The sequence below is a fragment of the Mesoplodon bidens genome (genome assembly GCF_964165515.1).
Source record: "Mesoplodon bidens genome assembly, contig: HAP1_SCAFFOLD_1148, whole genome shotgun sequence".
Lineage (NCBI taxonomy): Eukaryota > Metazoa > Chordata > Mammalia > Artiodactyla > Ziphiidae > Mesoplodon > Mesoplodon bidens.
The window spans coordinates 312-71,845 of record NW_027672137.1 but is presented as its reverse complement, the minus strand read 5'-3'; the positions used below and the strand labels follow the sequence as shown (position 1 = coordinate 71,845).

Here is a 71,534-nt window from a genome sequence, read left to right as displayed (position 1 = left end):
ACTGCTTGTCACAGAGAGCAACATTCTCAGATAGAGACCACTCTTTGTTCATGATTATAAGAACAGCTCTGTTCTCCTGTTAAAATCTCCAAACAAACCTCTCACTCTTCCTGCCTGTACTTTCCTCTATTTATAATTGATAACTTGTGGTTATCACAGTAAAACCATTTCATGTTTATAAAGGCTCGTGATAGTTTAAAGAGAACACAACGTAAGCTTCAAATTCTGACAATTCATGACAGTTTAATTAATCAAGCTACAGGCAGACACATTTCAGGACGAGCAAGATGAGAAGCTTCCTGTTATCTCAGTCTGTACCTTTCTCAAATCTTTCCTACAACTCTTTTTTTTTTTTTTGCGGTACACGGGCCTCTCACTGCTGTGGCCTCTCCCGCCGCGGAGCACAGGCTCCGGACGTGCAGGCTCAGCGGCCATGGCCCATGGGCCCAGCCGCTCCGCGGCATGTGGGATCCTCCCGACCGGGGCACGAACCCGTGTCCCCTGCATTGGCAGGCGGACTCTCAACCACTGCGCCACCAGGGAAGCCCCCTACAACTCTTTCGAGCAGAGAACTCTAATCCTTTAAATTTTTCCTAGAGCAGCAGGGGAGTGATATTGGGACAGAGTAAAAGTTAAAGTAAGGAGGTGCTTGGGAATTCCCTGGCGGTCCAGTGGTTAAGCCTCCACACTTCCACTGCAGGAGGCAAGGGTTCGATCCCTGGTTGGGGAACTAAGATTCCTGCATGCCATGTGGCATGGGAAGAAAAAAAACGGTAAGGAGGTGCCTTAGTAACAAGGATCCCAAAATCAACTAAGCTAAGTACTTCATTAAGGAGTGCTGTCAATGCAGGCACAAGACCAACCGCTGCAGTTCATCAGAAATGTAGGAACAAGACAGGCTACATTCCCCTATAATCTTTTCCTAGTCCCAATTCAAAATTCAATTTGTGTTATTTTTACTTTTCTTATCAGTAGGCCCCAGGAGAAGGACACTAGAAGCTTTGGATGAAGGCAAAAGAGTCCAAGGTACATGATCCAACTACCACACGCACGCTCAGAAGCATCAGTCAGTAATACGTCACCCAGAACCTTCCACAATGTGGCTCCTACCCTATGACTCAAAATGCACAATCCTGAGAATGTTTTAAGGAACCACAGCAAACATGTGAAAGCAATATTCTCCTCATTCAACTCTTGCCCTGCTTCTACCATGACCATGTTTGAACACTCATGTGCCAGGCACTTTATATGCATCATCTCACTTAATGCTGTGAAGAAGGTATTAATTATCATTATTTTATAGATGAGGAAATTGAAGCTTAGAGATGTTGAGAAAATTGCCCATGGTCATGTTATATTAAATGGCAGAAAAAGAACTGGAACCTAGTTATCTGACCACTAGCCCAGGCTCAACAACACAAAGCCCACATCCATGAAAATACTCACAGCAATATAACCAGTCCCCATAACTGTAACACATAAGTACTCACCTAAATGCCCAATGTGGAAAGCTTGAGCAAATTATGGTTCAAGAAAAAGATGGTATGTTATCCCTAAAATAACTAATGAGGATGAAGTATAAACAAGAGGAAATGTTTGAAGTTTACACAAAAAAATAGAATATATAAATATATGTACACAATGATTACTAGAATGTACTGTTGCCCAGATCAAGGATTCTTGTCTATTTTGTTCACAGCTATTTTCCCAGTGCCTGGAACATAGTAGGTGCTCAATAAATATTGGTTGAATGAATGAATGAATTGCAGCACAGTAACATTATCTATGAATAGGGACAAGACCTAAGGATAATAAGCAAGGAAGAAAACTTTTATTTTACATTAATGGAATTATGAATGATATTCTTCAACTGTAGTAACATCTCAACAATAAACATTTAAATATAAATAAGTTCAGGTTTAGGACAACTGTGGAATTAGAATCACCCCTTGATTACAAATGGTTTACACGGTTCCTAAAGTAGTGTGAAAGTACAAGAAAAGACCAGAATGAAAGCTGGCCTTGAATCTGATGAAGAGCTTCTTTTCTGGAAGGCAGTGAGCATGTTGTATGTGATGCCAGGTACACAGTGAGGACACAAAGTCAATGATAACAATAACCTTTCTAAGCTGGCAAGACAGGGACAACTCCAGCACTAGCTATACTTAGGCAATTCTCAATGTCACTCTGGACATTTCTCATCTCCCTTTAAAAAATAAATTTATATACCAGTAAAACACAAATCAGACTTCCAGACTAAAGCATGGTGAATTACGTCAACACATCCACTAACAACGAACTATCTGAAACACAGGAATTTAATCTAGATTCTGAGATACAGGCATGCAAAGAAACCTGACATCAGATCATAAAAATAGAAATCAGATGGCTGTTCAGCACACAAACATTCAGTGTTACTAGGCTCAGCTTAAAGATACTTTTCCATGAGTAGTAACAAGAAAACAACCATTACTTGGTTAATTAATGAATGTATAAATAAAAGTAAATGTTCTTAAAATTCAGCTATACCAGAATACAAGAAAGTTGATTTAATAAATAAAGTTAGTCTTTTCCAGATATTATACAAAAACTTAGTGCCACTTGAGAGAAAGGATAAATATAAGGTATTTGTTGTTAAGAATATTAACTGCTTATGTTACAAATGACAAATGCATAGAAACCAGGTTGTTTTGAACAAGGGACTATAAAGACTTCTGCACTTAAAGTCAGAAATCCTGAAAACTCATGATTCATCCACAAAAGGGAAAAATGATCCACAGAAAAAGAACTCTGAGAGATTTTCCAGCCATATTTTGCTGAATAGCAAGCACTAGATCTTAAAACAAATTCAAGCAAGAGGGTGGCAGAATAGAGTGTTCTAGGGAACATTTTCCCAGCTCTACTACAGTTAATACAGCAATTCGTAAAGCAAGAACTGTAGTAAAAACACTCATTAATAACCAGTTTATTTCTCTAACCCTATTTGAGGAAAACCAGGCTTGAGAAAATGAGCAGCACAGTTCAGCAATGAAGTTTAAAAAATCAAATTCTTCCCTCCAACAGTAAAGACACCTTAGGCTGCATTCATGATCCTCTACATTTTATTCCTTTTTACCTATACATCTTAGTTTCCCACTCCATCCCAGAAGGTAACTTCCCCATCCCCATGCTTAACCGACCTGTGGACTTTGGTTACTTGCACTGCTGTTGCACCCTATCTTGAAGTTTATCCTATCAGCAGAAAGCTCAGATAGCTCACAGTAGCTCCATGGACTAGATCTAGCCCAAAATGTACTATTTCTTCTCCTTTCTGAAGCATGAGCGGGACTCTGAGCAGCAACACTCTGCCTCTCCCACCCACAGCCCTGACATGCTGCTGAGAGAAGGCGCACACAACGTGGGAGACACTTCCAGACCATCACCAATGAAACCCAGCCTGGGCTCTCTCTGGGGCTCAACCATGCCTAATCTCCTTCTTAGGCAGCCTGACAGCAAATGCCTCATGCAATTCAGGGAACAGTACCAACAGGATTCACTGAATGACAAAATTATTCTAAGTTAACTATAGCACATTTTGCAATAAAAATTCCTGTTATTACTAGAAAAGGCCTCCCCTCATCTATAGCAGCAATAATAATCTTTGTGTAAGTTTCATATAAAAATACAGCATGTAGGGTTTCCCTGGTGGCACAGTGGTTAAGAAACCACCTGCCAATGCAGGGGATATGGGTTTGAGCCCTGGTCCAGGAAGATCCCACATGCCGTGGAGCAACTAAGCCCATGCACCACAACTACTGAGCCTGCGCTCTAGAGCCTGCGAGCCACAACTACTGAGCCCACACGCCTCAACTACTGAAGCCCACACACCTAGAGCCCGTGCTCCACAACAATAGAAGCCACCACAATGAGAATCCCGCACACCGCACCGAAGAGTAGCCCCCACTCACCGCAACTAGAGAAAGCCTGTGCGCAGCAACGAAGACTCAACACAGCCAAAAATAAATAAAATTAAATTAAAAAAATTTTTTTAAGGTAACTTTGTTTTCTTTAAAGACTGAAATATCACTAAAATATTCGTCAGAGATTTCCCCCCTCTTAAAACACAATCCACCTCACTTGGCAATCATTTCATCTTTCACGACTATTCCATTTGTATAGGATGATAGCTCATTCTCTAAACAATGCTTCTGTTTTGCCGTTATTTGAACATCAGCAGTCCCCCCCGCCACCACCCCATAGCAGATAAGCATTTTCTCTGTTGTCTATCCTCAGTCCAGGATCTGATTTTCTGGGCACTTTCCTTTCTCAATTAATGATCTTACTCAAGGACTGGTCCCAGAATACATACAGGAAGACCCTCTGACACCAAGGGCCCTCACTAAACCAAAAGCCCAGTGTCCCAGGCAACTGGCAATTTTCTACCCAGGCAACTGGCAATTTTCTACTTAAAAGACTTCAAATCCCAAAAGGTAACAGAAGGCTTAATTTTGTTAGGCTACAGCTCACCCATAGGCAACTGCCAGAACACAACAAAATGAGTAACACAGATCAGTGGAAAACTGATGCCACTCCTCAAACTTAGCTTTTGTTCATGGACACAGCTGCTCATAAGGCTCTAATTTTAAACTACGTACATATCACATTTCCTACTAGCTGAATAACACCTAAATCATATGAAAGAATTAAATATCTCAATAAGTCACAGAGTTGTGCAAACAGCACCATGACCAATGAGGGAAATCAGTACTGACCTGGGTGATGACTACTGAGCTCCATTCTCAGAGACACATGCAACAGGGGAGTGACAGTAGCCAAAGCACCTGGGAACACCATTCTGTAAACTCAGCACTTAAATTATTTCCTCCTGTCTCAAAAAAATTTTAAATACAAAAATAAAACCAATGCTAGTTTTTAGCCAGCCTGAGAGAGGAAGACTGTGTGTGATTCCTTCTCCCTTACTCTTAACCAAGCTATTTCTGCCTGTCGTCTTTGGTCAAATTCTTGAACCACTTAAAACACCAGTGAGCCCCTTTATGTGCAGCCAAGCCACCAAATAAGCCAGAACCTTTGCTGCCCAGCCCCAGAAAGGAAATGGTGTTAACATGCTCCTCAGTGAGGGAGGGAAAAAAAATCCATCTTCTACTTCTACCATCATCTAAAATTTCATGGATTATTTTCCTCTTTGCTTCATTTTCTCTTTAACCAATTCCTGGGGTTTCAACTTTCTTCCATTTCTCTTTGTTCCTTCATCTCTGTTCCAAGTTCTTTTTGTTCTACTCTTCATGATCTTGAGGGACAGAATAATGCTCTTTTACGACAGTAGAGAATGTACAGCAGGAACTAGGGAATCTAGCTCACACCAATAACATCAGCTACATCATCAAAATTTGACAAAATCCACAAGTATCTCAAAATTATTCAATACCTATTATGGATGAAACACTGTGATAGAGATGATGGGAGCGAGAAGGTAAAATGTAGTTTCTGCCCTCCAGGAAGTAACAATCTAGTTGGAGAGAACATGCAAAAACATGTGAAAAGGTAAAACATGAAGCAGTCAGAAGACTGCACTATACGATGTAATAAACATGGGCTGACACCATTGTAAAGCACTTATACTCCAATAAAGATGTTAAAAAAAAAAATGGGCTGTAACATTTGGACACTGGGACCAAAAGAAACAACCACTGTGTTCTAGACGGTCTTGAGGAGGCTCACTCAGGGAAATCACAAGGTAGACTCTGAAGGAGTCCTGAGGGTACTAAAAGGTGAGGAGATGAAGGGAAGGTTTTCCAGGGGGCCGACAATATGACAGCCTAATAAAAAGGAAGGACGTAAAATGGTAAATTTTATGGATTTTACTACAATTTTTAAAAAAAAAAGGAGGAAAGGGCCTGTGCCCCTCAGCTGTGCCCCGCTCTAGCAGGTCAGGAAGTCAGCGCAAGGGGCTGGACAAACTGAGAATTCCTACGCATAGATGGGAACATCCTGATGAACTTAGTCAATTGATACCGTCCAGAACCACACACCTGACAATTTTTTTTGTAATTTTAAATACCAAGACTATGTATAATATGGTTAAAGTAAAAGAAACTAGTTGACCAGATAGGGAGAGGTATGAATAATGAGGAAGGAAAAGATCTGATGCCTCTTTTCTACCAGGGAAATGCCCTTGGAAAGCAGAGGTCCCAGCAGCTTTGTTATCGTTATGGTGGAGAAATCCCAAACCCAGAGGTTCCAATGGGTCTCCATTCTTCAGAGTTTTATGCTGAGCACAAGAGAGGAAATGTGCACACTTCTAGGAGTGAGTCACACAAAAAGCTTTAGCTTTCAGCTTCTAGCTAGTTGCTAATAAAGCCCTGAGTGTCCAAATCCAAGGTATTAGTTAGCCTTTGCCGATCACCTGGAAAAAAAAATTGCCTGAACTAGTAGATAAAGCAACTTTTATAGTGATGACCCATGGCACACCTTAGTTATTTCCATTAAATACCAACATGAAAATTATTTGGTTGAAATCATTCCAATGTGCTCTTGATCTTCAATTTTAGCAAACAACGAAATACATGTAACAGTTCCTGAAAGGAAGGTCAGGGAAAACAGTAAAGTAGGAGAAATTTCCCCACTTTCACATAATGGCCAATATTAGAGGAGAAACATGCTGGGAAATTGTCTAAATGACTATAATAATATTCACATTCACAGTACATGGTGTTCTACGTGGCTATGCTATGTACTAGTGTAATATTACGTAGTACAAAAGGTACATAGTGAGGACAGTAACTGGCCTGAGGTGCAAGATATTGAAAAGTAAGCTAGTTTAAGTGCTAAAAATAAGGTGCTTGCTAGAATAACCAATTTTGTTAATTACTTAAAATTTCAATTTAACACCCCCCAAAAATCAATGAAATAGAAGCTATGAGAACTTGGTTTATTCTTAGTTATTGCTAAAATCTCTTTCAACATCAGACATTAGTCATCAGTATATGAAACAAATGAGCTCATTAGCCCAGAAGCACTGATTATTCACAGCAAACCAGGAGATCTAGGTACCTCTCTTAAGACATTTATCAGTCACCCACACACTGTTGTGTTGAGGATGGTGATTCTGATGCTTATCCTATCTTACCTCATAAAGTTTCATAAGACTTTCTGAAACAAGTGTTAATCTATGCAGTTCTGCTTTCTATGTACTTCTGGTCTATTTTTCCTGAATCCACCCCACCCTTCCTTTCTAATTCCTAGTAGTCTGGGAAGCTGAGGACCGTAGATATGCACATATTAGCAAACAAAGTAAATGCATCAAATGTGTCCAGATGATGCAACATACACTTATATTTGGTTTCAAGCTACAGGCCATTCGATCAGTCTGGAGGAGACGTTAGCAGCAGCTCATATTTAATTGCAGGAATTACACTTGGGAATTGACAACACTGCTCACCTTTAAGACAGAGGCTAAGCTGGTCATGTGCTCATTGAGGGCACCCTCGGACTCCTTGTAGGTCAAGCAGGTGAACTGGTACTCCTCAGGATCAAAGGCATCGGCCCCCTGCTGCTCCACATCGCTCGCTACGCCCACATAATAGTCCTCTATGTCCCCAGGGTCCTCATCCTCTTCCTCTTCCTCACAATTCGGGTCATAGTCCTCTTCATTGCTGTCAGACCCCTGGCTATTCATGTCCACAGACATCTTAACATCCAGACGAGTTGCAGATCAGGAAAGCAGTTTTTTCCCCTCCCCACAAACTTTACCACTTTCTCAAATGCATTAGTGTTTTTGTCTTCTAAGGGAAGAAAACAAAAAAATAAGTGTTACTTACTTTCACCATGAGAAGCTGTAACAGAAACCATTCAAGAACCAAAATGGCATAGCCCTGGTCCTACCCCCACTATGGCTTATTCCAACTCTCCCCTCATACAAGAAACCTCACCACCATCTCTATGCCCAGGACTTTCAAAGGGAAACCCTTTCCTGGAGGGGCAGAAGCAGTTAACAATGTAACTTCACATGAAGGCTCTGGCATGAAAGAGTAAGGCTATCTGCTCTATGTCAAGGAGTTAAATTCCCATAGATTTGTCCTTCCTGCCAGGGTCTTTAAGAGAGGAGCACATTCCCACAGCTGGCTGCCCACAGAAGAAGCATCCTAAAGGCTAAACAACCAAAGTTTAAAATCTCTTAGCTAATTATGCTCCACTGAGTGGTGACACAGACAGTACATAAATAGGGACACAGTTCTTTCCCTAATATCTAGGGAAAAAGAAAAAATAGTAAAGTATAGTAAAGAAAAAATAAAAACCACATAGCTCTTCAACATCTTCCTCTAGTCTGCAAAGTTAACTGATTTTTCCATTTTAAAGGGTTCTACTAATCCTTTAAAAGAGGAACTTAAGAGGTAAAGAAACTGACACAATAGTGAAGGAAAACTATAGATATTCTGCCTTAGCAGGATCAAGGCTAGAATCTACTTAGGGTAAAGAAACAAGAGATCAAATGTAACCAGCTACTGAAAAATCCTCACAGATCAAAATATTACTCAATTACATATAAATGAAAAGAGAATACTAGTTGAGAAAGCAAAACAGTCACAAGTCTTAACGTCTTCTCAGAGAGGACTTTGGCAAATACCCATTAACTTCTCTGCACAAGAACTATTTCAAGTGATCATTTCCAAGGAACAGTATCAAATAGTGATTTAAATCTAAAAATAATAGGACCTTAAAATGCAAGAGCATTTGGATTGAACAGTATGTAAATAATTTACATAACCAAATCTGGATTAAATACTAAGGTAAATTTAAAACCTATTTGAAGTAGATAATCTCTCCCCCAAAAAAATTAAAACAAAGATTAAAAATCAATGTGTGCTGAATATGTAACCAGTCTAAGGGATTATAGAGCCACATTTTAATGATATTATAAAAATATCAGTGAATCTACCTCTGATATGTTACCTATAAATGCTCAAATTAAAAAATAAGTCACATTAATGAGAGGGCAGTAACGTAATACTTGCAGTTTGACTTTTAACAAAATTGTTTTGTATGCTAGAACCACCTCATCACAACTGAACTTAACTATGGTATTTTTCCTTTAGGAGAAAAAATTAATCTTTAAATTAAATTAAAAATACCTGTAATTCTTGAAGATCTTTCAGGAAGATGTTACCCAAATAGTCTATATAATTTCCATCTAAAATGAAAAGAGATAGTTCTATTTATATATTTTAAAATTGGTACCCTGAGTTTGCAAATTTATTTTTTAAAAAGACATTTAAAACGACAAGCAGCAAGGGACCAGAAATTATTTTCTTATAAGTCCCACAGAAATCTATATGTCATAATTATATACTGACAAGAGTTACATGGCCTTCTAAAAAAAGAAAGTACTGAAAGTAAACAGCACAACTTCCCGGGTTGCACAGTGGTTAAAAATCCACCTGCCAATGCAGGGGACACGGGTTCAATCCCTGGTCCAGTAAGATTCCACACGCCACAGAGCAACTAAGCCCGAGCACCATAACTACTGAGCCTGCACCCTAGAGCCCACATGCCACAGCTACTGAGCCTGCATGCCACAACTGCTGAGGCTCAGGTGCCTAGAGCCCGTGCTCCACAACAACAGAAGCCACTGTAATGAGAAGCCCGTGCGCCGCAATGAAGAGTAGCCCCTATTCGCCGCAACTAGAGAAAAGCCTGCGGGCAGCAATGAAGACCCAACGCAGCCATAAATAAATAAATAGACTTAAATAAATAGACTTAAACAAATAGACTTAAATAAATAAATAAATAAACAGCTAACAATAATTCAACCTGGGGTACTTGTGAGAGAAATGGATACCCAGTTCCCTCCCTCAGTTTGAAAGCCCACCACACCTTAATTTTTTTTTTTTAATTTTTATTGGAGTACAGTTGATTTACAATGTTGGGCACCACCTCACTCTTATTGTTAAGATTTCCTAAGTTAACTACCACAATTTCAGTCTTAAATGTTACATAGAGGTTGACAAAGCAAATCATAACTGACTTAAACTGGACTTTTGCCATGAACTCATCTCCGCTAACACTTACAGAATACTGCCAATATTTCAGATCTCACTTTATTCATGAAAAAAATATTTTCAAATAAAAAAGTCCCCAAAAGAAAACAAAAAAAAAAGAGAGAGAGAGAGAGAGAAAACAGAGGGAATTCCCTGGCAGTCCAGTGGTTTGGGCTCAATAAAGAAAAAAAAAATGTCTCCAGTAGAATACCCACTAGGCAATATTAACACCCATTTCCCACCTCTCTTCTGACATGCTCAAGGGCTACTTGACTTTCTTAGAACGACAGATCCCACTATCCAAGACTAAATAAGTACTATTTGCTTACTTAATTAGAAATTTTATGTCCACTTCTTTATACTTTTGAATTTCTTGGAAAACCAGAGCTTATAACTTTCAAAGAAATACTTCAAACACAAACAGGCAAATTTAAACTAAATGAAAATCAAAGTCCAAACAATGATTGTGGAAGATGATTTCCAAAATAGAAGACGAATAATTGATTTTTTATTGTTTTCTTTTATCTGCATTTTTATGTACGATACTGCTTATTAGGCAAATCTGCATAAAGAGCATTATAAATATTGCTCCCATCTACAAAATATCACTACCAATAATAGCTTTCATTTAATGAGAGCCAACTTCAGGCCAGACTCATTTTCATTAAATGTTTATAACCCTACAAAGTGGCTATCATCCCCTTCTTACAAATGAGGAAACTAGAGTTCAAAAAGATTAAGCAACTTGCCCAGGACCACACTGCTGCCAACCAGTAGAGTCCAGCGTAATACTTTCACCAGATCCAGGGCCTATGAGGACTCATAACGCCCCATCACCCCCCTAGAGAGCCTAATACTATCTACAAAGCTACCTCCAGAATCACAACAAAAAAAGCACCGTTTGGGGCTTCCCTGGTGGCGCAGTGGTTGAGAGTCCGCCTGCCGATGCAGGGGACACGGGTTCGTGCCCCGGTCCGGGAAGATCCCACATGCCGCGGAGCGGCTGGGCCCGTGAGCCATGGCCGCTGAGCCTGCGCGTCCGGAGCCTGTGCTCGGCAACGGGAGAGGCCACAACAGTGAGAGGCCCGCGTACCGCAAAAAGAAAAAAAAAGCACCGTTTTCACTTTCTCTAGATTTTTCTCCAGGATTTGGGCTTACAGGTTGCCCATAGCCTTCTCACCAACCAAATATTCAAGAAACAGGGGAAAACTTCAGGCTGCCTTCCAAAAAGGAGACTGTCATTTCATACTTACTGGGTGTTCTAGGTCCAAATTTAAATAAAACCTTAATTTTAAATCTTTTCCAAGTTAAATATCCCTATTCTATTTGAAAGAGTGTTGACATTGCTTAAAGGGGCCAGTATGTTATTACTATATTAACAGAACTGATGATAACGTTTTGATTTCCTTTGGATATTAAATATTATCCTTACATCCCAAACAGAAAAGGAGTAACAGAAATTACTCCTCCCCCTTCCCTCAAAGTCACGTGTTCAGAAGACCTGCCACCCACCCTGGGCTAAAGAATTCAAACGGAAGACTTCTCAGTTTAAAGATGACAAGAACAAAACACAGACTTTTTTGTGGGTCTGACAACGTTTACTCCAGACGTAATATTTAGCACTGTAGGGTCAGTTACTAAGTCTACAAGTCCGAAGAAAATTACTTGATACAAAAATATGAACTCTGTCTAATACGGTAGCCACTAACCACATGTCGTTATTTAAATTTAACTTAACTTAAAAATTAAATAAAATTTAACATTTGCTTTTTCAGTTGCACGAACCGTAAGTCAAATGCTCAATGTCCACGTGTGGATAGTGGCTACTCTACTTAACAGCAAAAATACAGAATATGACCATTGTGGCAGAAAGTTCTATGGGACAGGGTCAGTACTGAGGTGAAGTCATCCCAGAACACGGTTGCCTCTGCCGCCGCTAGCACAGCAGCGTCGGGCGAGGCGTCGACGCAGCTCCTGGGCCGCCTGTCCCGTCCGAGGCGCCGGGATATCCGCGAGGACACGGAGCCCACGCGCTGCGGGACCCTTCACCAACGGGCGTTAACTAACCGCGCGGGCGGCACTGCTAAAGCTCCCAACGATGACTCGAGTGGGGAGCCCCGAAGGCAGCGCGTCTGCCGGCGCACCCGGCGGGGAGGGCCCAGATGCGCCGGCGCCAGTCGATCAGAGGCGCTGGCCTCCGACCTCACTGCGAGCTGAGCAGGCGGCGGGAGGAGGAATAACGGAGAGACGCCAGGCGCCGGTTCGCCCTGGCCTCAGCCTTCAGCCGCCCCTCGGCGGGTGGCGGAGTGCGCTGAAACAGTGTAAGAGCTGCCAAGGGCGCCGGGACCTCGCGGGCAGCGACGAAGGCGGAGCCCCGGCCGGGCTAGGGAGGCGCGCGGAGAGCCCACCCCCTCCCCCGGCCCGCCGGGGTAAACAAGGCCTAGACTCGCACCGCGCACTTACCGGGAGCCGTGGCCCCGCGGCCGATGAGCCCGGGCGGGCCAGACCGGGTCGGGCCGGGCCAGAAGAACCGGGTCCAGGAGCGGCGGCGGCGGAGGCGGCAAGCCAACGCCGGTCAAGGCCCGCGCTGCTTCCTCCGGCGAAGCCGTCTCAGCAGCTCCGGAAGTGCTCAGAGCAGTTCCGTCACTTCCGGCCCGGGGTCGACCCGCGGTCGCCGGGGTCGCGGCAGGCGCTGGGCAGTAACGCCTCTCAGCGGACACTTCACTACATCCCAGCGCTGCGACCCAGAGTGGGCCCAGAGCACAGCCGGTGCCGACGGCTGCGAGAGGCAGCAGAGGAGAGGATTCGACTTATTGGAGAGTGGTCACGGCATCTCTTCCGGCTTTTGCTTACCAGCGCCGCCCGCCGGGATACTTTAAACGAGGGTTCTTCTGTCGGACTCCTCACTTCTCTGTTTGTAATCGGTGTCTGGCACCGAAAATACATCCAGACGTTCGTGGAGTGGATAAAGGACTGTTGTTTCCCGGCCGCTAACTAATCGAAGAAGAGCTAGGTCTTCGGGTCAGCGCGCAGGGCCGGGAATTTCTGCGTACGTTCTGAGGCCGTCGCCTGGTGGCCGCCGATTCACAGGACCACGCCAGGCTTCCGCTGCCCTCTCCGCGGCCTAGTTCGCTGCCTAATTCTTTGGCTTCCCATTCACCCAAGATTGAATCTTAACTGCCTTGTTGCACAGTTTCTTCAAACAGTATAGGAAGTGCCATTATGACTTTCAGTACCTTCTAGGGCTTTTGTCAAGTATTATGGATAGATAGAGCCGTGAAGTCCCACTCAAGTTGCTGCTGCACAACGTGGAAACGCCTGTGTGAAGCCAGTGACGTTAGGGAGCCTCCTCGCTGTGCAAGTCCGTAGATAACCCAAACCACTTCCACCCATACATGAGTCATGTATACACTGATATTCAAGATATTCAAGATACCGATGTGTAATGGGCTCTCTTTTTTTTAGTTCTTGCTTCTTGCATGTATTTGTGTATTTCTTATACCTGATTTTCAGCTTCCTGTTTAATTCAGAGCCTGTACCCAAGTCAGGTGCATTCAAATACTAGAAAGCGCCATATTAATTTGGAGTGAAAATTAATAGTAATGAGTAACATATTGTAGGGTTGTGAATTTTATGCATTAACAATGTAAAAGCTTATCTATAATCCAATGTACTTACTTGTTAGGACAAAACATATAATCCCTTTACATCATGACACTAGCGAAGGACCCAAAATATATCTTCTGCTAATGAAATCTCTTTAATTGGAAGCCTTCACTTTGGGTCACTGGTAATCCTCTCCAGTGAATAAAAGGGAACAATCTGTTTTTCTGTATAATTATTGCTTTGCAAAATAGAGAATGAGGTCATTCACATATCAAGTACACAGGTGTATGTACAATATATTGGAATCCAGTGTACAATCCTTATTTGTTCTCCTGTCTTGCCCCTCTTAAAGCTGAGTTTCTTAAGGGCACAGATCCAACCTTGTTTTCAATATTACTCTATTAAATAGACGTTTATTGGGCTGATGCTAATACCATTATTTTTAACTAGTGACAATTTCTCCCCAGGAAATAAAGATTTAAAAATTTGGCCAAAACATTTAAAAATACAGATAAAATTATGTGCACATATATGTGCTTTAGAATGGTGATTCTATAGGAAAAAGTTTGCAGTATCCCATATGTCCAAAAGTAAAGGTTTGTTAAATTATGGTAAAATATACAATAAAGAAAACCATTAACAATTAGGCTGTACTGAGGCATCTATTAACAAGGAAAGGTATCTGTGATATGAATAGGATATGAAATGATGTGTGTAGTATTCTGTTTTCAAAATAAATTTGCACATAAGATATATAAATATAAAATATAATGTCTCTATTGGTTTCTGTGGCACGGGAATCTGGACAGGCTACAGTGGGAATGATTTGTTTTAGCCCCTTGATGTCTGGGGCCTCAGCTAGAAGACTAAAATTTCCTAGCCAATATCATACAATTTTTCTTTTGTATAAATCTTAGATTCAGAATGACGTGTTTTCACTTTTGAAAATTCACTGGAGAGTGTTGAATTTCTAAGAATAACTTAAGGGTAGTACTGATATCCTCAATATTGAGTCTTTGCATCCAAGGAATATAGTATTTCTTTACAGTTATTTTGTTTTTCTTTTATGTATTTGAATTGTTATAGTTTTATTCACATGGATCTTTGGTTTAGTCTTGCATACATTGTGGGTTTTGCTATTATTCTGAATAGGATTTTTTCTTCATGTTTTCTAATTGGTGATTGTTAACATATCAAAACGTTATTGCTTTCCAACATTGTTCTTGTGTCTGTCTCCTTACTTAGCTTGCTTATTAGTTTTAGTGGATTTTCAACTGATTGTCTTCAATTTTCAAAGTGAGCATTTGGATCATTTGAAAATAGGGATATTTTGGACTCTTAATTTTTAATTTTTAAATTTCTTTTCTTCCTTTTCTTTTCTCCCTCTTTTTTCACCTCCCTCTTTAATCCCCTCCCTCTTTTCTCTTTTTTTTTTTCTTCCTTGCTTTCCTACTTCCTTCCCTCCCTCCCTCCCTATTGGTATTTTTGCATTAGCTACCATGTCCAGTAAAACGTTAAGCAGTAATCATGATTAAAAAACATCTTTACCTTTATTCCTGTCATGAATAGGAAAGTTTCTAATATTTCACCAATAAATAATTTTGCTAAGAAAAATATAGTAGTTACTAGTTTGCTTTAAAAAAAAAAGGTAGTTACTTTTTGTCTATTACAAGGGTGTTTACTTCAAATCTTTTTTTTTTTTTTATTTTTTGCGGTACGCGGGCCTCTCATTGTTGCGGCCTCTCCCGTTGTGGAGCACAGGCTCCGGACGCACAGGCTAAGCGGCCATGGCTTACGGGCCCAGCCGCACCGCGGCACGTGGAATCTTCCCGGACCGGGGCATGAACCCGTGTCCCCTGCATCGGCAGGCGGACTCTCAACCCCTGCGCCCCCAGGGAGGCCCCTTTTTTTTTTTTTAGGTGAAGGAAAACGAAGAGAATTTACTGCCTTTAAAATAAATGATAATTTTTTTTCAAGTAAAAGGAAAATGATAACAGTGAAATCTGGAACTTTACAAATTAAGGAAGAGAAATTGGAATGATAAATATCTGCATTAGTTTCCTAGGACGGCCATAACAAATTACTATAAACCTAGTAGCTTAAAACAACAGAACTTTATTCCCTCCTAGACTAAACTTCTGGTTGCTGTAAGCCTAAGAATTTGTCCATTTCTTCTAGGTTGTACATTTTATTGGCATATAGTTACTTGTGGTAATCTCTCATGATCCTTTGTATTTCTGCAGTGTCACTTGTTACTTCTCCTTTTTCATTTCTAATTCTGTTGATCTGAGTCTTCTCCTTTTTTTTTCTTGATGAGTCTGGCTAATGGTTTATCAATTTTGTTTATCATCTCAAAGGACCAGCTTTTAGTTTTATTGATCTTTGCTATCATTTCCTTCATTTCTTTTTCATTTATTTCTGATCTGATCTTTATGATTGCTTTCCTTCTGCTAACTTTGGGGTTTTTTTGTTGTTCTTCTTCTTTCTCTGATTGCTTTAGGTGTAAGTTTAGGTTGTTTATTTGAGATTTTTCTTGTTTCTTGAGGTAGGATTGTATTGCTATAAACTTCCCTGTCAAAACTGCTTTTGCTGCATCCCATAGGTTTTGGGCCACTGTGTTTTCATTGTCATTTGTTTCTAGGTATTTTTTGATTTCCTCTTTGATTTCTTCAGTGATCTCTTGGTTATTTAGTAGCATATTGTTTAGCGTCCATGTGTTTGTATTTTTTACAGTTTTGTTTCCTGTAATTGATATCTAGTCTCATAGGGTTATGGTTGGAAAAGATACTTGATACGATTTCAATTTTCTTAAATTTACCAAGGCTTGATTTGTGACCCAAGATATGATCTATCTTGGAGAATGTTCCATGAGCTTGAGAAGAAATACACTTGAGAAGAAAGTGTATTCTGTTGTTTTTGGATGGAATGTCCTATAAACATCAATTAAGTCCATCTTGTTTAATGTGTCATTTAAAGCTTGTGTTTCCTTATTTATTTTCATTTTAGTTTATCTGTCCATTGGTGAAAGTAGGGTGTTAAAGTCCCCTACTATTATTGTGTTACTGTCAATTTCCCCTTTTACGGCTGTTAGCAGTTGCCTTATGTATTATGGCTGTTAGCAGTTGCCTTATGCCTTATGCACCAACTCCTATGTTGGGTGCATATATATTTATGATTGTTATATCTTCTTCTTGGATTGATCCTTTCATCATTACGTAGTGTCCTTCCTTGTCTCTTGTAACATTCTTTATTTTAAAGTCTGTTTTATCTGATATGAGTATTGCTACTCCAGCCTTCTTTTGATTTCCATTTGCATGGAATATCTTTTTCCATCCCCTCACTTTCAGTCTGTATGTGTCCCTAGGTCTGAAGTGGGTCTCTTGTAGACAGCATATATATGGATCTTGTTTTTGTATCCATTCAGCAAGCCTGTGTCTTTGGTTGGAGCATTTAATCCATTCACACTTAAGGTAGTTATCAATATGTATGTTCCTATAACCATCTTCTTAATTGTTTTGGGTTTGTTATTGTAGGTCTTTTCCTTCTCTTGTGTTTCCTGCCTAGAGAAGTTCCTTTAGCATTTGTTGTAAAGCTGGTTTAGTGCTGAACTCTCTTAGCATTTGCTTTTCTGTAAAGGTTTTAATTTCTCCATCAAATCTGAATGAGATCCTTGCTGGGTAGAGTAATCTTGGTTGTAGTTTCTTCCCTTTCATCACTTTAAATATGTCCTGCCACTGTTGGAAGACTCAATATTGTGAAAGTGACTATACTACCCAAAGCAATCTACAGATTCAATGCAATTCCTATCAAATTACCAGTGACATTTTTTACAGAACTAGAACAAAAAATTTTTAAATTTGTATGGAGACACAAAAGACCCCGAATAGCCAAAGAAGTCTTGAGGGAAAAAAACGGAGCTGAAGTATCAGACTTCCTGACTTCAGATGATACTACAAAGCTACAATAATCAAGACAATATGGTACTGGCACAAAAATGGAAATATAGATCAATGGAACAGCATAGAAAGCCCAGAGATAAACCCACGCAGCTATGGTCAACTAATCTATGACAAAGGAGGCAAGGATACACAATGGAGAAAAGACAGTCTCTTCAATAAGTGGTGCTGGGAAAACTGGACAGCTACATGTAAAAGAATGAAATTAGAACACTCCCTAACACCATACACAAAAATAAACTCAAAATGGATTAGAGACCTAAATGTAAGACCGGACACTATAAAACTCTTAGAGGAAAACATAGGAAGAACACTCTTTGACATAAATCACAGCAAGATCTTTTTTGATCTACCTCCTAGAGTAATGGAAATAAACAAATGGGACCTAATGAAACTTAAAAGCTTTTGCAAAGCAAAGGAAACTACAAACAAAATGAAAAGACAACCCTCAGAATGGAGAAAATATTTGCAAATGAATCAACAGACAAAGGATTAATCTCCAAAATATATAAACAGCTCATGCAGCTCAATATTAAAAAAACAAACAACCCAATCCAAAAATGGGCAGAAGGCCTAAATAGACATTTCTCCAAAGAAGACATACAGGGGCCCGGTGCTCAATGGCTGCAAACAGCAGCCTCCTCGGTAGTGTATGCAGCCTGTTGCCTGTATGGGTTGCCCTAAGGGACCTTGGAGACAGCCCTTCCAGTGGACATTAATGACTGGCATGCTGTCCCCAATCTAGGCTCCAGACAGGTATGCGTGGTGCCTTTGGAAAGCCCCAGGGAACAGTGGCCAGGGTCCACATTGGCCAGGTCATAATGTCCATCCGCACCAAGCTGCAGAACAAAGAGCATGTGATTGAGGCCCTCCACAGGGCCAAGTTCAAGTTCCCTGGCCGCCAGAAGATCCACATCTCCAAGAAGTGGGGATTTACTAAGTTTAATGCAGATGAATTTGAAAACATGGTGGCAGAAAAGCGGCCCATTCCAGTTGGCTGTGGGGTCAAGTACATCCCTTATCGTGGCCCCCTGGACAAATGGCAGGCCCTGCACTCGTGAGAGCCTTGGTGCTGCCCCCTCCCTACCCATGCCCACCAATAAACTCTACTTTCTTTTCCCTGAAAAAAAAAAAAAAAAAGAAGAAGAAGACATGCAGATGGCCAAGAAGCACATGAAAAGCTGCTCAATGTCACTAATTATTAGAGAAATGCAAATCAAAACTACAATGAGGTATCACCTCACACCAGTTAGAATGGGCATCATCAGAAAATCTACAAACATGCTGGAGAGGGTGTGGAGAAAAGGGAACCCTCTTGCACTGTTGATGGGAATGTAAATTGATACAGCCACTATGGAGAGCAGTATGGAGGTTCCTTAAAAAACTAAAAATAGAATTACCATATGACTCAACAATCCCACTACTGGGCATCTACCCAGAGAAAACCATAATTCAAAAAGACACATGCACCCCAATGTTCATTGCAGCACTGTTTACAATAGCCAGGTCATGGAAGCAACCTAAATGCCCATTGACAGATGAATCGATAAAGATGTAGTACATATATACAATGGAATATTAGCCATAAAAAGGAACAAAAGTGGGGATTCCCTGGTGGCACAGTGGTTGAGAGTTCGCCTGCCAATGCAGGGGACGCGGGTTTGTGCCCCGGTCCGGGAGGATCCCGTGTGCTGCGGAGCGGCTGGGCCCGTGAGCCATGGCCGCTGAGCTTGCGCATCTGGAGTCTGTGCTCCGCAGCGGGAGAGGCCACAACAGTGAGAGGCCCTCATACTGCAAAAAAAAAAAGGAACAAAATTGGGTCATTTGTAGAGACGTGGATGGATCTAGAGACTGTCGTACAGAGTGAAGTAAGTCAGAAGGAGAAAAACAAATATCGTATATTAATGCATGTATGTGGAACCTAGAAAAATGGTACAGATGAACTGGTTTGCAGGGCAGAAATAGAGACACAGATGTAGAGAACAAACATATGAACACCAAGGAGGGAAAGTGGCGGGGGGTGGGGGTGAGGGGGTGATGAATTGGGAGATTGGGATTGACATGTATACTCTAATATGTATAACATGGATAACTAATAAGAACCTGCTGTATAAAAAAATAAATAAAATTCAAAAATTCAAAAAAAAAGGAATTGCTAATAAAAATAAATAATAAATAATAAATAAATAAATATGTCCTGCCACTCCCTTCTGGCTTGCACAGTTTCTGCTGAAAGATCAGCTGTTAACCTTATGGGTATTCCCTTGTATGTTATTTGTTGTTTTTCCCTTGCTGCTTTTAATATTTTTTCTTTGCATTTAATTTTTGATAGTTTGATTAATATGTGTCTTGGCGATTTTCTCCTTGGATTTATCCTGTATGGGATTCTCTGTGCTTCCTGGACTTGATTGACTATTTCCTTTCCCATATTAGGGAAGTTTTCAACTATAATCTCTTCAAATACTTTCTCAATCCCTTTCTTTTTCTCTTCTTCTTCTTAGACCCCTATAATTTGAATATTGGTGGGCTTAATGTTGTCCCAGAGGTCTCTGAGACTGTTCTCAATTATTTTCATTCTTTTTTCTTTATTTTGCTCTGCAGTAGTTATTTCCACTATTTTATCTTCCAGGTCACTTACCCGTTCTTCTGCCTCAGTTATTCTGCTATTGATTCCTTCTAGAGAATTTTTAATTTCATTTATTGTGTTGTTCATCATTGTTTGTTTCCTCTTTAGTTCTTCTAGGTCTTTGTTAAACATTTCTTGTATTTTCTCCATTCTATTTCCAAGATTTTGGATCATCTTTACTATCATTACTCTGAATTCTTTTTCAGGTAGACTGCCTATTTCCTCTTCATTTGTTAGGTCTGGTGGGTTTTTACCTTGTTCCTTCATCTGCTGTGTAACTTATTGTGTTTGGGGTCTCCTTTTCACAGGCTGCTGGTTCATAGTTTCCATTGTTTTTGGTATCTGCCCCCAGTGGGTGAATTTGGTTCAGTGGCTTGTGTAGGCTTCCTGGTGGAGGAGACTGGTGCCTATGTTCTGGTGGATGAGGCTGGATCTTGTCTTTCTGGTGGCCAGGATCAAGTCTGGTGGTGAGTTTTGGGGTGTCTGTAAGCTTATTATGATTTTAGGCGCCTCTCTGCTAACGGGTGGGGTTGTGTTCCTGTCTTGCTAGTTGTTTGGCACGGGGTATCCAGCACTGGAGCTTGCTGGTCGTTGAGTGGAGCTGGGTCTTAGCGTTGAGACGGAGATCTCTGGGAGAGCTCTCGCCAGTTGATATTACGTGGGGCCGGGAGGTGTCTGGTGGTCCAGTGTCCTGAACTCAGCTCTCCCACCTCTGAGGCTCAGGCCTGACACCCAGCCGGAGCACCAAGACCCTGTCAGCCACACGGCTCTAACATTATATCTAGTGGTAATGCAGACTAGAACAGCTCTTCTGGAAACATTTAGCAGTTAAACATACACCTATCACATCTGGTTCCTAGGTACTTACTCAGGCTTACTTGTGAGAGGAAAGTGACTACCTCCTGCACAGTAAGAGGGAATTTGGCAGGAGTTTGGGGATTGTTCCATATCCTGTTTGTGTGGAGCTTACAAGAATCTGTGCATGTGTGGGGAATTCCCTGGCAGTCCAATGGTTAGGACTCCACGCTTTCACTGTGGAGGGCCCAGGTTTGATCCCTGGTTGGGGAACTCTGGAGAATCCAACCTGGATGGGAATGGCCAGGCACCAGGGGCCACACACAACTGGCTCTTCCTGGCAGAGGGCTCCAAAGGATAAGCGATGCTCACTGCAGCCCTCAGCGGATCGCAAAGGAGGACGGGGTTCAACTGGGAAAGCAGCGTTGTCACTCCCAGAGAAGACAAAGGAGCGCCCTCGGGAGTTTTCTCTTCAATTCTCTGCTGTAGGCAGCCGAGCGGACTACTTCAAATCTTAAGTTTACAGTTTTATGTTCTTTTGCTTTTGGTTTTATTTTGTTTTTGGTAAGGAATGATGTTGAATACTACTGTTGCAGGTTGGACTTTCTGGAAGCAAATATTGAGATGGAGTTTGGGGAGCAAGATATTTATTAGGGACCAACATATGTAAAGCGAAGCAGAATCATATATTTATTTTGTTTATTTATTTTTTGGGTGTGTTGGATCTTCGCTGCTGTGTGCGGGCTTTCTTTAGTTGTGATGAGTGGGGGCTACTCTTTGTTGCAGTGTGCGGGCTTCTCATTGCGGTGGCTTCTCTTGTTGTGGAGCACGGGCTCTAGGCGCACGGGCTTCAGTAGTTGTGGCACATGGGCTTCAGTAGTTGTGGCTCACAGGCTCTAGGGTGCAGGCTCAGTAGTTGTGGCGCACGGGCTTAGTTGCTCCGCAGCGTGTGGGATCTTCCCAGACCAGGGCTTGAACCCGTGTCCCCTGCGCTGGCAGGTGGATTCTTAACCACTGCGCCACCAGGGAAGCCTGGGAAGCAGAATTAGGCAAAGGCAGAAGTTAAACTGTGTTGCAGACCCAATGAGCTGCCACCAACCTAGCAGAGAACACTGGAGTGAATTTTTTTTTTTTTTTTTTTTTTTTGCGGTACGCGGGCCTCTCACTGCTGTGGCCTCTCCCGTTGCGGAGCACAGGCTCCGGATACGCAGGCTTAGCGGCCATGGCCCACGGGCCTAGCCGCTCCGCGGCATGTGGGATCCTCCTGGACCGGGGCACGAACCCGTGTCCCCTGCATCGGCAGGTGGACTCTCAACCACTGCGCCACCAGGGAAGCCCTGGAGTGAATATTGCCTGTCAGAGTATCTGATATCAGACCAGACTGGTCAGGCATTAAATCCCTACCTTGCTCAGTCACTGGGTGTGGGCTGTCTTGGGAAGGGTGTGTCCTAAGGGGAGGCCCCTCTCATTCATGTTTGATTCCCAGGGTCTAGGAACAAGGCTTCTCATATGAGGTCCAAGGATAGCTTCAGGTTCTCATGAAATTGATAGCAAACCTGGAGGTGCATATGCATGCGTACGTTTTTCTGGGGAGAGGGTGCCAGGAATTCTCCACCCCCAAAATTACTAAGAACCACAGGTTGGACAATGTCTAGCATATGGGCAACTTGGTATCCATCTCCTGCATCAGTGTGTTATGGAGTGGTGAGAGGAAGGATACTCTGTGCTGAAGGAGACAGGATATGTAAAAGCCTGGCTGTCAGCAGTGGGAGGTGAGGTCAGTTAAGTAACAGGTCTGTGTGGTAAACCAGTAGAAGCTCAGTTTGCTCAGAGAGGAAGATACAGTCTAGGGAAAAATAAGTTTGAAGAAGTAAGCTAGCATGAAATTGTGAAAAACCTTGACTGCCCCTGAACCACTTATATTTTATTCTGATGCAATGAGGAGCTGAAGAAGGTTTTTTGGCCAGGGAATGACACAGTCAGATTAAATTTCAGATGAATTTTCTTTTTTTTGCGGTACGTGGGTCTACTCACTGTTGTGGTCTCTTTCGTTGCGGAGCACAGGCTCCGGACGCGCAGGCTCAGTGGCCATGGTTCATGGGCCTAGCCGCTCTGCAGCATGTGGGATCTTCCCGGACCGGGGCACGAACCCACGTCCCCTGCGGCAGCAAGCGGACTCTCAACCACTGAGCCACCAGGGAAGCCCATTCCGATGACTTTTCTAGCTGTGTGTAAGGCTTATCAGATGAAGAAGCAGGAAGACCATTTGTTTAGTGGATTATCAGTTACCCCATGAGGATTTAATAGAAGCTGGTGAGCTTCAGTGGAGTCCACATTCAGGTGTGTCGAGGTTTACCAGGAGGATTTACCAGGTTTCCCAGGAGGGTTTAACAGGAGGGCGGTTCTATAACAAACACCATCTCTTCCTGAAGCTGCAGATTGACTCTAAATTAGATCCTCTTCTGCAGCCGGAGTGCTACAAGTCACAAGTGAAATAAACATGGTCCCATTACCATCGCCAATCCAGCGATGAGCACCAGGCTCAGTTAATGCCTTTACTGCCTCTCGTTGCACCACTGTAATTTTCCCTTAACTGGTCTCCCTGCTTCCATTCTCTCCCAAGACAAATTCATCCATCCAAAATAGATTTTCTAAAACAAACCTGATCATGTCAACACTGTGCTTAAAATTCTTCCATGGTTCCCCATCCTCATCTAGAAAAAGCCTGTAACACAGAGTAAACAGGCTTTTGGGCCTTGCCCCAGCCTCCTTGTCTTCCACTCCCCTTCCACTCCCCTTCCACTTCCCTTCCACTCCCCTGGTGCCTTCTGCACCAGTCAGGCCCACTCACTTCCTGATCCCAATCCCGATCCTGTCACTAATATTTCCACCCCTAGCATACATGGTCCATTCTCCCTATTCTAGGCTTCCTGGTAGCCTGGGAGTGCCTACAGAGGAGGACTATTGTTAGGTTAGCTTGGCAGTGAGGTTCCTGCTGTAGATAGGGGTATGTTTATTGTTCACAGCTTTTTAAAAAAAATAAATTTATTTATTTATTTATTTTTGGCTGCGTTGGGTCTTCATTGCTAGCCACGGGCTTTCTCTAGTTGCAGCGAGTGGAGGCTACTCTTCATTGTGGTGTGTGGGCTTCTCATTGCAGTGGCTTCATGGGCTCTAGGCGCGCAGGCTTCAGCAGTTGTGGCACGTAGTTGGGCTCAGTAGTTGTGGCTTGCGGGCTCTAGAGCACAGGCTCAGTAGTTGTGGTGCACAGGTTTAGTTGCTCCACAGAATGTGGGATCTTCCTGGACCAGGGCTCGAACCCATGTCCCCTACATTGGCAGGCAGATTCCCAAACACTGCACCACCAGAGAAGCCCTGTTCACAGCTTTTAAATTTGATAAATTACAAACATACAGAAATGATGAAAGAGTAATATAGTGAATACCTGAATACCGTCCACCTAGAGTCAATAAGTCAAAAACATTAGCATCATCCTTAACTCCTCTCTTATGTACCTTATATTCTGTTCATTAACAATTCCTGGGCTTCCCTGGTGACACAGTGGTTAAGAATCTGCCTGCCAATGCAGGAGACATGGGTTCAAGCCCTGATCCAGGAAGATCCCACATTACCACAGAGCAACTAAGCCCATGCGCCACATCTACTGAGCCTGTGCTCTACAGCCCGTGAGCCACAACTACTGAAGCCCCTGCTCCTAGAGCCCGTGCTCCACAACAAGAGAAGTGACCACTATAAGAAGCCCATGCGCCGCAACGAAGACCCAACCCATCCAAAAATAAATTAGTAAAAGTAAATTTTTAAAAACCACAAAAAACAATTCCTTTAAGTTTTTCCTTCAGAATATATCCAGAATCCAAACACATCTCACCATCTGCTGTGCTGTGCTCTGATGGAGTCCAGCATCTCTGACCATGACCTTTAGCCTCCTCAAGGCTCCCTGCTTCGTAGTCTATTCTCAACCCGCAGAAAGAGGGATTCTATTAACTCATAAGTCAGACTATGTCAATCCCCTGCTCAGAACCCCAGAATAGCTCCCATCTACTTCAGAGGAGAGACTGATGTCCTTACAGTGTCACACAAAGCCCCGCTTGATATGCCAACATTACCTCCATATCTTCCTCTCCCTAACTCTGCTCTAGCCACAAAGGCCTCCACGTGGTTTCTCAAACAGGCCAGGCACAGCCCATCTCAGGGCTTTTGCATTCTTTTCTTTTGTCTGGAAAATCTTTCCCCCTCCCCCCATATCTATGGATATATCACTTCCTCAGCTTCTCAGTTCTTCAATCCAGTCACCTTCTCAGTGAAACTGTCCTTTACTCACCTAATGAAAATTGCAAATTCCTTGCCCCCCAATACTCTCTAACCCTTTTTCCAAATTTATTTTTCTTCATAGCAGTTATCACAACTTGATACACTATGCATTTTTCACTTATTTATCTTTGTTATGACCTGTAAGCTCCACAAGAACAGGGACCTATGTGCTGTGCTAACAGCTGTGACTCCAGCACCTGGAAGGGCGCCTGTCACATAGCAGAGCGCAATCGACTTCTGCGGAGTGAGTGGAGGAACGGGAGCTTAAGGGAGGAAACACTCAAGTCCGGGAAGTCTTCCCGGAGGAGTAAGTCCACCAGCCGCCGCCACTCCCAAACACCGCCCACGAGGCGTCCGGGCCCGCCCCGCTCCCTTAAGCCACGCCCATGGAGGCGGGCTGCGACCGGAAGCACCTCCCCTCGGCGGAAGCCGGGCCTGGCAAGTGGTCTAGGCCCTCCTCCCGACCTGCCCCGGGCTCATGCCCCGCCCACCCGAAAGTGGGTGAAGGGTCGGCGGCGCCGGCACCGCGGCTGGGGCAGTGGAGCGGGGCCGCCAGGAACCGACAGGCACGGTGACTGACGGACGGACCATGGCAGGCCAGGCGAAGCCCATTAGCCCGCTCAAGAACCTGCTGGCCGGCGGCTTTGGAGGCATGTGCCTGGTGTTCGTGGGGCACCCGCTGGACACGGTCAAGGTGCGAGGATGCTGGGGCGCGGGCTGGAGGGAGGAGGCCCGGGCAGGGCGCGGAAAGTAGGGTCTTCCGCGAGGCTCGGTCTGGGATAGAAGCGGGGCCCGTGGGAGCTTCCGTGAGAAGTCTAGGGAATCTCCCTTTCGGGGGTCGGGGAAACTGTTCCTGCACCCCAGAGAGCTGGACGTTGCAGAGTGAGCAGCCTCTAACCGCCCACCAAGGGCTCTTGATTTAAAAAAAATGTTCTCTGTCCGGAAACCTCTTCTGATCTGGCTCCACTTCTTTGAGGATGGTAAAGAAAAAGCACCGCCCCAAAGCTCTGACTTCTGAAAACCCTAACATTATCAGCAAGGTTGAAAAAGGCATCTGTAAATCCCGCTTCAGGAAGAGAGCTAAAGACTGAGGCAAGGTTATTCCAGACATGTCTTTTGACACATTCCTCTGGGCCCAGAGTGCTCCACCACTATCTCCTTTGAACCTTTCTTGACCATCTTCAGCCTGTCACCCCATGTTAGCCTGAGTGGCCTCCTGTGGGAAGCGATGATGTCCTCAGTGACTGAGCTCCTTTCAGGGAAAGCAAGTGATCAGCTTTCCCAGGGCAAGGCTGATCCCCACAACAACCTGGTGAGGAAGCCATGGTCAGATTGAGGCTCCAGGAAGGGGGAAACTCATCAGGGCTTGTTCCCTGCTTATCCTCACATTATGCATCAACTCTTTCCTCTGCAACACTTTCAGCAAGGCCTTGCTGGAGACCAAAGTCCATACCCTGTGACTTAGCATTCAAAGCTTCATCCTAGTTTTCTAACCTTATTTCTGCACACACTTGGAGGAAATTGACAGATCATGGCCAGGGTGAGCCTGTAGGGAGCAGGCATGAAGCCTGTGTAGGAGACTTATTGGAATGTTGGATTGGGTTTCCTCCACAGGGAAATTGCTTTGGGGACATTCTCCAGGCAAGTTTGGGCAGCAAGCTCTTTGCTGCCTTTCATCTAGGAGAGGATCTGGGGTCATTCTATCACAGGACCAGGATTAAAGCAACTGGGCTGGTTTGGGCACTGTGAAACACAAAATCAGATGTTTATTCAGTAATTGGTAAATGCCATGTGTGTTAGGGCTTCCCAGACAGTGGTCGTTCTAAGCAGCACTGATGTAAGGGAGAAGAATTGTCTGGCCTCTCTTTCTACTCTTGATCTTGTTAGTTCTAGGCAGCTGGGGCCTCTCTTTAAAGAAAAACGAAACCCTGTTGCTCCCTAATACAAATGTTGCTCCTACCTCCATATCTTCTTGCCCTTCCTCCCCAATCAGATGTCATTACCAGGAAGGGCCCCGAGGACCTCTGTACTGAAATGGAAATGACTGAAAATGCTCACTGCATTTTTTTTTTTTTTTTTTTTTTTTTTGCGGTACGCAGGACTCTCACGTCGCGGAGCACAGGCTCCGGACGCACAGGCCCAGTGGCCATGGCTCACGGGCCCAGCCGCTCCGCGGCATGTGGGATCCTCCTGGACCAGGGCACGAACCCGCGTCCCCTGCATCGGCAGGCGGACTCTCAACCACTGTGCCACGAGAGAAGCCCTCACTGCATTTTTAATAGCCAGAAAGTCTCCTTTTAGCTTAAGCCAAAACCACAAATCGCCGACTACTGTCCTTTTGACCTCAAAGAGCCAGGTGGCCTCCAATCAAAGCTTGGCCTAGAGGCACTTTCAGAGGTCCGAGGCGACTAACTGTGGTCTGGGAAGGCAAGAGGTGCAGCACTTCAGTTTGGAAAGGCTTTATGGCACATGATGAAGGGCTGGCTGAGTTCTGACTGGAGAAGTAGGGAGACCCAGACATTCTGGGTAGGGGGAAGGCAGGAGTGAAGGTGGATATAGGCTTGACAGTGGGAGCAGGCTGTAAAATAAGACCAGCCGTGGAGGACTTTAATGTTCTTGCTGGGCCTGGGTGGCGGATGTCATGATGAGACATATGAGATTTATACAAAATCACAAAAAGGTATCAGTCAGAAGTTTTGGTCTATTTCTCTCTCTCTACTAACTTGGACAGGTTGTGCCTGACCATGGAGGATCTGAAGACCAAATAAGGGATTTTGGATGCGAAACAGCGGGAGCCTCTGGACATTTCTACTGTTGTGTCCCATAAATTCCTCAGATATGCATGTCACCTCCATTGCCTAGAGAGTGAGTTCCTTAGTGTGGGACATAAGACCCTAACAAAATCAAGAATGAGAAATTTAATAGAGGAACAGCATGATGAAAATGGTGTCTTGGAAAAGTTAGTATGATAGCAACCTGAGAAGAATTAGGAAGCAGAACTCAGAGCAGGAAAAATAGCAAGGAAAAAGACTGCAGAAGTATATAACTGGGTGTATCAGTTATATCTGGCGGTGTAACAACTTATCCCAAAACTTAGTGGCTTAAAACAACAGCAATAGGGACTTCCCTGGTGGTCCAGTGGTTGGGACTCTGTACTTCCACTGCGGGGGGCACGGTTCCATCCCTCGTCGGGGAGCTAGGATCCTGCATGCCGCACAGCACGGACATAAATTAATAATAATAATAACAAGTGTTATTATTAGGTGAGGATGTAGAGACCTCGGAACTCTTGTGCACTGTTGTTGAGAATGTAAAATTGTACAGTGACTGTGGAAAACAGTATGCCAGTTCCTCAAAAAATTAAAAATAGGATTACTATATGATCCAGCAATTCCATTTCTGGATATATACCCAAAAGAATTGAAAGCAGGGTCTTGAAGAGATATTTGTACACCCCTGTTCATAGGTTCATAGCAGCATTATTCACAATAGCTGAAACATGGGAGCAACCCAAGTGTCCACAAATGGAAGAATGAATAAGCAAAATGTGGCATATACATACAATGGGGTGTTATTCAGCCTTAAAAAGAAGTAAATTCTGACCTTGCAACCACATGGATGAATACTGAAAACATTAGGCTAAGTGAACTAATTTACTAACTAATAAACTAATTCAGTTTTATAAGGCAAAAAGAATTCTGGATGGTGGTGATGGTTGCACAACGTTATGAATGTATTTAATATCACTGAACTGTACACTTAAAAATGGTTGAGATGGTAAATTTTATGTGTATTTTATGACAGTAAAAAAAAAAGAAAAACAAACTGGGGGGATTCCCCTGGTGGTCCAGTGGTTAAGACTCCGTGCCTCCACTGCAGGGGGCGCGGGTTCGATCCCTGGTCAGGGAAGTTCCACATGCCATGCAGTGTGGCCAAAAAAATAAAGAAATAAAAAATAAAATAAAATAAAATAAAATAGTTAAGGAAAAAAATGGGCAAAGGATCTGAATAGACATTTCTCCAAAGAAGATATACAAATGGCCAATAAACACATGAAAAATATTCCACATCATTATCCATCATGAAAATGTAAATAAAAATCACAGTGAGATACCACCTAACACCCACTATGATGGCTATAATTAAAAATAAATAACAGATGATGGAATGTGGAGAAACTGGAACATTCATACAATGCTCTTTGGAAAACAGTCTGGCAGTTCCTGAAAAGGTTAAACAGAGTTAGCATATGACCCAGCAATTCTCCTGTGATGGTTAATTTTATGTGTCAGCTGGGCTGTGGGGTGTTCAGATATTGGTCAAACATTGTTCTGGGTGTATCTGTGAGGGTGTTTTTGGATGAGATTAGCATTTAAGGTAGACTAAGTAAAGTAGATTGCCCTCCCTAATGTGGGTGGCCCTCATCCAGTCAGTTGAAGGCCTCAATAGAACAAAAAGCTGAAACTCCTCCCTCCTGACTGATTGAGCTGGGACATTGGTCTTTTCCTGCCTTTGGACTCAAACTGAAGCATTGGCTCTTCTTGGGTCTTGAGCCTGCCAGCTTTTTTTTTTTTTTTTTTTTTTTTTAACATCTTTATTGGAATATAATTGCTTTACAATGTTGTGTTAGTTTCTCTGCCAGCTTTTGAACTGGGATTTGAACCATCAGCTCTCCTGGTTCTCAGGTCTTCAGACTTGAACTAGAACTATCCTATTGACTTTCTTGGGTCTCCAGCTTTACTGATTGCAGGTCTTAGGATTTGTCTGCCTCCATAATTGTGTGAGCCAATTCCTTATAACAAACAAACAAATAAATAAATCTACATATCCTATTGGTTCTATTTCTCTGGAGAATCTTGACCAATACAATTATGCTTGGGTAATATAATATCCAAGAGAATTGAAAACATAATATCCACACAAAAACCTGCACACAAAAGTTTATAACACCATTATTCATAATAATAAAAGTGGAAAAAATGTAATTTGTCATTATCTGATGAGCAGATAAACAAAACATGGTATGTTTGTACAGTGGAATATTATTTACCCATAGAAAGGAATGAAGGACTGATATATTCTACAACATAGATGAACTTTGAACACATTATGCTAAGTAAAAGAAGCCAAGTGTGAAAGACCACATATTGTATGATTTATTTATATGAAATATACAGAATAGGCAAATCCATAGAGATGGAAGCTATATTAGTAATTGCCAGGGGCTGAGAGAAGAGGGGAATGGGGAGTGACTACTAATGGGTGTGGTGTTTCTTTTTGGGGTCATGAAAATATTCTAAAACTGATTATAATAAAGGTTGCACAACTCTACAAATACACTAAGAAGCACTTAACTGTATACTTTAAATGGGTGAATTTTATGGTATACGAATTATATCTTAATAAAGCTGTTTAAAAAAACCCAGTACTGAACCAAAGACCCTCTCCTTCAACCAAAAGCAACAAAAAGATGTTGGCCAGGACTGTACTAATCTGAAGGATTGGCTTCTGTGTGGTTCATTCACATGCTGGCAGTTAGTGCTGGCTGTTGTCAGGAGGCCTTCTTTCCTCTACACATGACCTCTTCAGACTGCTTGAGTATCCTCATAACATGGTGGCTGACTTTTCCCAAAGCAAATAACCTGAGATGAAGACAGGCAGAAGCTGACCTTTCTGTCACCTAGCCTTGGAGAAGTCACATAGCATCAAAACCACTACATTCTGTTTGATAGAAGTGAGTCACTGAGTCTGGCCCACATCCAAGGGGAGGGGAATTAGGATTAACTTTTGAAGGGGAAGAGAATCAAAGAGTTAGTGGGCATATTTGAAAACCATCACACTGGGTAAGAATAGGTGAGGACTTGGCCTAGGAGAAGACTTCAGTTGGAGAGAGGAAGAATTAGGATTCTGGGAGACTCTTGAAGGAACTCTCCAAAAGCCTTGGTGCCCATGTGAATAAGAGGAGGAGAAGTAACAGGAAGTGGTCAGATGCTAGAGTTTCAAATCCTGAGAAAGAGGGTAGCCTGATGGCTCTGGCACAAATGGGTGATTCATCAAAAGGATGAGATTCTGGAGGTGATTTGAGTAGGGAGAGCTTCTCCAGGCAGTTTGAAATGTAGCCCAAAAGGTGGGGAGAGAAGGTCTGAAGATGGCTGAGTAAAAGTCATCACTGAGCAGAAGCTGAAGCCCTGGAATCTGAGTTTTTTGAAGGGGATAGTGGAACAGATGAGTAGGGTACTTAGCCTTGGAGGACGCCTGGAGTAGAAAAGAAGACAAAGGAAGGAGCACCAAGAAGGGATGTTTAAAGAGAGAGACAGTTTGAAGCATTGGATACACCAAAAGGTGGAGAAGGATGAGGACCAAGAAAAGTAGGATCAAATCCACCTCACTCCAAAATATCTTTGTTGAGCACCTTACCTAACCACCAACAAGGCACTTCAAATGGGTGTGGAGAGTGCCTAGAGCTGAACTGAGCTTTGCATTCACTGGCACATGATTTGAACTCACTAAACCCAGCCTCCTCGTTTGTAAACTGGTAGTACCTATTCCACTGGATCATTGTGGGATCCATTAGATAAGAAATAAATAGCAAAAGTAAGTGGCTGAGGAAATCAGAGGAGCTGTGACGCTCTCCAAAAGCATGCTACTAATGACTTGTGAGTACAGGGTTTGAATAAAATGGAGGAAAGAGAAGTCTGAATCCAGCAGATAAAGTGAATGCTGAAGACGTGCACAGAGGGGCAGCTTTTTCTGTTAAGAGTTTAGCAGACAGTTGGGCCATCGCTACCGACAGGCAGTTCTGATTCTGGGAAATGACTGTATTTTAACTTCTGGTTTCAGGTCCGACTGCAGACGCAGCCCCCAAGTTTGCCTGGACAGCCTCCCATGTATTCTGGGACCTTTGACTGTTTCCGGAAGACTCTTATGAGAGAGGTACAGAATCTTGGTGCTGGGCATTTCTCTTATTCAGAGGAACAGTTTCACAAGGTTGATTTGTTACTTCTCTGGGGGATAGGGTGACTTTGCGTAGTTCTGTTGGAGGTCCAGCCCACAGCTGTGGCTCTCTCACTGTGCCATCCTATGCCCTCCTGTTGTCATCGCTCTGGAGTCTTTGATAGTTCCAGCTACTGTTTTATGTGAATGACTGAAGCTAATAAAATGGTTCTAAAATGGTTCTCTCTTTTGGAAGGCAGAATTTAGACCACAGGGAATTCATGAGGAATAGTTGGAGATGTGAAATAGAAGAAAATGCAAATCTGGATCAGTCAGTTTGACAGGGATCAGTGTCAGAAGTTCACATAAAATCTGGAGGAAGAGTCAGCCAGTCTGAGGAACAGTGAAAGAGGCCAGCAGAGTCTTCAAACCCCTAGACTAAACTAACTAAAGGAAACTAAATTGGTTTGAGGTTATTGAATTACATAGTAATTTTTCAGATATTTCTTAAAGTGAAAACATGGGATTTTAAAAAAGGTTTAATTACTACTGATGTTTATTACTGACTTCATTAGCACATATGTGACAAGACCTTGTTGAGAACTTTTCCTTTGTTTCCTAAAATATAACTCTAATATGAATAAATATATATATAGTGTTTATCAAATATACAGAAACTGAGAAGCAGGTGTCACCCAGATAAAGAGGGGATGCTGGTGAGTGATGGACTCGGTCTGGGAGGAAAAGTTGTTCCCAGGGTTCCTGCAGGACCCAGGCATGGGAGGAAGATTTTGAGGTGAAGTCTACCCAACCACCCATGTGTGAGACGGTGCTGCCTTTTCTTCTGTAAGGCTCTCTTCCCTTCATCAGCCCAGAATGGAGTCTGATCGGTGTCCAGTGGAGGCTTTGGGCTTCAAGTCAGCTAAGAGTTCTCTGCCTTTACAGAGAGGCAGGATTACATGCCTCTTGGTCAGCAAATGTTATTGAGGACCTATTCAGCACCTGGGCAGTGTGCTGGTTGCTGGAGGTCTGGTGAGAATGGCTCGTATAAACCCAACTCCCTGCAGAGTTGAATAGGCTTCCTTAGTTTATATTTGTGCTTGTCTCTGGGTTTTGCTGTGCCAGATTGAGCTCTCTGCTTTCTGGTGCTGCCAGACGGGTCTTGGTTGTGCTGCATGGAACTGGGTAGGCCAGACAGTGGAAGGAAGGCTAGTGGAGTTGTTGGGAAGCGTGGGTTTGTTTGTTTGTTTGTTTGTTTATGGCTGCATTGGGTCTTCATTGCTGCATGCGGGCTTTCTCTGGTTGTGGCAAGTGGGGGTTGCTCTTCGTTGTGGTGCGCGGGCTTCTCATTGCGGTGGCTTCCCTTGTTGCAGAGCATGGGCTCTAGGCACGCAGGCTCAGTAGCTGTGGCTCGTGGGCTCTAGAGCGCAGGCTCAGTAGTTGTGGCACACGGGCTTAGTTGCTCCAGGACCAGGGATTGGACCAGGAATCGAACCAGGGCTCGAACCTGTGTCCCCTGCATTGTTAGGCAGATTCTTAACCACTGCGCTACCAGGGAAGTCCCTGTAGCCTGCTTTTTTTTCACTTAGTAGTCTCTTCTCATGTTACAATGTGATTTTATGGCTACGTGATAGTCCATTTATGGAGTTCCCATAATGTGTCTCAATCTCCTATTTGGGAGTTTTTAGGTTCATCAGAATTTTGCTACTTAATAAATTCCTGATGTCTTTCTTTTCTATATCTGAGTATTTCCTTAGAATACATTTCTAGACAGAATTTTCTGATGAAGGTGTAAGCTACATATTTCCAGATTGCCTTCCAGAATAGGAGCTGTTTTCAGTTTCTCCAGCAGTGTATAAGAAGACAACTATTTCTGATAAATGTGGAGTATTCTTCCTTTTAAAAGCTCTCCTTGCTTGGAGGGGAGGGGAGGGAAGGAGGCCACAGGTCAGAGGACACACTGCTTCCCTGTTTCAGTGATGTAAAAGTTAGCTGTGTCTGTAAACGGCTTCCACTTCTGTGATTCCTTGCAGGGCATCATGGGTCTATATCGGGGCATGGCCGCCCCCATCATTGGGGTCACCCCCATGTTTGCCGTGTGCTTCTTTGGGTTTGGTTTGGGGAAGAAACTGCAACAAAAACACCCAGAGGATGTGCTCAGGTGAGTACTTACAAGCCTGGAGGACTCGATGCTGTTCTGCCTGGTGGTGTGACACAGGTTAAGGGAAAGAACCTTGGCTGACAGGCAGTGGCTGTCCTCCTGGGTCCCCAGGGCTAGCTCCTGGTTGCTCCACGTGAGGGAGGTACTTGAGTTTTCCTTTGCCCTGTGAACCAAAAGGGAAAAAGAAAAACTCAGATCCCTCCCCACCCCCTTATTAGGTTGTCATAATTTCTTCTGTGAGGTAGTATCGCTTAACTCTACAGCATTGGGAGGTCTGAATGCTAAAATGTGTGTAAAATGCCATGAAGGTACCTGGTGCTGCAGTAATGACAGCAGGAGCCTTGTTTCCCATCACCTGGTTGGGAGAAGGGAAGGTTCCAACTTCTGTTTTACTTCATTTTAAAAAAAAAATATTTATTTATTTACTTACTTATTTTTGGCTGCATTGGGTCTTCGCTGCTTCACGCAGGCTTTCTCTAGTTGCAGCGAGAGTGGGCCACTCTTCATTGTGGTGTGTGGGCTTCTCATTGCAGTGGCTTCTTTTTTTGCGGAGCACGGGCTCTAGGCGTGCAGGCTTCAGTAGTTGTGGCACACGGGCTCAGTAGTTGTGGCTCTTGGGCTCTAGAGTGCAGGCTCAGTAGTTGTGGCAAATGGGCCTAGCTGCTCCGCAGCAGGTGGGATCCTCCCGGACCAGGGCTCGAACCCGTGTTGCCTGCATTGTCAGGCGGATTCCTAACCACTGCACCACCAGGGAAGCCCTTCATTTTAATAACATAATTATTTCAGATATTGGTTTCTCTGGGTTTTTAAAATTTTTAATTAATTAATTTATTTATTTATTTGGCTTCATTGGGTCTTTGTTGCTGTGCACGGGCTTTCTCTAGTTGTGGCAAGCAGGGGCTACTCTTCTTTGCAGTGCACGGGCTTCTCATTGCGGAGGCTTCTCTTGTTGCGGAGCACGGGCTCTAGGCACACGGGCTCAGTAGTTGTGGTGTGCAGGCTTCAGTAGTTGTGGCATGCAGGCTCAGTAGTTGTGGCTTGCAGGCTCTAGAGCGCAGGCTCAGTAGTTGTGGCGCACGGGCTTAGTTGCTCCGTGGCATGTGGGATCTTCCCGGACCAGGCCTTGAACCCGTGTCCCGTGCATTGGCAGGCAGATTCTTAACCACTGCGGCACCAGGGAAGTCCCTGGTTTCTCTGTTAAAGTGAAATAAATTAGTATATTTCCTTTCAGTAAACTTTAAGTTAGATTTGGGTATGAAGAGGCAGATGAGGCAGAATTATGAGTTCAGAATTTACAAAGTAGTTAATGAAAGCAGGCTTCTTGGGATGCAGGGGAATTCTGAGTTGAAACATGGGATGACAAGGCACACTCAGCCTGAGCTGTGCAGGCTGACAGCTCTTGGGAGGGGCTGCAGGCAGCACAGGACCCTGGCTAGGCTTGGGATTAGGAGCTCAAGGGAGGCAGCCCAGGGTGCCATGTGGTTGTTTTCTGTCACTACTTCAGGCCACAGCAGGCTGAGTAAGGGTCTGGACATAGATAGAAATGCTCGTACTGTGAAACTCTATTTTTGGAGTCCCTGTGACGCTCTGAATGTGACCAGCTTCTATAAAAAGCTGAAGATGGCCCCAAACGTGGGTGTGTGGGGCTTCCTTTTGAAACCGTGTTTGACTGTTGGTAGTCCAAATGTCCTATGGACACATGTCCTCTCTGAGCACCTGGTCTTTTAGCTCACGTACCAGCGCACAAGGGCCATGCACAAGAACCCCCGTGGGGTCACTGCTAGTACTTCAGCCTGTCGGTTATTCCCTATACTATTGCGTCAGTCCTCAGAGAAGCACCCTTCCTGCTTAAGCAAAGGTTGAGACACTCAGGTCCCTGCCCCCATAATCCTGCAGCGCTCTGAATCCTGAATGTCAACCCTGCCACCTTCCCCTCCCTGCAGTAGTGTTTGGGGACAGTATGGAAAGGAACATTACCAGGACCTTGGGTCCAGCACTCACAGATGCTTCCCTCATGTGGGGGTGAAGGGTGGCAGAATGGGCCACCCATGTAGGGTGTCTGCAGGGTACCCTGTGCACACACAGACCCTGTTCAGAGGAAAGTCCTTAGTCCCGGGAGATGGAGGTATGTCCAGCCTAAGGTCTGGGCATACATGGAAGAACAGATGTTGGTCTCATGAGGGGAAGTTTCATTGCTGAGAGGGCTTCTCTTGGGGACAGCAGTGTGAACTGAGACTGTAAAGGAGGCCATGCATGAAAGCAAGTCTCCTGACTGTTGAACAGTCAGCTTGTGTGCTGGGCTTGTATGCCTGAGGTAGTTGTGTGAGTGCCTGGAAAAAACAGGACCATTGAGACTGGTGCCCTGCCTGGAAGGAAGGACCCGAAGTGGATGTCTCCCGTTCCCCGTTTGACATCTGTTCTCCAGGTTTTGGGCTCCTTGTAGGGTGGGACAGGCCTGAAGGCTCAGCTATCAGAGGCTTGGGGTTAGGAGGGGCCTGCAGCCCAGGCAAGAAAGGGAAGTTTTTCAACAACATTTGCTAAATTGTGGGGACACTGTTGAAATGCTAATTGTAGCTCTGTGCTCCACTGCCTCTGGACCAGTCTGGTATAGCTAATCTTAGAAAGAAAAGGAGATGCCAGAGGTGGGACAGGCCGTGACGCCAGGAGCCTCCATTTCCTCCAAATATTCAGTGTGGTTCATTCTGTGAGGGCCATGGTGAGGATCCATATCTCTGGCCACTGGGGGACTATTCCCTGCATGGAAGGCCACAGGACCCATCATGTCTCTGGGTACCATCCCTGGCTGGGCCCTTCCCAGCATCTTACAACACATTCCTCACAACTGGCCTGGCTGCCCCTTAGCCTGTGGAAGTGGCCACAGCCGTTCCTCCGGCCTTGACGCCGTCCTTTGTGAATCTTGGCTTAAAATGTTCTCAGGCCCTTGGTGATCCAGAGAGGTGAGATTGGAGGGGAACTGGGGTTGACTGAGGTCTACATTCTGGATTAGAGGCTTTTTTCCACAACAACCCTGAACTTTACAGATCAAGGCTCAGAGAGGCCTGGAAACTCGTCCATAGTCACTGTGCATGGCAGGCTGGGGAGGAAACTTCTCCCATGGGTGAGGCCATCTGAGTGTGCATGTGGGCCTCGTGACCAAGATCATATTGCTCTTGGCACTGAGACCCCTGCCTTGGGAAATTTGATGTCAGAATATACCTAGACCTTGGGTTTTGTGTGAAATATGCTTTATTTGTGCTGGACTTCTGCCCAGTCCAAGTACTTATTTTTTCTTTCAAAGTCCTCTTTGCTAGGATTGCCTCTGTTCTGGGTGGTTAGTCACAGGTTCTTGCCTCTTGTTTTTGTTTTCAATATAGCTACCCCCAACTATTTGCAGCTGGGATGTTATCTGGTGTATTCACCACGGGAATTATGACCCCTGGAGAACGGATCAAGTGCTTGTTACAGGTGAGGGTGTGATCTGGGGTGGGGGGATATGATTTGGGGGGAGGTGGCTAGCTTTTTCCATTGGGTATACAATTTTGTGTGGATGTTTATGTCCTTTCACCCTTTATAAAGACTTCAGGTCAGGTGTGCAAAACAGTTTCAAGGTTTTCAGGAACATGGAGGCAATCATAGTAGAATCAAGAATCAGGACAGTGTAACAAATCAACCACATGTCACACCTGTGACGGGTCAGCTCAGACTTATCCACCCTAATTAGCAGCTACTTCAGGAACTCTGAAAGGTGAGTCATGTCTCATCAGAGGTGGAAGGGAGGCTGCTCCTGCCTAACATGTTATGTCTGCCATTTGCCCAAAGGCTCAGTGCCCTTAAAGTGTGTGGCTTGTTCCCAGGCCAAGGGTGTGAACTGACTGCTTGCCTTACCACACAGGGCTCCTTTTTTTTTTTTTTTTTTTTTTTTTTTTTTTTTTTGGTACCCGGGCCTCTCACTGTTGTGGCCTCTCCCGCTGTGGAGCACAGGCTCCAGACGCGCAGGCTCAGCAGACATGGCTCACGGGCCCAGCCGCTCCACGGCATGTGGGATCTTCCCAGACCGGGGCACGAACCCATGTCCCCTGCATCGGCAGGCGGACTCTCAACCACTGTGCCACCAGGGAAGCCCCAGGGCTCCTTTTTAAAAAAGTGTTACTGCTTTTTTCTTCTAATGGCTGAAGCAACTTAACACACAGTCTTTGCTAGAAAAATTTTGGTAATGCAGAGAAGCACACAGAAAACAATGTATTTATCACCCATGATACCACCCCACTGTTATGCTTTCTGTGTGAATTCTTCTAGTCTTTTTGGTAAACTTGTATTAAAAAGTTATCTTTTGAAATAAAATTGGGGTCACATATTGCAATCGTTTTGTAACCAGTTTTTTTCATTTGATATGTCACAATATTTATGTGATTTTTTTTCTCAAGCGTCATTTTCTGTATTTTATTTCAATACATGGCTGTCATTTACCCAATAATACCTTATCTGGGGACATGACAAATTATATGCCATAGTGAAGATCTTTGTAAATAAGCCTCTGCATGTGTCCCTGATTATTTTCTTAGGATAAATGTCTAGATTTGAAATTAGTATGATTAAAGGTATGTACTTTTTTTTTTAAGGTATGTACTTTTTAAAAAGGTTTTTAATGTATTCTACTAAATGGCCCTCCTATAAAAGTCTGTCATTTTCTATTCCTTTCAATAGTATAAGAGCTCTTACTTCCCAGCAGATTCTGTGGCATCTAATTTACAATCTCTGCTAGTCTGATAGGTGAAAAATTTGCATTGTTTTAATTTTTCTTGCTTTTAATTGTCAGTGAGGTTAATTTTTTTGATGCTTATTAGCTGTTTGTATTTTTCCTTTGTGAAATGCCTATTTGTGTTCTTTGCTCATTTGTTTGTTTTTCTGTTGACTTATAAAAGCTTTGGACATGTTTGAATTTATTATTTTATTTATTTATTTTTGGCTGTGTTGGGTCTTCATTGGAGCGCGGGCTCTCTCTAGATGCCGTGAGCAGGGGCTACTCTGTTGCAGTGCGTGGGCTTCTCATTGTGGTGGCTTCTCTTGTTGCAGAGCACGGGCTCTAGGCACGTGGGCTTCAGTAGTTGCAGCACACGGGCTCAGTAGTTGTGGCACGCGAGCTCTAGAGTGCAGGCTCAGTAACTGTGGTGCATGGGCTTAGTTGCTCTGCAGCATGTGGGATCTTACCGGTTCAGGGATCGAACCCGTGTCCCCTGCATTGGCAGGCGGATTCTTAACCCCTGCATCACCAGGGAAGTCCCCAATTTATTATTTTTAAAAATTTTTATACAATTTTTAAAGGTTACACTCCATTTACAGTTATTACAAAAAATTGGCTGTATTCCCCAAGTTGTACAATACATCCTTGTAGCCTGTCTTACACCCAATAGTTTGTGCCTGTCACTCCCCTACCCCTAAAACCTTTGGACATATTAAGGTTATTAATTTCTTATCATATTTGGCAAGTCTTTTTCATGCTTTGCATTTGTCATTTAATTTTGTGCATTTTTTTTTTTTTTTTTTTTTGAGGTACGCGGGCCTCTCACTGTTGTGGCCTCTCCCATTGTGGAGCACAGGCTCCGGACGTGCAGGCTCAGCGGCCATGGCTCACGGGCCCAGCCGCTCCGCGGCATGTGGTATCTTCCCGGACCGGGGCATGAACCCGTGTCCCCTGCATCGGCAGGCGGACTCTCAACCACTGCACCACCAGGGAAGCCCTAATTTTGTGCATTTTTTAAATTAAATTTTTTATTTTGAGATACTTATAGATTCACATACAGTTGTAAGAAATAATACAAAGGGAAATAAAGAAATAAATAATACAAAAGGATCCCACGTACCCTTTACTCAGTTCTTCCACAGAGGTAATATATTGTAAAATTATGGTACAATATCACAACCAGAATATTGACATTTTTACAGTCAAGATACAGAACAATTCCATCATGCCAAGGATCCTTCATGTAGCCCTTTAATAGCCACATTCACTTCCCGTACCCCACTCCAGTCCTTAACCACCCCAGCAACCACTAATCTGAACTCTATAAGCCTGTAATTTCAAGACTTATATAAATGGAACTATACAGTATGTAAACTTTTCAGACTGGCTTTTTCAACTCAACCTAATTTTCTGGAGATTCATACAGATTGTTGCATATATGAATAGTTCATTCCTTTTTGGTAATCCATGGTGTGGATGTACTACAAATATGTTTAACTTTTCATCCATTGAAGGACATCTGGGTTGTTTTCAGTTTTTGGCTATTATAAATAAAGATGCTATAAACATTCATGTACAGAGGTTTTTCTGAGAAAATCAGTCTTCATTTCTCTGGGATAAATGCCCAGGAGTATAATTGCTGAGTCATGTGGTAGTTGCATGTTTAGTGGGGTTTTTTTGGGTTTTTTTGGCCACACCGCGCCAGCATGTGGAATATTAGTTCCCCCATCAGGGATCAAACCTGTGTACCCTGAAGTGGAAGCGTGGAGTCTTAACCACTGGATCTCCAGGGAAGTCCCATGCGTGTTAGTTTTTAAAGAAACTACCAAACAGTTTTTTCAGAGTACCTATATCATTTTACATTTCCACCAGCAATGTATGAGTGATCCAGTTTCTCTGCATCCTCACCAACATTTGGTGTTGTCACTGTTCTTAATTTTAGCCATTCTGATAGGTGTGTAGTGATATCTCATTTTAATTTGTATTTTCCTAATAGCTGAAGATGTTGAACATCTTTTCCTGTGCTCATTTGCTATATGTATATCCTGTTTGGTGAAATGTTTGTTCATGTGTTTTGCCCATTTTCTAATTGGATTATTTGTTTTTTTATTATTGAGTTTTGAGAGTCCTTTATTCTAGATACCAGTGCTTTGTCAGATATGTGGTTTGCAAATACTTTCTCCCAGTCTATAGTTTGTCTTTTCATCCTCTCAACAGAGTCTTTTGAGCAAACATTTTAAATTTTGATAAAGTCCACTTTGTTAGTTTTTCTTTTATGGATTGGGTTTTGGGTGTTTGGGGCATCAGGTCTTAAGAACTCTTTACCTAGCCTGCAATCCCAAAGATTTTCTTATATGTTTTTTCCAAAAGTTTTATCTATAGTTTACCTTTTACATTTAAGTCTGTGACTCCATTTTGAGTTAATATTTGTATTATGTATGAGAATTAGGTCAGAGTTCTTTTTTTTTTCTTTTCCCTAGGGCTGTCCAATTGCACCATACCATTTGCTGAAGAGACTTATCTTTTTTCCACTGAATTGTGTTTGCATCTTTGTTAAAAATCAGTTGGGCGTATTTGTGTGGGTCTACTTCTGGGTACTCTAGTTTCTTCCATTGATTTATGCATCTATCCCTTCACGAATACTACACAATCTTGATTAGTATAGCCATATACTAAGTCTTGAAATTGACTAGACTGATGCCTCCCACTTTATTCTTTAAAAAAAAAACCGGGGACTTCCCTGGTGGCGCAGTGGTTAAGAATCCGCCTGCCAATGCAGGGGACACGGGTTCAAGCCCTGGTCTGGGAAGATCTCACATGCCGCGGAGCAACTAAGCCCATGCACCATAACTGCTCAGCCTCTGCTCTAGAGCCTGAGAACCACAACTACTGAACTCATGTGCCACAACTACTGAAGCCTGCGCTGCTCGACAACAGGAGAAGCCACCGCAATGAGAAGCCCCGCGCACTGCAACGAAGAGTAGCCCCCGCTTGCCGCAACTGGAGAAAGCCCGCGTGCAGCAACGAAGACCCAACACAGCCAAAAATAAATAAATTAATTAATTAATAAAAAAAATTGTTCTAGCTATTCTAATTCCTTTGTATTGGGTTGGCCAAAAAGTTCGCTCGGGTTTTTCCGTAACATATTACAGAAAACTTTTTGGCCAACCCAATATTTCTATGTAAATTTTAGGATAATTTAGAAAATTGAGAAAAATCTTGCTGAGATTATGTTAAACCTATAGGTCAATTTGGGTAGAATTAACACATTATTTTGAGTCTTCCAGTACATGGACATGTTATATCTCTCCATTTATTTAGAACTTTAATTTCTTTCATCAGCATTGTGTAGTTTTTAGCATATAAGCTCTTAATGTGTTTTCTTATATACCTAAGTGCTTCTCTCTTAATTTGACTTTGTAAAATGGCATTGTAAATGGTATTATAATTTTAATTTTGTTGTCTACATTTTCATTGCTAGTTTGTAGAAACACAATCAATTCTTGTATGTTAATCTTGTATCATGTGAACCTTCCTGAATGCCCTTATTAATTCTAGGATTTTTTTTTTTGGTAGATTCCTTGGGATTTCCTATGTAGATAATCATGTTATTTGCATATAGGGACAGTTTTATTTCTTCATTTCTAATCTGTTTACCTTTTATTTCCTTATTTCACTGGCTAGAATTTCCAGTACTGTGTTGAATAAGAGTGATGAGAGTGGATATTTTTGCCTTGTTCCCAATCTCATGGCGAAGTATTCACTATTTCACTGTTAAATATGATGTTAGATGTAGTTTTTTGTCTGTTTAGTTTTTTTGGCTGCACCACCCTGCATGCAGGATCTTAGTTCCCCAAACAAGGATGGAACATGGTGACCCCTGCAGTGGAAGTGCAGAGTCTTAACCACTGGACTACCAGGGAGGTCCCAGATGTAGTTTTTTTGATAGATGCTCTTTATCAAGTTGAGAAAGTTACCTTCTATTCCTCTTTTTCTGAGAGTTTTCTCATGAATGGATATTGACTTTTGTCAAATTCTTCTTCTTCATTTATTAATGTGATCATGTGATTTTTCTCCTTCAACCTCTTATACAGTGAATTACATCAATTGATGTTTGAATCCTGAACCAATTTTGAATTGCTGGAATAAACCCCCCAACTTGGTCATAGTATATAATTCTTTTTATATACTGCTGAGTTCTATTTTCTTATATTTTGTTAAGTATTTATGCATCTATAATCATGAGAGATATTAGTCTGTCATTTTTTTTCTGTCTTGTCTTTGTCTGGTTTTGGTATCAGGATAATGCTGTCTTCATAAAATGAATTGGGAATTGTTCCCTCTTCTATTTTCTGAGAGGGATTATGTAGAATTGGTGTTAATTTTTCTGTAAACATTTGGTAGAATTTTATAGTGAAATCATATAGGCTTGGAGATTTTGGGGGAGGAATTATTAAATTATGAATTCAATTTCTTAATAGTTACAGGGCTATTCAAATTACTTATTTCATATCGGGAAAATTGTGGTAGGTTTTATTTTTTAATATTTTATTTATTTATTTATTTGGTTGTGCCAGTTCTTAGTTGTGGCAGGCGGGCTCCTTAGTTGTGGCTTGCCAGCTCCTTAGTTGTGGCATGTGAACTCTTAGTTGCGGTTGCATATAGGATCTGGTTCCCTGACCGGGGATCAAACCTGGGCCTCCTACACTGGGAGCACGGAGTCTTATCCACTGTGCCACCAGGGGAGTCCCTGTGGTAGTTTTTGTTTTTGTTTTTTTATCTAAGTTGTCAAATGTGTGCGTGTAAAGTTGTTTGTAGTATTCCCTTATTGTCCTTTATACATTGGCAGATTCTGTGGTGTTATCTTCTGTTTTATTCCTGGTATTAATAATTTGTGGGTCTTCCCTGGTGGCACAGTGGTTAAGAATCCACCTGCTCATGCAGGGGACATAGGTTTGAGCCCTGGTCCAGGAAGATCCCACATGCCGCGGAGCAACTAAGCCCATGTGCCCCAACTACTGAGCCTGCACTCTAGAGCCGCGAGCCACAACTACTGAAGCCCTCGTGCCTAGAGCCTGTGCTCCTCAACAAGAGAAGCCACTGCAATGAGAAGCCTGCACACCACAACGAAGAGTAGCCCCCGCTCACCACAGTTAGAGAAAGCCCACGCACAGCAGCGAATACCCAACACAGCCAAAAATAAATAATTAATTAATAAAAAAATAATAATTTGTGACTTCTCTCTTTTTTTTTCTTTGTCAGCCTCACTTGAGGTTTGTCAGTTTTATTGATCTTTTCAAAAAAGATTTTTCTTTCTTTTTTTTTTTTTGGCCGTGCCACGCGGCTTGTGGGATCTCAGTTCCCTGAACCCAGGTCACAGCAGTGAAAGCCCAGAATCCTAACCACTAGGCCACCAGGGAACTCACCTCATTGATTTTCTTTATTGTCTTTCTGTTTTCAATTTCATTGGTTTTTGCTTGTTTTTTTATTATTTCCTTCCTTTTGCTTGTTTTGTTTTTTTTTTTTTTTAGGTGTTTGAGGTGCAAGCTTAGATTATTGTTTTGAGGCTTTTCCTCTTTTCTAACATATGCAGTCAGTGCTATAAAGTTTCCTCTCAGCCCTGCTTTAGCTGTGTCCCACAAACTTCAATATATTTTAATTTTCAGTCAGTTCAGTGTGTTTTCTTTCTTTCTTTCTTTCTTTTGGCTGTGTCGGGTCTTAGTTGCAGCATGCAGGATGTTTTAGTTGTGGCATGAAAACTCTTAGTTGTGGCATGTGGGATCTAGTTCCCTGACCAGGGGTTGAACCCAGGCCCCCTGTATTGAGAGCACAGAGTCTTAGCCACTGGACCACCAGGGAAGTCCTAGTTCAGTGTGTTTTCTAATTTCCTTTGAGACGTCCTTTTTAAATTACTTAGGAGAGTGTTGTTCAGTTTTCAAGAGTTGGAGATTATTGATTTCTAGTTTGAGTCCATTGTGATTGGAAAACATATTCTGTATTATTTACATTCTTTTAAATTTCCTGAGGTTTATGGCCTTGGATATGGTTTATCCCGGTACATGTTCCACAGGCATTTGAAAAGAATGTGTGTTCTGCTGTCATTTGGTGGAGTAATCTATAAATGTCAATTATATCCTGTTGGTTGATGGTGTTGTTGAGTTCTTCTCTATCCTTGATGATTTTCTGTCTAGTTGTTCTACCTATTTGTTGATGGAGGAATTTGAAATCTCCAACTGTAATTGTGAGTTTGTTTGTTTCTTCTTTCAGTTCTATCAGTTTTGCTTCACATAGTTTGCAGCTTTTTTGTTTAATGTATACACATTTAGGATTGCTATGTCTTCTTGGTGGATTGGCCCTTTTATCACTATGTAATGTCCCTCATAGTACCATTATATAATATCCCATATTTTTGCTTACTATGTTCTCCCTTCCTTCCTGATGTTCCAGGATTCCTTCTTTTAGAGTTTCTTTTCTATTTAAAGAACTTTTTAGCCATTCTTTTGGGGAAGGTCTGTGAATGACAAAGTCTCTCAGTTTTCCTTCATCTAAGAATGCCTGATTTCCCCTTTATTCCTGAAGAATATTTTCACTTGACATAGGGTTCTGGGATTACAGTTCTTTTCTCTTTCTTGCTTTTTTTTTTTTTTTTTTTTTTTTTTGCAGTACGCGGACGTCTCAATGTTGTGGCCTCTCCCGTTGCGGAGCACAGGCTCCGGACACGCAGGCTCAGCGGCCATGGCTCACAGGCCCAGCCACTCCGCGGCATGTGGGATCTTCCCGGACCAGGCCACGAACCCGTGTCCCTTGCATCAGCAGGCGGACTCTCAACCACTGCACCACTAGGGAAGCCCGTTTTCTTTCTTTCTTCTTTCTTTCTTTCTTCCTTCCTTCCTTTTTTTTTTTTTTTTTTTGCGGTACGTGGGCCTCTCACTGCTGTGGCCTCTCCCACTGTGGAGCACAGGCTCCGGACGCGCAGGCTCCGGAAGCGCAGGCTCAGCAGCCATGGCTCACGGGCCCAGCCGCTCCGCGGCACATGGGATCTTCCTGGGCCGGGGCACGAACCCGCGTCCCCTGCATCGGCAGGCGGACTCTCAACCACTGCGCCACCAGGGAAGCCCTCTTTTCTTTCTTTAGTTGCGTTGGGTCTTCATTGTTGCACGTGGGCTTTCTCTAGTTTCGTCAATCGGGGGCTACTCTTCGTTGCGGTGTGCGGGCTTCTCATTGCGGTGGTTTCTCTTGTTGCAGAGCTTGGGCTTTAGGCACGCGGGCTTCAGTAGTTGTGGCACGTGGGCTCAGTAGTTGTGGCTCACGGGCTCTAGAGCGCAGGCTCAGTAGTTGTGGCACACGGGCTTAGTTGCTCCACGGCACGTGGGATCTTCCTGGACCAGGGCTCAAACCTGTGATCCCCTGCATTGGCAGGCAGATTCTTAACCTACAGTTCTTTTCTTTCAGCTCCTGAAAGCTACTGTGCCCCTTCCTTCTACCCTCCCTGGTTTCTGCTGTCATTCTAATTGTTTTTTTCAATAGGCAATGTGTTATTTTTCTCTGGCTACTCTTACACTTTTTCCTTTGTCTTTAGTTTTCAACTAAGTTCACTTGTGATGTGTTGTGGCATGGATTTATTTGGGTGTATTCTGTTTAGGGTTCGCTCAGCTTCTTAAATCTATATGTTTATGTTTTGCCAAGTTTGGGAAGTTTTCAGCAGTTGTTTCTTTGAGTACTTTTTCAGTACTACACTCTTTTCTCCTCTTCTTCTGGGACTGTAAGGACACAAATATTAGATTTTCTGTTACAGCCCCAGGGGTCCCTGAGGTTCTGTTCAATTTGTTTCAGTTTGTTTTCTTTCTGTTGTTCAGATTGGGTATTTTCCATTCATTGTTCTGTCTTCTAATCCTGATTTTTTTTCCTCTCTCCCCTGTATTCTGCTGTTGAACGAGCCATCCACTGAGCTTTTTTATTTTCTTTTTAATAAATTTATTTATTTATTATTTATTTTTGTCTATGTCAGGTCTTCATTGCTGCACACCAGCTTTCTCTAGTTGTGGCGAGCGGGGGCTACTCTCATTGCAGTATGCAGGCTTCTCATTGTGGTGGCTTCTCTTGTTGCAGAGCATGGGATCTAGGTGCTCGGGCTTCAGTAGTTGTGGCACTCGGGCTCAGTAGTTGTGTTGCATGGGCTTAGTTGCTCTGCAGCATGTGGGACCTTCCCGGACCAGGGCTTGAACCTGTGTCCCCTGCATTGGCAGGCGATTCTTAACTACTGCACCACCAGGGAAGTCCCCACTGAGCTTTTTATTTCGGTTGTATTTTTCTTTTCTTTTTTTTCTTTTTTTTTGCGGTACGCAGGCCTCTCACTGTTGTGGCCTCTCCCGTTGCGGAGCACAGGCTCCAGACGCGCAGGCTCAGCAGCCACGGCTCACGGGCCCAGCCGCTCCGCGGCATGTGGGATCTTCCCGGACCGGGGCACGAACCCGTGTCCCCTGCATTGGCAGGCGGACTCTCAACCACTGCGCCACCAGGGAAGCCCTAGTTGGCTTTCTTTGACACCACTCCAGTAGGAAGGGAGGGATGCTGCCTCATTACTGCCAAGTGGAAGTGGAAGTCTAGGTGACCCACTCGACCTCTGTTGACACTTGAGGGTGGGGCACTTCTTTTTACTGCTGGGTGGATGTGGGAGTTCCAGTGTCTCTACTGACACCACAGGACAGGAGGGTGATGGTTACAGGCTCTCAGGGATGAAAGTCCTTATTCTGTACTTGGCCTTTTCTGACTCCACCCAGGTAGCATGTTGGGTACCTTGTTACAGCCCTGCGAAGGTGGAAGTCTGGGCTCCCCACAGGGTCTTTGCTGGTGTGGATGAGGGTGCGGCCACAGTTTTTTCTATGGTGTATGGCTGGAGTAGAGTGTTTTTTGTCTAAAGGTTTTCTGTCTTTCTAGGCTGTTCCTTTTCTGGTCCTTTGTCTAGAGAATGCAGGCTTTTGTTGAGGCTTCTTTTTGATCTGTGTTTGTTGGTATTCCTGGATTGCCAGTTTCTTCTGCTTTAAGTCTGAGATATATCAAAAAAGAAAATCCAGGGGACTCACTACTATGTCATTGCTTAAGTCCCAAGGTCCCTAGCCAGTCTGCTTCTTCTCTCCAAACTTTCAGAGTCCTCTTATATTTGTTTAAAACAAATAATGTCTAGAGTTTTTTGTTGTACTTAGCAGGAGGATTGGGAAAATACTTCTTAGACAGTCTGTATATTGCTTTTGAGTTAGGGAATGTTTGCTTTCAGTAGCCTTGTCCCTTAGTCTTTTCCATCATGGCTTCTTCCATCTCTTTTATGCCTGAAGCCCTTTTCTGCTCCTAGATGAGACAGTCCCCATCCATATTCTTCCCTTGCACTCCTCCACTCTGCTGGGTTACTACTTTGTGACTCTCTTCTCTTCTCAAACCCCTACCCTCTCAGGAGATGACCTGGCTTTTTTTATTATTATTATTAATTTATTTATTTATATTTGGGTGCGTTGAGTCTTCGTTGCTGCACATGGGCTTTCTCTAGTTGCGGCAAGTGGGGGCTACTTTTCGTTGCAGTGCGCGGGCTTCTCATTACGGTGGCTTCTCTGGTTGTAGAGCATGGGCTTTAGGTGTGCGGGCTTCAGTAGTTGTGGCATGTGGGCTCAGTAGTTGTGGCTCATGGGCTCTAGAGTGCAGGCTCAGTAGTTGTGGCACACAGGCTTAGTTGCTCCACGGCACGTGGGATCTTCCCGGACCAGGGCTCGAACCCGTGTCCCCTGCACTGCCAGGTGGATTCTTAACCACTGCACCACCAGGGAAGTCCCCTGGCTTTCTACTTCACTGAGAAAACTGAAACCACCAGAAGAGGACTTTACCAGATGCCCTCCACTGCCTCCACTCACCCACTGGCATCTAACTACATCTGTGGCTGCCTGGCTATTTCCACCACAAATGGCCCATGCTTCTGTTTGACCCCACATCCTATCCCCTCTTGCCCATCCAGAGACCTTGCTTCAACAATCAACAATTCTTCTTTCTCTCTCCTTCAGCATCAGTTTTTGCTCTCCAATGGATTGTTCTCTTCAGCAATAAAAGCATAAACATGCTTGTTTTTTCACCTTAAAAATACAAACTTCTCTTTATTTTACCTTCCACATCTATTTCTGTGCTTCCTGTCTTTGCTCCCCTTTACATCAAAAACTCTTTGAAAAAGTTTTCTGTTTTTTTTCCTACTCTTTGTCTCTAGTCCCCCTTCTCTAATTGTCAAACCCACATCAGACTGGCTTTTGCCTCACAGCTCCAACAAAAGTACTTTTGTCAAGGTCACCAGTGACCTTTTTTAAAAAAATATTTATTTATTTATTTTTGGCTGCATCGGGTCTTAGTTGCAGTGTGCGGGCTCTTTGTTGCGGCACACGGGCTTCTCTCTAGTTGCAGCAGGTGGGCTTAGTTGCCCCGTGGCATGTGGGATCTTAGTTCCCCAACCAGGGATCGAACCCGCGTCCCCTGCACTGGAAGGCAGATTCATAACCACTGGACCACCAGAGACGTCCCACCAGTGACTTTTACACTAAATCCAATGTTCAGTTCTTGGGCCTGGACATTGATCCATCTTGATCCATCAACAGAATTGGACTCAGCTGGTCCCCCATCTTCCTTGAAGATCTATCTTCACTTGACTTCTCTCCTGACTTTCCTCCTACCTACTTGGCTGCTCCTTTTCTATGTCCATTGTTGGTTTATCCTCATCTTCTCAATCTTTTAATGTTCATATGTACAAGGCTCAGTCATATTACACTCATCTCGTTGATGATTTCTTCTTGTCTCATGACTTTTAGACACCATCTGTATAATAATGATTTTCCAGTTTATGTCTCCAACTCAGATTTTTCCTGAACTCTGGACTAGTTTATCCAATATTTCCGTTGGATGCTAGTAGGCACCTCAGAGTCACCATGTGCAAAACTGAACTCCTGGTCTTCCTCTATACCTGCTTTACCTACAACCTTCTGTAGCTCGGTTGGTGGCAATACCATCTGTCTAGTTGTTCAGCCCTAAAACCCAGGAGTTCTCCTAGATTGTACACTTTGTCTCACTGTATATATCCCATTTGTTGAACAGTTAAGCTGGCTTTCACCATATCACAAATCTATCCTGTCCCATCACCTCCATTGCAACTACATTGCTCCAGGTCACCTTCAGCACTGGCCTGGATGACTGTGAGGGCCTCCCCACTTGTTTCCCTGCTTACATTCTATACCACACATAACAGTGAGAAAATTCTGTTAATATGTCAATTCCATGCCCAGTCCTCTTTGGCCCCCCAGGTCACTGTGAGTCAGCTCCAGCATCCTCTGATAACATGGGCCTCTGTGCCATTCCTCAGATACACCAGGCTCACATGTGCTGGGATCATCTGGGGAAGTTATATTTTTTAAAAAGCCATTGATATTCAATTGACATTGTCTTAAATTTATTATTTTTAGAAAAATTGACATCTTCCTGATTGAAAACTTTTCCTAACCAGAACTATGACTCTCTTTTTATTTACCTTTTCTTTTACGTCCCTTGGAAAGGTTTTAGAGTTTTATTTGTGCAAATCCTATTGCTTGATGCACATATATTTTATTGCTTTTTTTTTTCCTTAGAACATTCTTTATTCCTTAAACAAGTCACACCTCCTGTGATTTCATTGGAAAAACAGAAACTGGAAGAAGTATTTCTGTAACTTTGTCAGAGGAACACACATCAGTGTATTTAAAGGAATGCTTAACTTGAGTTTAGACATGTAAATCAGTTTAGGAGACATTGTGTACTATCTAGCGTATTCAAGTTTTGCTACTTGAAAGTTGACTATGAATTGATTTTTCTACCTTAATTTAACTAATAAATTTCTAATCATACCTATTATATTCCTGGCAAGGGGCTAGAGATATCATGATCAACAACGTTTTTGCTCTTGGGAATCTCATAGACTGGATTTTCTTCTCCAGTACAAGCCAAGCTCTATAAAAAGAGCTAGTTTAAGACATTGCAGATTTCATGAAGGTAGGCACTCACCTTAAAGAATAGCCTTTAAAACTCTTGAGTCCACGCAGTTATTTTTCTTGTACTCATTGAAGTTATTAGGTACCTGATAAAAAATACCGAGAGGTTGCACGGTAAGGAATATTTCACCTAAATATGCAATATTAGACCAATGAACATGGACTCTCATATTTCTAGCATTATGGAGAGTTCTGGGTTAGGTGCAGGTGCCCCTTCAAGAAAACTTGATATTAATGTTTCAGTATCAGCAATAAAACAGCACTTCATGTGTTACTTATAAAGGAAGATTTATTACCTTCATATCCTCTTAATAATGTATTTCTTCCTTTTATCAGGTATAATCTCATACCACAGCCCTTTGGCCTTAAAGAGTAATTTAATCTTCTTAATTAAGAAAGCCTTTTAAGCCTTTATTGCTATATATTTTTTATTTTAACATCTTTATTGGAGTATAATTTTTTTTTTTTTTTTTTTTTTTTTGCGGTACGTGGGCCTCTCACTGTTGTGGCCTCTCCCGTAGCGGAGCACAGGCTCCGGACGCGCAGACTCAGTGGCCATGGCTCACGGGCCCAGCCGCTCCGTAGCATGTGGGATCTTCCCGGACCGGGGCACGAACCCGCATCCCCTGCATCGGCAGGCGGACTCTCAACCACTGCGCCACCAGGGAAGCCCTGGAGTATAGTTCTTTATTGCTATTAGAATGGGATTCTTTTCCATTATTTTTCAACTAGTTATTGTTGGTATGTACAAAAATTTATTGGACTTATATATTTATTTTGTAAGTGTTTCTCCTTGGAACTATTAAATCTGAACTCTCTTTCCAGCTTTAACTACTCTTTGGTTGATGCCCTTGTGTGTTCGGATTCCTCTTGACTCTGTACTTGCTGTGGATCCTACATGGGCCTGTCTTTCTCTCTGATCTTTTGTGGGATACCTCCTGCCTGCCCTCAAGCTCTTGGCTCTTAGGCCCTGGAGCCCAGAGACTAGGATAGGGGGCCTCTCCTTGGCCCTCTCCTGGCTCTACACAGGACCTCTATCCAGGCATTTAGAGCTCTGAATACAATTTCCAGTTCACCTTCTTTTAACCAAGCTTCATGATCTGTTAGAGCTTGGAGTGGATTTAGTAGTCAATGGATATTTGTTGAAGGAATAAGTGATTGACTGAAGTATTTGTCTCCTCCTTTCTAGACTGCCAACTAGCTTTTTTTATTTTTTATTTTTCCAACTAGCTTTATTGGGAATGCTCTTGTATTTGGGAACTTATTTTTCAACTTATTTTCCAACTCCTCTGTTGATTTGTTTTTCTAGTCAATGTGTGTATATTTTGTCATATATTCACCTAGCCTTATTTCATAGTAACTTCCACCAATATTGTACATTCTAAATAACTATCGATTTGACAATGATAGTTATATTATTTCATTGGTCTAATGCATAATGACCACTCCCACACTCACTATGTAATCTTCTGTAACCTGCTAGGTTTGTTGACTTTGATGTTGCTGTTGCTGACTTGATGACTCTTTCCTCCCTCTCAGATTCAAGCTTCTTCAGGGGAGACCAAGTACACTGGTCCCTTAGACTGTGCAAAGAAGCTATACAAGGAGGCTGGGATCCGAGGCATCTACAAGGGGACTGTGCTCACCCTCATGCGAGGTAACCTTTGAGGCCCTCCATCTGAGGTGATTTGCCACAGGGGGTCTTGCCTGGATCTCCCGATGAGCCTTGGCACCATACATGCCACAGGTCTGACAGGGCCGGCACTGTGTGTCCTGGGTTTTAGGCCATCTTACCTCTGGCCAGCAGGGACACACATGAGGATGGAGGGACCCTCCATCCTTCTGATAGGCTGGCCCTCAAGGATAGAAATCATGAGCGTGGCAGTCGGAGGGGAGTAGCAAGTGGAAATCGTGGCTGGAGGGATGAGTGGGAAGAAAGAATGACTTAGGAGCAGTGGAGCTCTTTTTGGCTTGAGAGGCATGTCCTATTGGGGTGGCAATAGAAGAGGCAGAGACAGCTCTACCCTTGTCCTGAGATGACAGCTTGGAGGAAGGCCAGATGTTATCTCTGGTTATAACTACTTGGAGTGGGCATATTAGTGGGGACCACTCAGAGGGCCTTTGAAAATGAAATAATGTCGTGCATGTTAGCACTCACTCACACCATGCTCACCCCAGAGCAGCATCTGATCACTGCAAAGTGATTATTGCAAATAGGAAGTGCTGCTGAGGAGCTTCTCAGGAAACCTTCAAGGGTCCAAAGCCAAGCTTGGTTCTTCTAAGATCAGGAAATCTGTGAGAATCTTATATCATTTAATTTACCTCTTTCTTGCCACTAACAGATGTTCCAGCCAGTGGGATGTATTTCATGACATATGAATGGCTGAAAAATATCTTCACTCCAGAGGAAAAGAGGTGAGGAGAACAGAAGAACTTAGAAGCCACTTTGCCCAATCATGGGTAGGTTGCCCTTTCCTGTTAGTGGATCTGAAGGCAGAAGTGGGACTTACTTCTGTCTCCATGTCCACTTTCCTATTGTTGCTGCTGAGGCCCAGCTAATACTAATACCCTTTACCCTGTGCCTCACCCGGTGGAGGAAGTGTTTGAAACAAGTGCATGAGACCTCCTTCAACGAGTGGCAGCTGCCATGTCACAGGAGCTTTGGCCTTGGACCTCCTCCCTCCAGCCAGTTTCTCCCTCTCTGTGGCTGCCTTGTCTGCACAGGAGGGATGGTCTGAACACCACTCTCACAGCCTTTGTCTGACTGGGGCTGTTTGGTATTCTGCAGTGTCAGTGATCTCAGCGTGCCTCGGATCCTGGTGGCTGGGGGCATCGCAGGGATCTTCAACTGGGCTGTGGCAATCCCTCCAGACGTACTCAAGTCCCGCTTCCAGACTGGTTAGTAGAGGAGAGTGGGGTAGATGGGGTTGGAGTGGGTCCCAGAACTGGCTGCCCCTGTGGTACAGAGTTCTTAAGGCCCTAGGGATACTGACTCTCCACAGTAGCACTCAGCATCTGTCTGGCCAACATTCTCCCTTGCAGTCATTTGTGTTTTAGGAATGCTAGACTCATTTTCTTTTTTTTTCTTTTTTTTTTTTTTTGCGGTACGCGGGCCTCTCACTGCTGTGGCCTCTCCTGTTGTGGAGCACAGGCTCCGGATGCGCAGGCTCAGCGGCCATGGCTCACGGGCCCAGCCGCTCCGCGGCATGTGGGATCTTCCCGGACTGGGGCATGAACCTGTGTCCCCTGCATCGGCAGGCGGACTCTCAACCACTGCGCCACCAGGGAAGCCCCTAGATTCATTTTCTTGTCAGCGTAAACATAAAATAAGTGAGAGAAGGACTTCCCTGGCAGTCCAGTGGTTAAGACTCCCTGCTTCCACTGCAGGGGGCACAGGTTCAGTCCCTGGACGGGGAACTAAGATCCCATGTGCCGTGCAGCGTGGCCCAAAAAAAAAAAATAGTAGAGAAGAAGTCAAATCAACCTTCCTTCCCTCACATGAGCAGAAGGGCTGTTTCATTCTTCATTCCCTTCTCCACTCCCTTGGCACCAGTAATCCAGACATTTGTATCTGTTTGTCCCAAGGCGAACTGTGTTGTCTGTGGACTAGTCCCAGATGACCTGCAAGGTGTCCTCTCGCTGGTGCTGTGGCCCTGCAGGAAGATTTGACTACAATATTGTCCCCATGTAGGTCACCATGGTCAGGTCAGGAAGCTTCCTGAAGGCTTAACAGTTGCTTTCTGCCCACAGCACCTCCTGGGAAATATCCTAATGGCTTCAGAGATGTGCTGAGGGAGCTGATCCGGAATGAAGGAATCACATCCTTGTATAAGGGGTTCAATGCAGTGATGATCCGAGCCTTCCCAGCCAACGCGGTGAGTGACTGGCAGGGGCTGTGCTTTCCCTTTGGGGCTCAGAGCAGGGTGCAGGTGGGCTGACTTTTGCTTGCTTCTGGGATTGAATTGGGGGCTCAGTTTTTCCAAATCCCACCCTCAGTCAGAGCCTCCTTATTTGTTCCCTTTCCTGAAGCTGTCAGGAAGATTTGCCTTTGTGATTCTCTGAGGTGAGGAGCTTTGATTTCCTGGCCTGGCCATCAGAAGTGGGCAGTTGTGGGACATGCATTTTCTTTCCCTTTTAGGAATGAGAAAGCATAGCTTGATTCCGTGACCTGGGGTGGGAGATTAGGAAGGGGTTTTGGTCCTGACAGGGCCAGTCAAGCACAGTGCTGGGGTCTCTGTGAATAGTCACAACTCCTGTTGGCTTTTCTCTTCCTTCCAACCCCTTCTCAGGCCTGTTTCCTTGGCTTTGAAGTTGCCATGAAGTTCCTTAATTGGGCCATGCCCAACTTGTGAGGCTGAAGGCTGCTCAAGGCTTCAGGATGCTGGAAGCTGTCATCGAGGAGGAACAGTGGGCAGGACTAGGCTGTCCTGAAGTGTGAGGGGAGGGGCATGGTGGGATGTGAGCTCTGTGCACAGACTCACAATGGTTGAGACCATTGTCTTAATGACATCCTCTTCCTGGTATAATTTGCTATCTTGCAACTTGAATCCACTCTTGTCAATTTAAGGGATCTCATGAGGATTTGGAGATGGAGTAAGTAGCTTCTAGACCAGATGCTACCTGTGGCCAGAGTGCTGTCTACTAGTTGACCACTGGCCCTACTACACCCAAAATACTCCTCGAGAAAGGGAATCTCAGCCTCACACTGGAGACACTATGCATATTTTCAGCCATCTGACCAGGAACTGGGGCCTTCTTTGATCCCTAGCCAGGAACACTCACCAGATTTCCAGGGTATCATCTAATCCTGGCCTGCACGTGGGAATGTGGGCTTGAGGCCCACATCTGTCTGTCCAAGTGGACTGAGCAAATGTGCCTAGGGGCAGATAGCCTGTTAACAGTCAGGTTTTTTTTTTTTTAATGCATGCAAGTAATCAAAATTAAAACTAGAGTAGCCTAATTTCCAGGAGTAGGTGGAGAGCTTTCCCTCCTACAGAGTGAGGAGGAGAATTTTGAACCAACAGTCCCAGCTTGCTAGGGTAAGTGAGAAAGCCCAGGGTGTAGGAAGGCTCTTTTTGCACACTCTTTTCTCATGAGAGCGCCCTATTTTAACAGGAAATAAATATTGTTTCTAATTTTTGTATTGTGTGAAATTTTTTTCTTTTGATTCTGGGTCATTTCAGCAAGCAGCCTCTGTGGCTTGGTGGAGGCTGTTAGGGATCCAGTATCCTTCCCTGGTTCTTCAGGCAGGGGTTCTAGCAAGAGAAAGAGGAAGAAGTTTTGGCCAGCCCAGCCTTCCCTGACTGCCCCAGCTCCAGCTGCTGGAGGGTGAGGTGGGGTGGGGTGGGATGGGGCAACTTGATTGGTAGCTGTTCCCATAGCTCTCAGTGCAAGCCTGGCATGCAGGCCCCCACAGGGCCGAGCCTGCAGCCCATCCCTTCATTCCTTCACCTCTCTCCCCTCAGCCATGTGTGTCTTAGCTAACGGATGGAGAGTCAATTGTTCTAAAAGGCCAAAAGCAATCCTGAGTTTTCATATGCACTTTGGGGTCACTGTGTGATCTGATGTCTGGAATTACTAATCAGGCTGATGATGATGACCAGGTGCAGCTGGAGGAGGTGAGGGAGTCAGAATGGAGAATCACAAGCTAGTCTGTCCTTGGCTGGGGGAGGGAGAGGCTACCAGAGCTGGGCTTCTCTGGTGTTGTCCCATCTGGCAGTCACAGTTCTGGCACTTCCCGCCTCACTGCAGCTGCACAGAGATCCTTGGACTTTGGCGTTAGAGCTATCACTCAGTGTAAATGGGTGAGAGGGGAAGGGACCCACCCCCATCTGGGAGTGGGTGTGGCCAACCTGGCTGGAAGCTGAAGATTTGGGGGTTTAAGGAAGGAGGATTTATTTCTGGGAAGATATTTCTGGATGATGGTCAAGTAAAAAAATAACAGTTTTAGGGATGAAAATTGTGTGCACTCTGCCTGGGAAGATTAATTCAGTGTTACGCTTTTCCCCTCTCATGCTGCAGGATATCTGTGTTTAATCTCTCACTGATTTGGAGATGGCCACATATGTGTCTCCTGGAGCTCTTCTAGGTACTGCCCAGTCCTTGAGACAGTCCTGAAACCTCGGCCTTTTCCTGGAAGCTCCTGTGAGTGCATTTGCATTCTAACCAAATGCCAGCCATTCCCATGGCTCAGGATCACTTTTACAGCCTCTGCTTCTGGATAATTTACCCTTTGAAACAGCTTCCATTTTAAAATGGAATATTTTGATTCCTTAATATTAGTGGTGGTAGATTCTTCTACTCCTTTGGGTATTCAATAGATGTCACGTCAAATAAGGAAGTGCCTGGAGGCATATTTGTGAAGGGACCAGAGCAGATGGTGAGTAACTCCCTCCTGGCTGGCACTTTGTTTATGATGCACTTTGAAATGCCACCTGTTCCTGATATATCTCTTCTCTCCCTGACGGGGGGTACGGGTAGGGGAGAGATTGGGGCCCTCCCAAGCAATTTCTCGGACTGTCACAGACAGCCTTAAGTAGAAGCCAGTGATTGTTACAACAACCAGCCAGCGATAACAGCCTCATCCAGGCACAAAGAAGAGTATAATTGGGTCAGAGGTAAAGGACAGAGGGCAGGTTGTTTTAACCTCAGCCTATTAGAAGCAATAGTAGCACCATTTCTGCTGTAAGGTCATAGCATCTCTACCCACAGTTCTTTCACCACAATTCTTTTGAGGCTAGAACCCCTTATTTGTTTTCCAGTCGCTTCATGGATTCATTCTCATCTCTTCACCCCATGTAACTCAGTGTTTAATGGGTAGGGATTTATACCCCCATTTTCAGATGTGGAAGCCAAAGCTCAGACAGGGTAAACTGATCTACCAAGATCATTGGCAAATTGATAACAGAGTGTGGACAATAGAGTGGTGTCTGGGTGTCCACAGGCCTGAAGAAAGGCTTGTGATGCTATCAGAGGCTGTCCCTCAGACTGCTTGACCTAAACTCCAAGAGGCCTGTCTGTACTGTAGGGTCAAAGCCCAGGCAGCTGGCCTGTGAGTCAGGCTAGGGGTGGCACACAGAGTCCCAGCAGGCACTGGGAAGGCCCCAGGGCCAAGTGCTTGCTGAGTGCTCCTTTTTCTGCTTTCTTTGCTCTAGTCAGCATGCAGGCCTGTAGCTCTCCAGCTAGGCTCTCCCTTGCTTCCCAGGTTCTGTCCTTGCCCTGAGATGTCTAGAGGCAGACCCTAGGTCCACTGCAGAGACTGACACTTTCTCAGGACGGTGTCCTGGGGAGGGGCTGGCTCTTAGGTGCAGAAATAGGCAGCCCAGGAATTAACTGCTCCCTTGAGCATGGACGCTTGTTAAAATAACTGGACCAAAGGCAGTAGCCTCATGGGGGCGGCATTATGAAGGCTGAAATACGGCTTGGGTTAGGGCAGAGGAAATATAGCCCACTTTCCCACTCCCCCCTGTCCACTAGAGGCTAATGGACACTTCTAAGGCAAAATAGAAACTGATGGTGGTACATAATAAACATCCTGGTAGGACTGGACCAGGGAGCTGGCATGTAGAGGTGGTCAGGTGACCAACAAGTCCCAGGAGATGGGTGGGGGACTGGAGGGGCATAGAGAAGCAGCCCCTTTGGGCAGAGGTGTTCCTGCTGGGGCTGAGTCCCCCACATAGGTAGAGGGCATCAGAGGGCAGAAAGTGTGTAAACCAGGGGGCCTGGGCCAAGAGCAGGCTGTCTTCCAGAGAAGTCTGGGAGAGTATGGGCATCTACCTTCTTCCTGGAAGGAGAGGAAAAAAACCTTTTAAATAATAAACCTGTCAAGAGTACATGAAACGGGGAGGGGGAGGAATAAATTGGGAGATTGGGACTGACATATACACACTACTATATATAAAATAGATAATAAGAACCTGCTGTATAGCACAGGGAACTCTACTCAATACTCTGTAATGGCCTATATGGGAAAAGAATCTTAAAAAAAAAAAAAGTACATGAAACAACTGTTTCATTGGAAATAGCAGCTGGTACCCTACCCACGTTCATTTTCACCAGACTTACTGCTGTTGGACTAGACATGTGCCCCACCTGTGTTACTCAGCATAGTTGTGAACACTTCTGAGAACTGGCCCCATCGTGTTCATGTCTGCCTGAGGTTGGTGGTGTGGCAGTCTGTGCAAGATGATGACTACATGCTGGGTAGTGAGTAGGGCTGGGGTAGGCTGAGTGCCTGTCAGGGCTCTAGGGCCTCCTTTTCTCTACCGTGGACGCTGTATTTCTCTTGCTTTCGAGGGTCTCTGCTCTTGACCTTTTCTGCCCACCATTACTTGCTGTTGGCAGCTGTTTCCCGGTTACTGGCTGCCTGTGGGTTTGGTTGCCATGGTAACCCCCAGTGGTGCAGCTGAACAGGCTTGAATGAAGGTGGTCCTAGAAGGGTAAGGGTAGAAGATGGGGACTCAGGCCCCTCATATTCTCTCTTGTTCCAGGGCCCTATTCTTTTGCCAGCTCAACTGGGCATTCTTGAAGGCCCTTGGGACTCCCCTTGCTATTGAAGTGTTTCCCAGAAGGGGCAGAGATAGATCCCTGCTCTGGGGACCAGGTGCAAGGGGAGGGGAGTCAAGCTGGACCTGGAGGCTGGCTCTCCATCCTTACTCTGAGGCTGGTCTGTGGAGACAGGTAAGGAGCAGCTATGGGGTTCCTGATTTCAATGGCCCTCATTTCCTCCAGGTCTAAGGATGCCTTTGAATGCCATGTTTGCTAGATGGATGGATGGCCAAGCTATGGGGTATCTGAGAACAAGTCAGGAGGAGCAACCTTCTGGCAGAGGCTGTCAGGGGTTCCTTGGAGTGACGGGGAGAACTTGCCTGCAGCCAGCTCTGTTGTCAGTCCTGGAGTAGCCTCCTCCTACCCTATTTTGCAACTGAAGTTAGAGTCCTAGCTGTACAGGTGCCCATCCCCCTGTCAAGCATGTAAAGCCTGACAAATGGGCAAACTAGAGAGTGAAGTTGTGAATTTGCCTTTCCAAAGGGTTAGTGGTAGGACTGCTTGAAGTGGGTCAGATCCCCAGGTGTGGCAGTGCAGCGGGAGTCCCATCCAGGTTTCCTGGGTATGGGCTGACTCCTGGAAAACTTGGAAGGGTCAGTCTACCCACGAGCAGAGAAGGGTTGAGGTACTCTGTCCCTCCAGCTCCTCATTGCTTGTACTTAGTGAAGTCTTTATATTCTGAGATCAGAAGCAGAGCTTTGAAGCAAAGGATCCTAGTTCTGAGCCTGAGGTCAGGAGAGCAGTTTCACTGGCTCTTCTTGCTGTGTGGAAAGTTATCATTCATTCATTCATTCATTCATTCAGTAAATCTTCTCCAAGACTGTGCAGTAAGGACCCAGCAGGGAACAAGTTGGACACTACCCCTTCCCTAACAGAGTTGATGGTCCAGGACTTCTCCCAGGAGTCAAGAAACTTGTTCAGGGAGACACTGCTGTTTAGAATCACAGGCTTACCTGGCCTAGAGCTTGGGTGGCTTCTGCATCAGTGGGGATCAGGTATTCCTGCTTCTAGAAGCTCAGTTCCCAGAAGCACTGAACTCCTGGTTGTGTGCCAAGCCAATATGAGAGGTCCAAGTGGGGATTTTAATTAATACTGGGTAATTACCAGGTGGAGCTTAACCATCCCAAATGCCTTACAGGTTCCCAAGGCTACCTCACTTTCTGGCTGGGCCCAGCAAAAAGATGGAGGACTTTGTCCTATGCCTACTGGGCCTTTGGTCAGTACCTAGGCTGTGGTATGGACATACCAGGAAGGTTTCCACCTTTTTCTATTCCCTTCCAATCTGGTGTGGGTGAAGGGGCAGCTTGGGAAATAGCATGGCCTCTCCAGTTTGCCTACGCCCTCTCCCCAGGGGCAAAGGATAACAGTGCCTTGTGGTCTGCTCAACACCATCAAGCATTGCTGGCCCAGGGCCCAGGGTGGAGTATGGGGAGAGTAGGGGTGTGCAGACCTAGTCCTGGGAATCCTGGTGGGAATGCTCAAGAGGAGAAACAGGCACAGTGGTTGTTCCTGCCCTGGGCGTTTATTCCCTTTTCTCAAGGAACATGTTTGGCCTACTGAGTTCTTCCAGGCTTATTTATCTGCCTTTGGCTCCCAAATTACTATATCACTGAAACTCCTACTACCTACAAGGGCTTCCTCCTTTGACATCTCACAGACCTCCTGCTGGACTTCTGAGGGTCCTGTGGTCATGCCACTATGCCTCCCAGCAGTCAGGGTGGTTCTGACTTTACCATGCCTTTGCTCTTGCTGTCCTCTATGCCCATATGGCTCTCCTCCAGATCTTCCTGTGGTTAGATCCTGCCCAGGCCTCGGAGTCAGCTTGAATGTCCCCCCCTAAAGTGGGCCCTCTTGTTTTCCACCATAGCCGGAACCACACCGCGGTGGTGATGTGCATGCTTGCATCTGGCTCTTAGCTGTGTCCCTGGAGCCTAGTAAGGGCTGGCAAACGGTTGGATCTTAGAGTGTATTGAAATTAGAAATGAAAGGTAAGAGGCAGTAACGACGCCGCTTAGCGGGTAGACCACTCATTTCCTGCCCCTGGACCAGAGACTGCCGGGGCAGCCGGGCTGGCGGCCGGCCCACTGGCGCACGCGCACTGAGGGCCGGCGCTCGGCGGGAGCGCGCACGCCCGCGGCCGCGTGCGTCACTACCCGGGCTCCTGCCCCGCCCATCCAGCTAGCCCGCTTGTCTGTGCCTGGGGCGGCGGCGGCTGCCTAGTGACAGCGGCGGCGGCACCAGGCCAGGCGGAGCAGTGTAGGGTGGTGCAGCCTGGAAACGAACACCTGGACAAAGGGCGGCGCGGCGCGAGGAAGACCCGACCTGGGTCGCGCGTGAGGGGACCTCGCGGACGTGGGGCGAGAGGCCGGCGTGAGGGAGCGTCCAGGCGGTGGCCGCCGGCGGCCGGGTCCCGCCTGCCGCCGCCGGCATGAGCCACATCCAGATCCCGCCCGGGCTCACAGAGCTGCTGCAGGGCTACACCGTGGAGGTGTTGCGGCAGCAGCCGCCCGACCTCGTCGACTTCGCGGTGGACTACTTCACCAGCCTGCGCGAGGCCCGCTCCAGAGCCTCCACCCCGCCCGCCGCCCCTCCTTCCGGCTCCCAGGCTCTAGAGCCCGGCCCTGGCCTTGTCGCCGATGCGATCGCGGACAGCGAGTCGGAGGACGAAGAGGACTTGGACGGTAGGCGGAGGGCTGGGCCGAGGTTCGCGGTGGGGGGGACGGAGGGAGCGGTGCCGAGGGTCTCTAGAGACCCAGGAGGGGCTGCTGGGGGCCAGGCCCTTAACACTGGGCCGTGGGACCTTGGAGCCCTCGAGCGGAGTTTGTCCGGATTACCCCAGCCGCCGGCGTGAGCGCGGCGTGGGCCACTTCCAAATTGAGCTCGGCGGTCCTGCGAGCTCTAGAGCGCACAGAGCGAGTTGTGAGGTTCAGCTCGAGGGAAACGTGCACGCTTTCGGCCCGCGTGCTGGCGCGGGGCCCGAGGGGCGTGGAGCCCACGGCCGCCTCGCCTCGGCTGGAGACCCTTCACGCAGTTTCGTTCAGAAGAGAACATTCACATCCCCTGATTCGTATTTCCTAACCAGGACGGTAACTTTGGAAAGAATTCATTTTGTGAAAAGTTAATTGTGAAAAACTTTAAGCATAGACAAAAATAGGAAAGGTGAAATGAACCTTCTATATGCCAATACCCACATTACACAGTTGGAATATCTGTCACAAATGTTTCATTTGTACCTTTTTTCTCCTTTGCTGAAGAATTTTAAAGCATATCCTAGTATTTCACCCTTGAATACTTGAGTATGCATTTCTTTTTTTTTTTTTATTTTTTTTTTATTTTTTTTATTTTTTGGCAGTACGCGGGCCTCTCACTGTTGTGGCCTCTCCCGCCGCGGAGCACAGGCTCCGGACGCGCAGGCTCAGCGGCCATGGCTCACGGGCCCAGCCACTCCGCGGCACGTGGGATCCTCCCGGACCGGGGCACGAACCCGTGTCCCCTGCATCGGCAGGCCGACTCTCAACCACTGCGCCACCAGGGAAGCCCGAGTATGCATTTCTTAATGTTGACCCTGGGTGTATATATATATATATATATATATATATTTTTTTTTTTTTTTAATTTGGCTAAAATGATTGGATCAAATTTGGTGAGGGTAAACAATAACTTTTTTTCGCATATGGGGTGCAGGAAAGAAGACAAGTAACACTTGTACATCTGATTTAAGCAAGATTGTCAAAAAGCATTTCCATTTTCCGTGATTGCTTCAACATAGGCTTTGTCAGCTTAATAGAATTACCCTACTTTTGAACAGCCAAAATTTAACAAAACAATGAAAACATTTGAGAGGCAAAGTTAGAGTCTTAGTGTTATTGGATCATACAGAAAAAAACCCCAACAACCTAGTTCTGAGTTGAATCCACATTCAAGTTAGGCTGGCAGAGAGTTAATTATTGGTCATCGCTGTTGGACGTTGTAAGCTTCAGTGTTCTGGACAACTTCCCTAAGTTTATTCATGCTAAGAGTGGAGATTTCTCTATCTTGTTTCCCTTGACTTAATGCACATTAAATTATGAGTTTTTCATCTTAAACCTGGGAATCAGAAATTATTTTCCAAATCTCTGTCACAGAATTGCTTTGTGGTCTAAGACAAGCTGTGGAACCTGTTTGATTTTAAATTTACTTATCTTTAAAATAGGGTTCGTGACAACAATCTGACAACAGTCTCAACAATTTCACTGTCATAACAATAAATCACAAAGCTGTAACTTGCTTTGCAACAATTTTTATTTACACAAAACATTAGTGTTTTAGCTATTAGTCCCAGATGAGTAAAACAGAGTTTACAAGTTTTATGTTATGTCTTCATTCTTTGTCATCTTTAATATCTTTTTCAAAGTTGAATTGACTTAAATCTTTGTAACCCTGTGCTTTATTTTACTGGTATTTAAATTTTTTTGTTTGTTTAAATTTCTTCAGTGACTGTGCTAAGTAAATTATAGAAATCAACACAAGGTGAACTTCTATTTACAGATAGTAACTTAAAAATACATGGCACACAGTGAGATACCACTTCACACCCATGAGGATGACTATTATGAAAAAAAGAAAGAACACTTGAGGGTTCTAATTCCTCCCCATCCTTGTCAACACTCATTATCTTTATTATTATAGCCAGCCTAGTGGGTAGGAAGTATTATAGTACCTCACTGTAGTTTTGCTTTGCAGTTCTGTAATGATGTTGAGCATCTTTCCATGTGTTTGTTGGTCATTTGTGTATCTTCTTTGAAGAAATGTCTATTCCGAGCCTTTGTCTTTTTTTTTTTTTTTTTTTTTTTGCGGTACGCGGGCCTCTCACTGTTGTGGCCTCTCCCGTTGCGGAGCACAGGCTCTGGACGCGCGGGCTCAGCGGCCATGGCTCACGGACCTAGCCGCTCCGCGGCATGTGGGATCTTCCCAGACCGGGGCATGAACCCGTGTCCCCTGCATCGGCAGGTGGACTCTCAACCACTGCGCCACCAGGGAAGCCCTGTCCATTTTTTAATTGGTTTATTTGTGTTTTTAGTATTAAGTTGTAAGTGTTCTCTGTATATTCTAAATAAATCCTTTATCAGATATATGACTTTAAAATATTTTCTGTCATTTAGTGGGTTGTTTTACTTTTTTTTTAAATATAAATTTATTTATTTATTTATTTGGCTGTGTTGGGTCTTAGTTGTGGTACACGGGATCTTCGTTGCAGTATGCAGGATCTATCATTGCAGTGTGCGGGCTTCTCTCTAGTTGTGGTGCGCGGACTCTAGAGCACGCGGGCTCAGTACTTGCGGCGTGCGGGCTCTCTAGTTGTGGCGTGCAGGTTTTCTCTCTCCAGTTGTGGTGTGCGGGTTTTCTCTCTCCAGTTGTGGTGTGCGGGCTCCAGAGCGTGTGGGCTCTGTAGTTCTGTGGTGGCTCCAGAGTGCGTGGGCTCTGTAGTTTGCTGCACAGGGGCTCTCTAGTTGAGGCGTGTGAGCTCAGTAGTTGCCCTGTGGAATGTGGGATTTTAGTTCCCTGACCAGGGATCAAACCTGTGTCCCCTGCATTGGAAGGAGGGTTCTTTACCACTGGACCACCAAAGAAGTTCCACTTCATTCTTTTATATGTGGATATCCAGTTGTTCCAGCACCACTTATTAAAAAGACTATTCTGGGACTTACTTGGTGGTGCAGTGGTTAAGAATCTGCCTGCTAGTGCAGGGGAAACGGGTTTGATCCCTGCTCCTGGAAGATCCCACATGCCTTGGAGCAGCTAAGCCTGTGCGCCATAGCTAGTGAGCCTGCGCTCTAAGCCTGCGAGCCACAACTATGGAGCCTGTGTGCCACGACTGCTGAAGCCTGTGCACTCTAGAGCCCACGTGCCGCAACTACCAAAGTCCTTGTGCTCTAGGACCCGCGTGCTGCAACTACTGAAGCCTAGAGCATGCCTAGAGCCTGTACTCTGCAACAAGAGAAGCCACCACGATGAGAAGCCCGTGCACTGCAACAAAGAGTAGCCCCTGCTCACTGCAACTAGAGAAAGCCCGCACGCAGCAACGAAGACCCAACACAGCCAAAAAAACCCAAAAAAACAAAAAAATTAAAATAAAAAGGCTATTCTTTCCCCATTTAATTGTCTTGGTACTCTTGTTGAAAATCAATTGACTGTAAATGTGAGAGTCTGTTTTGAACTCGCGGTTCTGTTCCATTGATCTATATATCTGTCTGTATGCCACTACTACACTGTTTGATTACCGTAGATTTGTGGTAGTTTTGGAATCAGGAAATGTGAATTCTCCAACTTTGTTCTTTTTCAAAGTTGTCTTGGCTATTTGCAGTTCCATATGAATTTTAGGATTAGTTTGTCAATTTCTGCAAAGAGGCCATCTGGGATTTTGACAGAAATTGCATCGAATTTGTAGGTTAATTTGGAGAGTATTGCCTTTTTACAACATTAAGTCTTCTGATCTATGAGTATGGGATGTCTTCCCATTTATTTCGATCTTCTTTAATTTCTAAATTAAAGAACTACAAATGTTTGATTGGTTCAATATGGCGGAGTAGAAGGACATGCTCTCACTCCCTCTTGCGAGAGCACCGGAATCACAACTAACTGCTGAACGATCATCGACAGGAAGTCACTGGAATTCACCAAAAAAGATACCCCACATCCAAAGACAAAGGAGAAGCCACAATGAGACCGTAGGAGGGGCGCAATCACAATAAAATCAAATCCATAACTGCTGGGGGGTGACTCAGAAACGGGAGAACACTTATACCACAGAAGTCCACCCACTGGAGTGAAGGTTCTGAGCCCCACGTCAGGCTTCCCAACCTGGGGGTCCGGCAAAGGGAGGAGGAATTCCTAGAGAATCAGACTTTGAAGGCTAGTGGGATTTGATTGCAGGACTTCGACAGGACTGGGGGAAACAGAGACTCCACTCTTGGAGGACACATACAAAGTAGTGTGTGCACTGAGACCCAGGGGAAGGAGCAGTGACCCCACAGGAGACTGAACCAGACCTACCTGCTAGTGTTAGAGGGTCTCCTGCAGAGGTGGGGGGGGGTCTGTGTCTCACCATGAGGACAAGGACACTGCCAGCAGAAGTTCTGGGAAGTACTCCTTGGCATGAGCCCTCCCAGAGTCTGCCATTAGCCCCACCAAAGAACCCGAGTAGGCTCTAGTGTTGGGTCGCCTCAGGCCAAACCACCAGCAAGGAGGGAACCCAGCCCCACCCATCAGCAGACAAGCGGATTAAAGTTTTACTGAGCTCTGCCCACCAGAGCAACAGCCAGCTCTACCCACCAACAGTCCCTCCCATCAGGAAACTTGCACAAGCCTCTTAGATAGCCTCATCCACTAGAGGGCAGACAGCAGAAGCAAGAAGAACAGTTCTGCAGCCTGTGGAACAAAAACCACATTCACAGAAAGATAGACAAGATGAAAAGGCAGAGGGCTATGTACCAGATGAAGGAACAAGATAAAACCCCAGAAAAACAACTAAATGAAGTGGAGATTGGCAACCTTCCAGAAAAAGAATTCAGAATAATGATAGTGAAGATGATCCAGGACCTCGGAAAAAGAATGGAGGCAAAGATCGAGAAGATGCAAGAAATGTTTAACAAAGACCTAGAAGAATTAAAGAACAAACACACAGAGAGGAACAATACAATAACTGAAATGAAAAATACACTAGAAGGAATCAATAGCAGAATAACTGAGGCAGAAGAACGGATAAGTGACCTGGAAGACAGAATGGTGGAATTCACTGCTGCAGAACAGAATAGAAAAAAGAACGAAAAGAAATGAAGACAGCCTAAGAGACCTCTCAGACAACATTAAATACAACAACATTCACATTATAGGGGTCCCAGAAGGAGGAGAGAGAGAAAGGACCTGAGAAAGTATTTGAAGAGATTATAGTCAGAAACTTCCCTAACATGGGAAAGGAAATAGCCGCCCAAGTCCAGGAAGCGCAGAGAGTCCCATACAGGATAAACCCAAGGAGAAACATGCCGAGACACATAGTAATCAAATTGGCAAAAATTAAAGACAAAGAAAAATTATTGAAAGCAGCAAGGGAAAAATGACAACATACAAGGGAACTCCCATAAGGTTAACAGCTGATTTCTCAGTAGAAACTCTACAAGCCAGAAGGGAGTGGCATGACATATTTAAAGTGATGAAAGGGAAGAGCCTACAACCAAGATTACTCTACCCAGCAAGGATCTCATTCAGATTTGATGGAGAAATCAAAAGCTTTACAGACAAGCAAAAGCTAAGAGAATTCAGCACCATCAAACCAGCTCTACAGCAAATGCTAAAGGAACATCTCTAAGTGAGAAACACAAGAGAAGAAAAGGACCTACAAAAACAAACCCAAAACGATTAAGAAAATGGTAATAGGAACATATGTATCGATAATTACCTTAAACTTGAAAGGATTAAATGCTCCAACCAAAAGACACAGGCTCGCTGAATGGATACAAAAACAAGACCCATATATATGCTGTCTACAAGAGACCTAGGGACTTCAGACCTAGGGACACATACAGACTGGAAGCGAGGGGATGGAAAAAGATATTCCATGCAAATGGAAATCAAAAGAAAGCTGCAGTAGCAATACTCATATCAGGTAAAATCGACTTTAAAATAAAGAACGTTACAAGAGACAAGGAAGGACACTACATAATGATCAAGGGATCAATCCAAGAAGAAGATATAACAATTATAAATATCTATGCACCCAACATAAGAGCACCTCAATACATAAGGCAAATGCTAACAGCTCTAAAAGAGGAAATCAACAGTAACACAATAATAGTGGGGGATTTTAACACCTCACTTACACCACTGGACAGATCATCCAAACAGAAAACTAATAAGGAAACACAAGCTTTAAATGACACAATAGACCAGATAGATTTAATTGATATTTATAGGACATTCCATCCAAAAACAGCAGATTACACTTTCTTCTCAAGTGCGCACAGAACATTCTCCAGGATAGATCTCACATCTTGGGTCACAAATCAAGCCTCAGTAAGTTTAAGAAAATTGAAATCATATCAAGCATCTTTTCTGACCACAACGCTATGAGATTAGAAATCAATTACAGGGAAGAAAGATGTAAAAAACACAAACAATTCATAACTAAATAACCAAGAGATCACTGAAGAAATCAAAGAGGAAATCAAATAATACCTAGAGACAAATGACAATGAAAACACGACGATCCAAAACCTGTGGGATGCAGCAAAAGCAGTTCTAAGAGGGAAGTTTATAGCAATACAAACCTACCTCAAGAAACAAGAAATCTCAAATAAACAATCTAACCTTACACCTAAAGGAACTAGAGAAAGAAGAACAAACAAAACCCAAAGTTAGTAGAAGGAAAGAAATCATACAAATCAGAGCAGAAATAAATGAAATAGAAACAAAGAAAACAATAGCAAAGATCAATAAAAGTAAAAGCTGGTTCTTTGAGAAGATAAACAAAATTGATAAACCATTAGCCAGACTCATCAAGAAAAAGAGGGAGAGGACTCAAAACAATAAAATTAGAAATGAAAAGGAGAAGTTAGACACTGCAGAAATACAAAGCATCCTAAGAGACTACTACAAGCAACTCTATGCCAATAAAATGGACAACCTGGAAGAAATGGATAAATTTTTAGAAAGGTATAGCCTTCCAGGACTGAACCAGGAAGAAATAGAAAATATGAACAGACCAATCACAAGTAATGAAATTGAAACTGTGATTAAAAATCTTCCTAATCTCCAAACAAAAGTCCAGGACCAGATGGCTTCACAGGTGAATTCTATCACATATTTAGAGAAGAGCTAACACTCATCCTTCTCAAACTCTTCCAAAAAATTTCAGAGGAAGGAGCACTCCCAAATTCATTCTATGAGGCCACCATCACCCTGATACCAAAACCAGACAAAGATACTACAAAAAAAGAAAATTACAGACCAATATCACTGATGAATATAGATGCAAAAATCCTCAACAAAATACGAGCAAACAGAATCCAACAACACATTAAAAGGATCATACACTATGATCAAGTAGGATTTATCCCAGGGATGCAAGGATTCTTCAATATACAGCAGTCAATCAATGTGATACACCATATTAACAAATTAAAGAATAAAAACCATATGATCATCTCAATAGATGCAGAAAAAGCTTTTGACAAAATCCAACACCCATTTATGACAAAAATTCTCCAGAAATTGGGCATAGAGGGAACCTACCTCAACATAATAAAGGCCATATATGACAAACCCATAACAAACATCATTCTCAATGGTGAAAAACTGAAAGCATTTCCTCTAAGATCAGGAACAAGACAAGGATGTTCACTCTCACCACTGTTATTCAACATAGTTTTGGAAGTCCTAGCCATGGCAATGAGAGAAAACAAAAAAAATAAAAGGAATACAAATTGGAAAAGAAGAAGTAAAACTGTCACTGTTTGCAGATGTCATCATACTATACATAGAGAATCCTAAAGATGCCAACAGAAAACTACTAGAGGTAATCAATGAATTTGGTAAAGTAGCAGGATACAAAATTAATGCACAGAAATCTCTTGCATTCCTATACACTAATGATGAAAAGTCTGAAATAGAAATTAAGGAAACACTCCCATTTACCATTGCAACAAAAAGAATAAAATACCTAGGAATAAACCTACCTAGGGAGACAAAAAAAGACCTGTATGCAGAAAACTGTAAGACCCTGATGAAAGAAATTAAAGATGATACAAACAGATGGAGAGATATACCATGTTCTTGGATTGGAAGAATCAATATTGTGAAAATGACTATACTACCCAAAGCAATCTGCAGATTCAATGCAATCCCTATCCAATTACCAATGGCATTTTTTGCAGAACTAGAACAAAAAATCTTAAAATTTGTATGGAGACACAAAAAACCCCGAATAGCCAAAGCAGTCTTGAGGGAAAAAAACGGAGCTGGAGGAATCAGACTCCCTGACTTCAGACTATACTACAAAGCTACAGTAATCAAGACAATATGGTAGTGGCAGAAAAACAGAAATATAGATCAATGGAACAGGATAGGAAGCCCAGAGATAAACCCACACAGCTATGGTCAACTAATCTATGACAGAGGAGGCAAGGAGGGCTTCCCTGGTGGCGCAGTGGTTGAGAGTCCACCTGCCGATGCAGGGGACGCGGGTTCGTGCCCCGGTCCGGGAGGATCCCACATGCTGTGGAGCGGTTAGGCCTGTGAGCCATGGCTGCTGAGCCTCCGCATCCGGAGCCTGTGCTCCACAATGGGAGAGGCCACAGCAGTGAGAGGCCCGCGTACCGCAAAAAAAAAAAAAAAAAAAAAAGGAGGCAAGGATACACAATGGAGAAAAGACAGTCTCTTCAATAAGTGGTGCTGGGAAAACTGGACAGCTACATGTAAAAGAATAAAATTAGAACACTCCCTAACACCATACACAAAAATAAACTCAAAATGGATTAGAGACCTAAATGTAAGACCAGATACTATAAAACTCTTGGAGGAAAACTTAGGAAGAACGCTCTTTGACATAAATCACAGCAAGATCTTTTTTGATCCACCTCCTAGAGTAATGGAAATAAAAACAAAAATAAACAGATGGGACCTAATGAAACTTAAAAGCTTTTGCAAAGCAAAGGAAACTACCAACAAGATGAAATGGGAGAAAATATTTACAAACAAATCAACAGACAAAGGATTAATCTCCAAAA

General features: G+C 44.1%; 2 protein-coding genes across 3 annotated transcripts; one reads left to right on the top strand and one right to left on the bottom strand.

Moving 5' to 3' along the window:
• Positions 1 to 7,328: 7,328 nt before the first annotated feature.
• Positions 7,329 to 12,657, bottom strand: LOC308610556 (E3 ubiquitin-protein ligase ARIH2-like). 2 transcript variants are annotated; one of them, XM_081259647.1, is made up of 3 exons: positions 12,498 to 12,656; positions 9,129 to 9,187; positions 7,331 to 7,781 (listed from the first exon to the last, which is right to left on the bottom strand). In XM_081259647.1, the coding sequence occupies exon 3, from the start codon at positions 7,685 to 7,687 to the stop codon at positions 7,409 to 7,411; it is 279 nt and encodes a 92-aa protein (XP_081115773.1). In that variant the 5' UTR covers positions 7,688 to 7,781; positions 9,129 to 9,187; positions 12,498 to 12,656; the 3' UTR covers positions 7,331 to 7,408. The 2 variants fall into 2 exon arrangements, with proteins under 2 accessions (XP_081115774.1, XP_081115773.1); XM_081259648.1 differs by lacking the exon at positions 9,129 to 9,187 and having other exon boundaries at positions 7,329 to 7,781; positions 12,498 to 12,657.
• Positions 12,658 to 25,829: 13,172 nt separating this feature from the next.
• On the top strand, positions 25,830 to 56,367 carry LOC308610555 (mitochondrial carnitine/acylcarnitine carrier protein). Its single transcript, XM_081259646.1, has 9 exons — positions 25,830 to 26,043; positions 32,190 to 32,282; positions 34,316 to 34,443; positions 37,818 to 37,908; positions 52,768 to 52,885; positions 53,571 to 53,643; positions 54,017 to 54,126; positions 54,979 to 55,103; positions 55,518 to 56,367. Exons 1-9 carry the CDS (start codon positions 25,939 to 25,941, stop codon positions 55,578 to 55,580), a joined length of 906 nt encoding a protein of 301 aa, XP_081115772.1. The 5' UTR covers positions 25,830 to 25,938; the 3' UTR covers positions 55,581 to 56,367.
• The last annotated feature ends 15,167 nt before the right edge of the window (positions 56,368 to 71,534 follow it).

Bases quoted from the DNA above. Each gene is read 5' to 3' on its own strand.
- LOC308610556 (XM_081259648.1), bottom strand. From the start codon at position 7,687: ATGTCTGTGGACATGAATAGCCAGGGGTCTGACAGCAATGAAGAGGAC.
- LOC308610555 (XM_081259646.1), top strand. From the start codon at position 25,939: ATGGCAGGCCAGGCGAAGCCCATTAGCCCGCTCAAGAACCTGCTGGCC. The intron at 34,444-37,817 runs GTGAGTACTTAC...TTTTCAATATAG, and splicing joins CACCCAGAGGATGTGCTCAG to CTACCCCCAACTATTTGCAG. The intron at 53,644-54,016 runs GTGAGGAGAACA...GGTATTCTGCAG, and splicing joins TTCACTCCAGAGGAAAAGAG to TGTCAGTGATCTCAGCGTGC.